The sequence below is a fragment of the Hibiscus syriacus genome, unplaced genomic scaffold, assembly GCF_006381635.1.
Source record: "Hibiscus syriacus cultivar Baekdansim isolate YM2019G1 unplaced genomic scaffold, ASM638163v2 tig00112647_pilon, whole genome shotgun sequence".
NCBI classification, from domain to species: Eukaryota; Viridiplantae; Streptophyta; class Magnoliopsida; order Malvales; family Malvaceae; genus Hibiscus; species Hibiscus syriacus.
The window spans coordinates 7,001-79,089 of NW_024063375.1; the positions used below are offsets into that span (position 1 = coordinate 7,001).

Consider the following 72,089-nt stretch of genomic DNA (forward strand, 5'->3'; position numbering starts at 1 on the left):
AAGCACCATCGAAGTTCAACTTCCAATATTTATTAATGGATGCCTCTGCTTGTTCTACTGAAATAGACATTAAATCATCATCTGGGAAATCAAAGATCAACGGCTCATATTCTTCCGAAGCCCTGCTTGCAATGAATTCCGCTATAGCACTTCCTTTAATGGTTGTCTGGTTTACATAATGGATGTCAAATTTGGACAATAGGATCTGCCAACGAGCTAATCTTCCAGATAATGCAGGCACACCCATTAGATATTTCAAGGGATCAAGCTTCGATATAAGCCAAGTAGTATGATACAACATATATTGCCTAAGCCTTCGGGTAGCCCATACTAAAGTGCAACACAACTTTTCAATGGGTGAGTATCTAGTCTCACATTCAGTGAACTTCTTGTTGAGATAATAGATAGCCCTTTCTTTCTTCTCAGATTGGTCACGTTGCCCCAGCACACACCCCATTGAATTTTCATAAACCGACAAATACATAATCAATGGTTTACCTGAGATGGGTGGCGCTAAGATTGGAGTGCTCGACAAATATCTTTTCACTTCTTCAAAAGCTCTTTGACAATCCTCACTCCATTCCCATGAGTTATTCTTGCGAAGAAGGCGGAATATGGGATCACACTTTTCTGTCAGCTGTGAAATAAATCGAGCTATATAATTCAATCTCCCAAAAAATCCTCTGACTTCTTTTTGTGTTCGTGGGGCTGGCAAGTCTTGAATAGCTTTTACTTTATATGGGTCTACTTCAATTCCTTTTTGGCTTACTACGAAACCCAACAGCTTCCCAGATGTCACCCCAAAAGTACATTTATTTGGGTTGAGTTTTAGCTAGCATCTTCTTAGTCTTTTAAAGAGTTTTCTCAAATTCCCAATATGTTATTCCTCTGTCTTAGCTTTGACAATCATATCATCGACATAAACTTCTATTTCTTTATGCATCATGTCTTGAATAATGTCACCATGGCCCTTTGATATTTTGCCCCTGCATTCTTCAATCCAAACGTCATTACTTTATAACAAAACGTTCCCCACATGGTAACGAACGTCATTTTTTCCATATCTTCAGGGTTCATCTTGATTTGATTGTAGCCAGAGAAACCATCCATAAAAGAGAACAAAGAATTTCCAGCAGTATTATCCACTAGAGTGTCTATATGTGGCAAAGGAAAATTATCTTTTGGACTAGCTCGGTTGAGATCTCTGTAGTCGACACACATTCGAACTTTCCCATCATTCTTCGGTACTGGGACAATATTTGCCACCCATTCAGGATATTTAGCCACCTTAAGAAACCCGGCATCAAATTGTTTCTTCACTTATTCTTTAATTTTGAGCAACATCTCGGGTCTCATTCTTCTCAATTTTTGTTGTACCGACTTACACTCAGGCTTTATTGGTAGTTTTATGAACAACCAATTCTGTATCTAAACCCGGCATATCTTCGTATGACCAAGCAAACACATCTTTGTATTCTTGAAGCAATTCTATCAAATCATGTCGACCTCCAACTGACAGAGTGGTACCAATCTTTACTTCTCTCTTATCCTCATCTGTCCCAAATTCAAAATCTCAGTAGACTCTTTATGAGACATAATATGCTTATCTTCATTCTCCACCATTTTTAGCAATTCAGAAGGTAGTTCACATCCCTCATCATCATCACAATATTCTATCTCCCCTTGACATATGGGCTTCTCGAAATCAATATCCGGGTCAGAGTCATTAGCATTCATATTATTGATATCTGAGCTCCTGAAAAAATAATAAAGAGAAAATATATACATATATACATATGAGAGGATCTTTTCCCATATAAATAAATAGAAATAAATACATACATACATATATACAACAAAGAATGAATGAAAAAATGCATGGGAGAATGTTTGCCATTTGGAACTAACAGAATGCATCTTTTATTGAAAGCAAGAAAAAACAAACAGCTTAACCCTTTACATAAAATCACCTATTGCCCCAGGGTATGAACAACAGGGAGAAAGTTCCAGTGCATTACTCTGTAAAAGATTTGTAAACTACATGCAGTTCTTCCGCGATCCAATTGTTCAATACGAAGCCCGACGGTGCAGGATAAATGCCCATAGCTCTCATTTCCTCAAACTCACCATCAGTTATAACATTAATGCCTAAATCTCCAAGGCATTCTCAACCATCACTTCATTATTCCTTGAGTTCCCTTGAAACATATGCCCCCCAGTTATGAAAATACTACTCAACAGCGGGAAGGTCATGGGTTCCCAACTAAGGTCTTCACCAGCCAATCTGGCCTTTCTCATTTCCTGACCTTTCTTAATTCCCCTCAGCTTATCCCTCGAAGTTGGCTGATCCCCAAACCAAACTGATCTCTTTTAGTGACAGGGCATATTGGATTCACCAGTCCTTGTAACCGACTTCCTAACCCTTTCCCAACTTTTTCTCCTCTTCCAAGGGTCATCTTGAGTCCCATTTTGGTACAATTTGAAAATCTAGGCTTTGGTATCTTCCTGCCTTCAGCTATAAATGTAGCATTGACAACTCCAACGATCTGAAAGAACACTCGACCGCTTGCTCATCCACTTCAATATACGGAGCAGTAGTAGAAACAGAAGCAATAATGTCCTCTTCAGCATGAATACATACCAACCTTCCATCAATCACAAATTTCAGTCTCTGGTGCAATGTGGACGGAACTGCACCGACCTGATGAATCCAAGGCCTTCCTAAAAAATAGTTGTACGTAGGCATAATGTCCATTACGAGAAATTCAACTTCATAAGTTGTTGGACCAATAGTTAAAGGAACATCAATCTTGCCCAACACTTCTCTTTTAGTCCCATCGAAAGCTCGAACCACACTTTGGCAGGTTCTCATAAGTGTACTATCTAATGGAAGTTTCTTCAGAGTCACTAAGGGCATCACATTCAAAGCCGAGCCATTATCAACCAAAACCTGGGATAACACATGCCCTTTACACTTAACTGTGATATGCAAAGCCTTCTGACTACCAATCATCCCAGAAGGGATCTCATCCTCAGAAAAAGATAAAAAATTATCAGCTTGTATATTGGAAACTAACCGGTCCAACTTTTCAATGGGAAACTCTTTCAGAACAAAAGTCTGGTTCAAAACCATTAACAAAGCATTCCTAAGGGCCTCTGAACTCAAAAGTAATGATAAAACAGAAATACGGGCAGGTAACTTGTGTAACTGTTCCACAACACTGTACTCACTGTGCTTTAGAAACTTCAAAATTCTATTGCTTCACTCTCGGTTACTGGTTCATTGATAACAACTCATATTCTTTTATCTTAATATCAACATTTTTCCCCTTATCAACCGCAACCTTCTTCTCAGACTCTTTAGGTGGATTAAGAGAAGAAATAACACCTACCCCTTCTGGTAAAGTGTCAGACCTTATCTACTTCCTCATTCTCTTTTGTTACATCTCCCATCTGGCAATCATATCTCCAAGGCACTTGTTTATTATCCCGATATGGGAATGGAGATGGAGGTGAAATAACCACTTTCGGAGCTACCTTTTCAGGCAATCGATTCTTGGGAGTAATGATTATGGGACAACTAGTATTGTAAACCCCTTTAGATGATCCTTCTGAAGCGCAAACTTCCTCTTCCTCTTCTTCAGCAATCTCTTTAAAGAACTCAATTTCTTTACTGTCCATCATGTCTTGTACCAAAGATAGGAAGTCAGGACATTGTTGAATATTGTGTCATTCACTATTATGATACTGGCATACCTCTCCACTATTAACTGTTCACCCATCAAACTGGGCTTCAACAATCCTACCTTAATCATCTTGCACCACACCCAACTCATGGGTGATACCACATCACTAACCTTCCTTACAATTCTCTTTATCTCTCTTCAGTAATCGCGTTAACTCCTGCCCCTACATGGCTTGGCAACGTATTTTGAGCTATATTCGGCTGTTCACTGTCACCAAAGTTGATGACATTCCTCGTTCTCAAAGCTTGGACAACCTTCATAAACGCAGTACAATTCTCAATGGAATGCCCGGGATTCCCCGCATGGTACTCACACTGAGCACTAGCATCATACCATTTGGGAAAAGAAGGTTGCATTGGTGTCGCGTGATACGGTGAAACTACATGCCGGTCATACAAAATCTGAAACAATTCCTTATAAGTCATTGGAATTGGATCAAATTGAGGCCTCTCTTTCCTCTGGTCCCTTGCCCCTTGTCTATTGTCATTTTGTGTTGATGACCCTGCTCCTTGAGGACGGGAAATAGTGATGTTATTAGAATCGTACTGCCTCACATTACTGACTTCGTTTTCCTTTTTCCTCTTTGGTGGCCTCTTACTAGACTCTCCTCCATCGAGATTTCCACTCTTAACCACCATTTCAATCATTTCTCCCGCCGTAACTACATCAGCAAAACTTCGATAAGGATTACCGATAAGATGCGAGAAAAAGGAGCCCTTAAGGTATTAACAAAAAGCTTATTTATTTCCTTCTCTTCCAATGGTGGATGGACTTGCATCGTTACATCTCTCCATCTTTGAGCATATTGTCTAAAACTCTCGTTAGACTTCTTTTACATTCCTTGCAACATCATCCTGTTGGGTCTAACATCTTTCACATGTTTGTATTGCTCAAGAAAGGACTTAGCCAAGTCTTTCCAGGATTTAATATTAGCTCTACTCAGCTGGTTATACCACCGGATTGCCGAACCAGTTAAGCTTTCCTGAAAACAATGTATCAACAATTGATCGTCTCCTATGTATCCAATCATCTTCCTACAGAACATCGTGATATGCGCAGAAGGACACCTGGTACCATCAAACTTCTCAAAATCAGGAACCTTGAACTTTGGAGGCAAAACAAAATCCGAACTAGACTTAATTCCTTCGCGTCGAATCCATAGACACTGGTATCTTCCTTCATGGCTCTGACTTCTCTTTCTAACTATTTCAATTTCTCTTACAGCGGATTGTTTTGGTCCTTCTTAGCTTCTTCATCAAGGTCCGGAACTTGATGATATTGATGTTCTTCCTGATACGAACTAGATCCAGGCTGTACGTTAGCAGAAGCACCGACTGGATTAATGTGCACCTTCCCGACATGAACAAGGGTCACTTGAACGTTCTGAGATTGTTCTGGGGTGAACCCTGGAGGATAAAGTGGGTCCTCAGTTACAACTCCTGGCACAGGGCTTTTCCCATGTTCTGGATTTCTTCCTTCCAACATACTCGCAAACTTGGCAAACATCTCTTTTTGCGCATTTAGCATGTCTTCTTGCATTTTCTTGATATTATCTTGTAACTCCAATTGAGCCTTCTCAATTTGGGCAGGTTTGTCCTCCATAACTTTCTTCCTGGTTCTGTAGGTATGCTTGGGATTTTCCAGTATTACTCTGTCACAGAGTCATTTTGTTATCACTGATATTTATTAATGAATATGAAATATATGATTATGAATGAATAAAATGCGATGCAAAAATTAAATGTATTAAAAATGCATATGCAAAATACAGGTTGTTGATCCTAGAACGACTCCTTAGAACAATCTTTATATTAGAACGACGTTCAATTACAAAGTTGAAACATATCACAAATAAATTTGCACCATCTCTCCTATTTGTTGTACATGTGCTAGCAACTCCACGATCTTCTGGTTTTCTTCAGCCTCGGAATCCAGTTCTTCAGTCACATCAGCAACTTCCTCAGATAGAATGACCAAATATTGAGCTATTTTCCGCGCGTGTCCTAAATAACAAGCAATAAGGTCCTCTCTTTGCTTAACTCTCGCTTGAGCTTGCTCCCATCGAAAACGCCACTGTATATCCCCCTCATAAGGAACTATCGATAGCTCACTTGCTTGCCTCTGAAAATCTTGAACCATGGCTTCAAGCTCACTCACTTGTTTTTTCAGACTCTTAACTTCCCCACGGCTCGAGCTACCTTCCCTGTTTTGGTATTGTCGTAATACAGTCTCTAAACTTGAAATCTTCTCCTTCAACTTCTCGTTATGGGCTTGACTCTCTTGTAACTATTGCTCTAAAGAATCCTTTTCCTTTGATAAAATATTAACTTGGTGTCTGCTTTGCTTGAGCTCTTATTGACTCTCTCTGGCTACTCTTTTGAGGCTCGCCACCTCTTGCCTCAATTCGACAGACTTACTCGAGCTAGAACCTGTCTGAGCTTTTACCATTCGCTGATAAGTTGACCGAAGATTGTCAAAGTCTAGCTGAAGTTGCTTCTCCACTTTTTCAATTTGATCTGCTATACTCTTCTGAATGTCGATCTCCAATCCCTTTTGATACACTTCATCTTCCACCTTCTGCAAAGTCATTCTCAATTGTCTCCGTTCTGCTTCGAAATCGCACTTAGATAACTCTAATAGAGATGGCACCACTCTCAACTGTTCTTCCACCGGCTGAATATTTTCAGGATTCACTATCGGGATGTTGTCATTTACTCGACCGCTTCTCCACTCCTCGTACTCTTGAGATAACTCGAGATCATAAGTGAACAACTTCACACGACGAGTTTGCTTCCAGGCCTCAGCGACCCCTTTAACTTTACCCTTATACTGATATCCTTTGAATGCAAAATCCGACCCTACCAAGTCTCATGTGGCTGGAATGAACTGCCTTGACCCATACTGTCTGGAAACTAGTAGCGGTACATACCCAACAGAACCCCATATACCTGGTAAAAGAACCCAATCTCTCTCTTCACATCGGTAAAGTATAGCCGAAGAGACATTCTACGAAGCTCGCCATAAAATATCACCATCTCTGATATCCTTGAAAATGACCATCCATTTTTCTTCGGTGAAGCCCCCAGGCCATTCTTTAGAAAGAAAATCCTTCAAATGTGAAAACCCCTCTAGAAACACTCGTCCTGGTGCTCTTTCAACATGTTTGAAATGACTCAGAATCCACACTAGCAGCAAAGGCGCACATCCTATAAAGCGTCATTCTCCCTCGCGCCTATAAGAACTCAAAGACTAGAACGTCTTAGCTAGAATGACTGGAACAGGATCTACGTGCTTGTCTAATCTTTCAACCAGGTCAACGACTGATACTTCTATATCCTAGCACCTTTGGAAAAATAACGAGCCCATAAATCCCTAAAGCAAACATGTCAAGCTTCTTTCTGTTATCAAGGTGATGAGCAATTACTTCTTTCAAAGCAGCCCAAGAGATGCACTCACTGTCTCCCTTCTTCTTAACGTTTCTGACTACCTAATCTTCACTCATTCCGGTCATCAATAGTAATTTCTTCTTAAATGAAGGAGTGCCTAGCAGCTTGGTATATACTCTATCCATCTGGGACCTCGAACAACGGACCAAAGCTTGATACTCCTCTATTGTTGGTGTCAGATCCACCCTACCAAATGTGAAACAGCTATAAGCCGGATTCCAGAACTATGCCAATGCTCTAAACAGATTTCGGTCAATAGGAACATCCAGAAGATAAGGAATATCACCGTACAATTAATAAAACATCTCCTTATCGGCTGCTTCTCATCTTCCCCATACCTCTTTTAGTTCACTCAGATCATTCTGACGTACGTTGATGTGAGTGTAACCAAATAACTCCGACACATATCCAGGCATCACACTATCCCCGTTGGTCAGTTGGGACTGTTCCAACCACCTTAAAACATCTGCATTATCCTCAACCTCTCTCTGAACTATTCGTCTATATTACTGGCCTTCTATATGGACATCGATCCCAAATCAACACCATGTAATGGACATTACAATGCAAAACAGAAAAGAAATAAAGCAAAGATAACAAAAAATCAGTTAGTAATCATAAAGCAATTAATTCTGGATAATAATTTGTTAAAGAATTGTACCCACATGCTGGCTACCCAATCATGCTTTATCAGATCCTACCCAACATGATATATACCCCCATGCTTTGTTATTCACAAAAAGAAATCCTATCCGCATGATATCTAATTTGCATGCTTGTTCGAAAAATAACCTAACTGCATGATATCTAGTTCACATGCTTGTTCGAAAAAAAACCCTAACCACATGATATCTAGTTCGCAAGCATTTATTCAAAAAACGAAAAATAAATTACTCAAAAAAACTTTTCCTTGTGTACTATCCTCACGGGATTCTTAAGGTTCGGGTTTGGTTCAACCTAAGCTCAGGCTCTATGTTCACTATATGCCGGGTTCGATTCTAAAGTAATAGATTCTCGAATTGTCCTTGTCGGTGCCCCCTTGGGCTGTCGAACCCTTAATCCTGGCCCATCATAGGCTTTAGGGGATCGAGTTCAATTTTGAGGGAACACACCTCCTTATGTCCATGCGGAGGTGATTACCATCACGAGGACCATAAGGCGTGAGCTCCAGGAGCGATCCACTATCCCATGCGGAGGTGAAAACCACACGAGGGCATAGTCTCTCACTCATACTTAAATAGGACGGAGCGGGGTTTTAGCTCATGATATGACAATTCAGCTGTGCAGTGTGTGAGGAAAAGCGAAAAAGCACACAATAAAAACACTCAACTTTCCTAAATTCACACAATCAGTCTGAAATCATTAACAAACAAATTAGTATAATTATTTAATTGTTAATCGAATTAAATCAAAAAAATCAAAGTACAAACAAAACTTATTAAAAACCAAACAAGGGATCAAAAAACCAAATTAAAACGAATTTATAATTTTCAATTGCAAAGACAATTAATTAATTGACTATCGACCTGACTCTCTAAAAAAGTCCAATAATCCCTACTGGAGTCGCCAAGCTGTCGAAACGATTTTTCTTTAAAGGTGAGATTTTGAAAACCACATTATTTTTTAATTTACCTCTTTCAATTGATTTAATTTAAAAACAAATGCGATTTAAAAACCTTTCGTTTCGAAAAAATTTTGGATTTCCTTTACGATTGAAAAAATACGGTTCAAAGAGTCGCTACCAATCTTTGATTAGGGTGTGATTGGGCACCCAAAAATGTTTGTTATTTTAAATAAAAATTAATTTTAATTAAAACAACAAATTAAGGTATACGTTACCAAAATCTGAGTTCGGGAGTCGGTTACGTGCATGGAAGGATTAGCACCCCACAACGCCCTAAAACGGTACATAGTTGATTAATTAATGTCTTTGCAATGAACTTTACAAATTCTAATTTAATTTGATTTTTGATCCCATAAAAGAAATGTAAATTTAAAAACATTCAAAAGCACTCAAATGAATTAAATTAAAATTACCAAGTCATTTTAGAAAGATAAAGAATGTTCGATTATTTACAAATATCGAGACCAGATCTTAAAAGCTATAACAACCTTTTCTCGATAAATTTAAATAAACGAACATTTCCTTTTCTTTCGTTCCCAAATTTTAGGTGACGAATCAATTTTTGGTTTCACTTTCGGGATACTTTTAACTTAAAATGGTCATAACAGCCCTCTAATCAGTTAAGACATGCCACTTAAGATAATTTTAAATTAAAAGGGTATTACCCTTAGTCCGATTATGTAATAGGTCGAGTTATGCACGTGAGGATATCATACAAATTGTGCAAAAAGTGGATGTCATGCCAAAATTAATTATAAAAATTAATATATATAAAAATGATTATCTAATTAATGAACAACCTATGTGTACATGCATACATATCATCATCATTCAACCATATGAAGCATACAATCGAAATGAACCCTAAATAACTATACATACATAAGCATAAAAACTTAAGCATGAACTAAAACGTAAAGAAAACTAATTTAAGGTTAAAACCTAAATAACGTAAACAACATACTATTGTAAAAATGATAAAAAAAAAAATTAAAAGAACTTAAAGACATGTGACCAAATTAAAATGGGAATGTAAATCTGATGCTAAAGTAACAAACTGTACAAACATTAAGTCATGACACAAAAGAAATAATATTCCAAGCATCAAGATTGTAATTTGTCCATTAAAAAAATAGAGGATTAAAATGTAACAAAATAACATTATGAGCCTCGCAGGTGAGAATAAATCATACGCATATATAGGGTTAAAATACAAAGTTTCCGAAATTGCATGTTCGATGTATAAATAAGTAAAAATTAAAATTAACCAAATCTAGGACTATAATGGAACACGCATCAACTTAAGAGCTATAAACAAAAATTCAGAAATTAATTTAGGGACTAGAATATGAGCTTTTGAAACCTAAAAGATCAATCGATGAATTCCTTAACTTACGAAACGCAACCGTTTTGAACATCCCATATATTTAATTTTTAAGGCCAAAATAAACCCTAATTTCATTTGCATTAAGCCAACCCTCTCCCCTCAGTCATTTCTCTTCTACTCTCTTCTCTGGTTCGATCGAGACCCCCTCCTTCACCATTCAACGCCAGCTGCTGGAGCCCTCCAGACACCATACCCCACGACTCAATGACCTAAACTGACCATCTAGTAAACCAAAAAAACAGACCCTAAGCCTCTTGAAACTAAACTAAGATTGCTCTCCTCCTGACGCTAAATTCTACTCTCATCTCCTTCTATCTCCGGCGAAGACCCAAACAAACCAGGTAAATAGATCTCTCTCTACTATTATGGTTTCCAAAAAAAAAAGAAAAAAAGAAGGGTTTCGAACCTTTAATCTCTTCTGAAATCCTTTTGCAGCTTATGATCTCCTTAAGTGATTGGATGTCGTTTTTAACACCAGACGACAGATCTCATATAACGGATCCCTCGAACTCATGTAACAACGATTAAAATCTTCCTTTTTCAATCTTGGTTTCGAATGGCTGAGGATGATGTGTTTTTCATGCTTTAATTTCTATTTCGTTTATAACAGAGCACGAAAATGGTATATTGAAAAAATGATTCTGAAATTTTCGCTTTGTATTTGCTTTGTTTCGTGATCCCCCTATTTCTGGTGGTTAATTGCTTATTAAAAACTGACCCCCACCTCCTTTATAGTTTCTTTCTGATTTATTAAGAAAACTAAAATCCATCTTTTGTTAACTCCCGATAACTGCTTTTAGTTTTTCAGGGAGTATTCACGTGGGCTTGAGTTGGGCCTTCAATTGCTCTTCTTCGGGTTTGCTCCGATCTAGCCCCGGACAAAAACGAGCATCTACATAAGGTCTATGCGAACTCTCAGATAAGTGGAGAGCATCCTGCAAGTAATCACGTATCAATCACATATTATCCTTGCGAACATACCTTCATAACATCACCAACAGTCACATGTTGACACATGTGATATCCTAGTCTAAGCTATCACTCTCTATAACGTCTAATCAATACCAATAATACGACAACTACTGACTAACACTTATCATGACATTATAAATACACATTTAATAAAAAAAATAGAGGGATAATGCACGCTTCTCCATTACAAACGATATCAACATCCTAAAACCTAACAGAATTATCACCGAACCCATCTTTCCATCACATTCTACTATTGTTGATTACTTTATCAGTTAACAGAATTGTAAAGATGGTGCATTTAGGCGCATGAAAAGCTCACCAACTTGCAACTACTTAAACAAGTGGGAAAGCAGTAGTTGACAAAGCTAAAGAAATGGTTGTTGTTAATCTAATCATAAAACCACCCTTAGCGCCCAATTTCCCCTGCTTTGCTTCCCCTTTCCTCAAATATTTTTTTTTAAAATTATTTTTAGGTTAAACTCGATATTTAACTCAGTTGAATCATAATTTTTCAATAATTCCTATCCTTACACTTCCACCTTCTTTTGTTAACAAATGTATCTATAAGTTAGTTAAAATGGAATATTACAAAACATATAAATATAAAATAGATCAAATGACTAAAGCATAAATCATGTATCTCACACAAAAATATTATTTAATAAATTTAAATCCGATTTCATATCGTATAAATAACTTATTAGTATTGTTAACACCAGCGATGATAGCTAATCAGGAAGGCATTTATTTAAAGATTATTGAGAAAGGTAAGCATTGGTTTGATGTATCAATTTGCTCGGCAAGCAAAAGCAAATAAGTGGTATGAATATGAATCATTGGGCAAGGCAGCATATGATTAGAGTTTAATCTCTTTGGGGAGAATTGGTATCTGCCAAAATAAGCATAGATGATGATAAGTAGGAGATGGGAATCGTGCAGTCTCGAGCATCACTTCAAGGGTTAAAGTAAATAATATTTATTAAGTAATTAATAGTTAAAAAATTATAATTTAGTTATGATCTCTCTCTTTTTTTTAATTCTGGTTTCGCTATTATGGAAAATGTAAAAGGAAACCAATAACTAAAATTATGAAGTGACAGAGGATGGGGTCGGTGATTTATAAACAATTTCCAGTTTTGTTGGGTTTGGTTGATACCTTGTAACACAATCCACCAATGATGGTTGCCCGTAGCAGTTTCCAGTATATAAATTATGTCTCTTTTTTAGGTATTTAAATATTTTCGATTAACATGGTTTAACGTTTTATTATATAATCATGTTCAGGTCGTCTGTTAAATTAATCATTATCTTTTATTGAGGAGTAGTTCAAATCCTGTAAATCTTTTACCCAGTTTGATATTACAAGCACGATTGAAGTATGTTGAGACTAATTTTTTAAAGTTGAAATCGTGATTTCACTTCTATATTGACGTATGTTCGCAATCAAAGTGTTTTTAGATAATTTTTTAGGACTTAAGATTTTTTATTTTGTAAATAAATGAAAAGACATCAAAATTGTTGTGTCGTGAATAGAAGAGTTCTCGAAATAAAAATGTTCTAGCATTGGGATTGTCTAGTTATACAAAAATAAAATAAATTTTAAATACGTTTTTTGTATTTTTTTTCTCTAAACAAATCAAAATCAAAAATAAAATAAAAGAAGAGAACGGATGTCATATGTCGCACATATTTATTAAATAACTTTCTTCACCGACGATCTAGAAATGTGTTGGAAAAATAACATAATTGCAGCGAAAAACTCCATTCCCTCTTTGTGACAATAAAAAAATGAGCACCGAAGAAAAATAAACATATTGGCAATAAGAAAAAACTCAAGAAATTTTGGTGATGCTAAAAATTCAAATTAAAAAAAAAATCACGGGACACTAGTTTAGTGTAAAATTGTCTTTTATTATTAAATAGGAATACAAAATATCTCATCCTATATAGATGTTTTATAAATTTTCTTAACAAACTTTCACAATAATGTTGATTCTCTCTCTTTCAAATCTCTTACAGTGTCACTCAAAGAAATACTATCTTTTACATTTGTTGTGTTGTTCTCTCTTTTTCTTAAACTTTTTAAAATCACTTATTTATAATAGGATAATGAGATAATCTAATGGCCATCGTACATGACTTCTAGACAAGTTCATCTTACATGAATATATTTATAATATACAACCTTAATTAATTTCATATATAAATGTGGGTTGATAATCTATTAAAGATGTTATACGTCTTCCTAGTCGCCAATCAAGAAAGAATATCTCCAACAAATAAAATATTACATCTATTTTAATTTTTAAAAAAATATATATTTAGATATTATAAATATTTATTCTTAGTTAAGTCTAAAATGTGCATACATAATATTTTCGCAGCTTGAAGGCTAATGTGGGTGGGACCAAGTTTTATGCACGATGGGACAATAATGGTAATTATACCATATATGATATCGATATTGAAATCCAAAATAATGAAGTAGTACTAATACTACTGAGGCAGTACAAAACAGAATGTTAAAATGATATCGATGCCATATATGATATCGATACTGAAACCCAAAATAATGAATTAATATCGATATTGTTGAGGCAGTACCGATACTAACAAAACAGAATGTTAAAATGGTACTGATACTCTAAGTTAGTACATATACTGTCAAATATTTAAAAATTATAACCGTTGGAACTTGTTAATCCGTTGTGACGAGTTCTATTGAAATAAAATATAATTATTTTTTTAATTTCATTTAAAAAATTTTAAAAAAAATATTTTTAATTGGCTCAAGAAATATTTGTTTAATTCCGGGTGCGAGGCCCACTTAACACGGCCCATTAAAAAATTATATTTGGACTGTTCAAGAAATATGAGGCCTGTTCATTTGCTATAGATCCCAAATTAAATATTTGGGTGCCTTAATGGGCTAAATAATTTAGCCGGTTGCCCTAATGGGCCAATTTCGCCTAGGTTTTATGCACCCCGTTGAAGTGGGAACTGGATCTATGGGATAATAATCTTCTAGATCCAATTGTACTCTCAAAACCGGTCCAATTAGAAAAACAAATTGAAATGGGTTCTATCGTTGATTGTTAAATTGAATAATTAAATGTTATAAAATTAATATAATTTTTTATTAAGCTAGGTGATATTGAAGCAATACCTATTTTAAATACTCTTAATCATTTAACAATGAACGCCCAATCATTTTGTAGTCGTTGATAGTTAAACTCATGACTTTTAAAAATAACAATGATTCTTTAAGTCATATAATTTTTTTAATAAGTTATTTACGATACTTACAAAATTTAATATAAAGATTTCTATTTTATATTTTTAGAAACATTTCACATGATTTTAAACAAACTTCAAAAGTAAGGTTTGTAAAAGATAATAAAATATTAAAAGAAATAACATTAAACTCACCTTATGCTTGCTGATAAAGGACATGGTAAAGCGGGACTGGAAAGTAATATTTGAACACGTTTTAAGAGAGAAGAATAAGGTGGCAGATGCCCTGGCCGAACATGCAAGAACGATCCCAAGGGGAGCCCAGGAATTTCAGCAACCTCCAACCATGGTAGAGACGATACTACAGGAGGAGCACACTAGATTATCTTAGGACGAGATAGTGCTTTGATTTTTTTACTTTAGCGGGAAAAAAAGAAATTAAATTAGTTAAAAATATTTTTCATTAAATGATAAACATTTTCACCCATGATTCAGATTTTCCTTCTCAAACTTTTGTTCCATATTCAGATATTTTTGGTGCTCTTTCCACTTATGATCTTTATAATGCTGTTCACCTTTGATTCTCAATTAAGGCCGTAAAATCAGGTAATCGGACATGTTTCAGTCGGATCTTGACAGGTCGGGTAAAATCGGGTACAGGTCAAGTCAGGTCAATTTGATGATTTGACTTGGATCAGGTCAGGTACATGTTAAATCAATCCGGGTCATTTTCTTGTTGATTTGACACTAGATCCAGATTGGATTCAGGTCAGGTCATTTTCAATTCGGATCGATATCAGTTCAGGTCAAAACAGTTCAGGTCCGAAGTATATAAAGACCAGGTTAATTCAAGTTCAGGTGGACTTCAGTCGGATCTCATTCAAATCGGGTTGTTTTATTTTTGGATTAATTATTTTGTCATCTTTCGTGATTGTTGAATTGCAAGTTGTAATTGTATATGATTTTGAGTAAATTACAAAAAAAATATTCTTGGATCAATTTTGTAAAAAATATAAATTGAAGGACAAAATCGAAGAAATATAAATTACAAATAAAATTTTAAAATATAAATTAAACAACACACATAAGTAAGGGACCAAATCGAAATAAATTTAAAATATGAGGTTTAAATTAATATAAAAAATGACTAAATTATACTCATTTAAAAAGTTATTGGCCATTTACAAAAATATAAATAACAACTAACAATGGGCCAAATGAAGATGCAAATATAAATTTAAGGACTAAATTGAATATACATAAAAGTAAAAGAATTAAAATTGAAGTAAATTAAAAAACACAAAAGGATGAAATCGAAATAAATGCAAAATGTGAAGAAATAATGAAAAATATAGTAAATTGCATTCATTTAAAAAAATTGAAGAAAATTATAATAGAGAAAATAACCTCAGTGACAAAAAATGCCTTATAATATACGATTTTAACCAACTTTTTTTGGATTTGCCAAAATGACCAACTAAATCGCAATGCGATCGATAATTCGCAACGCGATATCCGGTATCGCAAATCAGTTTCCAGATTCGCAACGCGAACATCGACTATCGCAATGCGATAGTCCAAGTTCGTTGCGATAGTCGAAGTTCGCGTTGCGATTTATTCCAAATTCGTTGCGATAGTCCAAGTTCGCAATGCGATAGTGCAAGTTCGTTGCGATAGTCCAAGTTAGTTGCGATAGTCCAAGTTCGCGTTGCGATTTATTCCAAATTCGTTGCGATAGTCCAAGTTCGCGTTACGATAGTCCAAGTTCATTGCGATAGTCGAAGTTCGCGTTGCGATTTATTCCAAATTCGTTGCGATAGTCCAAGTTCGCGTTGCGATTTATTCCAAGTTCGTTGCGATAGTCGAAGTTTGCGTTGCGATTTATTCCAAATTCGTTGCGATAGTCGAAGTTCGCGTTGCGATAGTCCAAGTTCGTTGCGATAGTTGAAGTTCGCGTTGCGATTTATTCCAAATTCGTTGCGATAGTCGAAGTTCGCATTTCGATTTATTCCAAGTTCATTGCGATAGTCGAAGTTCGCATTGCGATTTATTCCAAATTCGTTGCGATAGTCCAAAATCGCAACGATTGATTGTATTGCATTTGTTTCTTAAGAATTTTCTCTAAAAAGATAGTATTCGCGCGGACGTGTCGAATACACGTATTACCACGACCACGACCACGACCCGAGACAAGACGAGACGAGATGGACGGTAGCGGTGGTGGCGCGTGAGAGTGCCCCTTGTTCTCTATCACTCAACAAGGAAGTGGGAAAGCCAAGCCTTAAATACCATTCCCAATAGTGTTTCCAATACTATGTGGGATTGAGCATTACCAACACTTGTTCCCAATACTATGTGAGATTGAGCCTTAAATAGTGATATTATTTGTGAATTATAGTTAATGACTTTAGTATTTGTATGAAAAGTATTTGTGGTTCGTTTTGTTTTCATGCAATTCTAATTTATTTTCAATTGATTATAATTGCACGATAACAATTTTTTTTATTCTCGCGAGTAATGCAATTTTTTTGAATGTTTTGCTTAAAATTGTAATAATCGCGATTGATTGTAGATTGACTTTTAATTATGACATATTTAATCGTATAATACTAATGCAATTGGTTGCTGATTCAGTTGTTTTAAGGTGTATGATTGTTAATTGTTTCCTGAATAATCACATAGTATTGGAAACAAGTGTTGGTAATGCTCAATCCCACATAGTATTGGAAACACTATTGGGAATGGTATTTAAGGCTTGGCTTTCCCACTTCCTTGTTGAGTGATAGAGAACAAGGGGGACTCTCGCGCGCCGCTGCCGTCTGTCTCGTCTCGTGGTCGTGGTAATACATGTCTTCGACACGTACGCGCGAATACTATCTTTTTAGAGAAAATTCTTAAGAAACAAATGCAATACCACCAGTCGTTGTGATTTTGGACTATCGCAACGAATTTGGAATAAATCGCAATGCGAACTTGGACTATCGCAACGAATTTGTGATAAATCGCAACGCGAAGTTGGATTATCGCAACGAATTTGGAAAATCGCAACGCGAACTTCGACTATCGCAACGCGAACTTGGACTATCGCAATGCGAATATGTAAATCGCAATGCGATAGTCGAAGTTTGCGTTGCGAATCTGGAAACTGATTTGCGATACCGGAGATCGCGTTACAAATTATCGATCGCATTGCGATTTAGTTGGTCATTTTGGCAAATCGAAAAAAAATGGTTAAAATCGTATATTATAAGGTATTTTTTGTCACTGAGGTTATTTTCTCATTATAATATATATATATATAATATAAGTTTATATATAAATTATATAATTATTATAAGCTATATATATATACATAAATTTTGTTTATATAAACTATATATGTTATAAAAAGTATATAGTTTATAAACTATAATTTATATTAATATAGTATATATATATATATATTAAACTATATAAAATATATAGTTTATAAAATATAATTTATATTAATATAGTATATATATGTATGTATAACTAATATAAGTAATCTATTATATATATATATATAGTTTATAGAAATATATGCATAAACTATATAAAGTAATAAAATATATTTTATAGAAACCCTAAACCTTAAAACTCAAAATCAATCCATAATTCCTAAAACCTAAACCCTAAACCCTAAACTATATATATAACTTATACTACATGTATATAAAAAATATGTATAGTATATATAAACTATATATGTATATATATATAAACTATATAAAGTAATAAATTATATAGTTTATAGAAACATAAACCCTAAATATTAAACCGTAATCTTAAATCCTAAACCCTAAACTATATATGTATAGACACATTTGATAATTCATATATAGTTTATATAAACAATAGTTTATATAAATTATATATGTAACATTAATCTATAGTCTATAAACAATAGTTAATATATGTAACATATAGTATATGTATACATGTAAACTATATATGTAACTTATAGTACATGTATGTATAAACTATGTATAGTATATATAAACTATATATATATATATATATATATATATATATATATATACCTATAGTATATGTATATACAATCTATTTATGTTATATAAACTATATATGTAACCTATAGTTTATAAACAATAGTTTATATTAGTGTACTATATAGTTTATACTTTATAATCTATATTATATAATTTATAAACTATTGTTTATATTAATGTTAATTATCTTAACTGTAATTTATATTAATATAGTATATAGTTTATAAACTAACTATATAATTTATAAAATATAGTTTATATTAATATTAATTTTATAGACTATATTTTATATTAATATTAATTACAAATTATAAAACTATAAACTAATATTAATATAATAATATTAATTATATAAATATTAATATATATATTTATATTAAGGGCGTGAATTAATCTTTAAAGGCGGGAACTTATTTTCAAAAAAAAATTTAAGGGCGGGAACTAATCTTCACTTTCCATGTGGCACGTTTCAATTTTCAATCATTGTTGATTGTTGATCTGCATTAATATATTTTCAATTGCCATTGTTGATTGTTGGGTCAAATTAAAACATAATAAATACTTATATTAATATTATTTATTAAACTATATAATTTACATAAATTAAACTATATTAATCATTGTTCAATGCCCATATTTTCGAGCTGCTCACGAGCTTTTCGAGTCGAGTATCAAGTAGCTCGTTTCAGCTCGTTAAGAATTCGACTCGAGTCCATTCATCCGAGTATTTATCGAGCATTGACCGAGTCGATCTCGAGTAGCTCGCGATCTGTCTCATCTCGTTTACAGCCCTATTTACAGGTCATGTTAAAAACAAGCCAGGTTCATCATAGGTCATGTTGAAAACAGGTTGGGTAATATCAGTTATTTACCAAGTCAATATCGGGTTCGGGTTCATATTAGTCGGATACAGGTCGGGTTCGGATATTATTTTTTCGGTTCAATTTGAGTTCAAGTCGTTCTCAGGTCGGGTTTAGATCCACAATTTCCAGGTCCAACTCAGATTTAGGTAAACACCAATTCCGACTCGAGTCGGTTTCGAATCGCTACAACGTAGGTTAAATGCAGTTTTAACTCGAGTCTGTTTCAGTCAGTTTTACAGGTGGGGTCATCTTTTTACATCCCTATTCTCAATTGGCTCCCACCCATAATTCTTCTAATGCTTCAGTAGAACTTTCTCCTCCTCTGCCTAGTGTATCATCACCCTGATCACGATTCTGATCATATTGTTCAGCAGCCAGTTTCAAATAACCCGCCATATACTTCACTTCGATCTTCATCTAGGGTATCTAAGCCTTCACATTAATTGAATCATTATGTTCTTTCCTGTCAATCCGCTTCTCTTTCAGATCAGAATCCTATTTCTAAGGCCATTTTTTACTCCTATTTACCTAATGTTGTTTAATTATATACTTTTTCTATTTCTCAAGCCTTTGAGCCTCAAAATTATACGGAAGCCAAAGTTGATACCAAATGGGTAGAAATAGGAGTGTTAAAAAATATTTGACTCGAATGACCCGCCGATCTAATTTAAAATTATCGGATATTTATAGTGAAAATATATGAATTTTCAGGTTAGGTATTGGACCCGTTATTTTTGGCAGATTTTTGGGTTTAAATTTATTGAATTGTATTGAATTATGATTAAATTGATAGAATATATAAATTTTAATATTAAAATTATTATCGCACGAACCAAGAGATCTTATTAGTTAAAGAATTGTCTTTATTCCTTGAAGTCCTGAATTTAAGTCCCGAGTTTTTGAATATAAATTATCTTGTATCATCTCATACTAATTTAAGACATGTGCCATGATTTATAAAATAATAATATAATTCATGGTTTTTAATTTTATAATTTGAGTGAAGGTCAAAGTAAGGTTTAAACCCAAATATGTGATAAAATGTAAAACAAATAATTGGATACATATACTTTTTAATATTCTTGGGTGAAGGTAATATTTTTTAATTATTAATAATATACAATTTTTATAAATATTAACCGATTTTGATGGAATTTGATGGAGAGCTTATTAACAGATTTTGATAAGTTGAAGCGAGTGAAGTGAGAGTTTCCTTTTTCTTAGTCGCGTATGTTTGTGGGGAGTGGTCAAACTCAATTTGCCACCGCGTTTGAATTTTGACGGCTTTTGTAGTTGACGTGGAAGCCGCCATATTTGAGAAGAAGGAAAACCAACGCGCTACTTCCAATCTCACTCACTCACTCAACCACTTTCCTTCAACTACTCGTTTAAAATACCCCCTCGCTCCTCAACTCACAATTCTTCATTTCCAGCTCATCTTCCTTTTCATCTTCACTCTTCCAATTTCCATGGCTTTACAAGCTCTTAACTCTCCAACTTCACTTCCCTTTCAATCTCATGTTCATTGCCTCCACTCTTTCACCAAGGGTAAGCGTTCTAAGCGACCTCGTTTTGACCAGGAAGACGAATACCTCGCACTCTGCCTCCTCATGCTCGCACGCGGCGCTTCAGACAACTCCTCCACCGTACAACCCCCGCAAGAAAAACTTGGCTTCGACTGCAGTGTCTGCAACAAGGCCTTTCCCTCCTACCAGGCTTTGGGTGGCCACAAAGCCGGCCACCGTGATCTTATGGCCGCCAACTATGACCGCTCAACGTCAACGACCACCTCTTCCACATCCAGCGGTAGATCCCACCAGTGTTCCATCTGCCACAGAAGCTTCCCTACGGGGCAGGCCTTGGGTGGCCATAAGCGACTCCACTATGAAGGTGGCAAAGCTAACAGCGGGACCACATCTAAGAAACTAGGCTCCAGCAGTAGTACCAGCCAGAGGGGCTTCGACCTGAACCTGCCGCCTCTGCCGGAATTCTCGAGGACCAACTTCTTTGCTTCCGACGGTGATGATGAAGTGGAAAGCCCACACCCTTTGAAGAAGCCACGTCTCGTGATACGGATTCCACACAAAATGGAAGTCAACTAAACAAATACTGGAAATTTTTTCGAGGAAATTACACTACTCATTCCCTCTTTTTGATTTGTTGAACCAATATTCTTTACCCTGTATATAGCATTTGAAGAATTCCCCAACTCTCTCAATTGCTATCGTTCAATTAATTTTGTTTTAGTTCAGATATTATTTCATGGTTTCCAGCTAATTGGGAATCTTCATTCAATCAAGTTTGTTACATCTGTTACCATTACTATATCCAAGGTTTAATTATGAGAGAAGATGTGCATCATTCATTTTATGAAAAATGAAAGCAACCAAATACAAAGGCTTATATATACCAAGAATCATTGTCCAACATCATTTATATATATATATATATGTACACACTTTTCTTTGACTGGCCTATGCAAAATAAGAACCGAAGGTACCTAACCCAAGGATAGTTCCTTTCAAACTACATTTTAACGTTTCAATACAAAGTCCATAATATCATATCTTCATGCTTGTGAAATTCAATCAACTATGGAAACCTTTCTTCTTACCTTTGGAATCATAATTTGGGTTGGTATTGAATTTAAATCAGACAATTTTGTTGTCAAAGGTGGGAGATAACTGGTTTAGTTGTAAAATGAGCGTTCTAAGGCTACATTCCTTCACCTGGTAATTACATAACCCATAAGTTTTGAAACGAGTTTTATGTACCCCCAATAAAACACACCAGAATAGAAATTTACCCGCATGGCTGCAATTGTTGGCAATACTTGTTTGCATCGATAGAGTAAAGCAAGCTCGTTTGTGCTTAAATTTCTAACTTCTGACACCATGGTGTTAACTTCTGCAACCTAACCACAGAAGAAAAGACAGAAATTACATGCAAGCATAGAGAACCGATGAAAATCGATAAAAGCTGCTTTAAAGGGAAGATCTATTGTAATTAACTCATCTCAAATTCAATGAACAAATCCAAGAAGTGCAATTTGATCAACCTATATCACGTTTACTACTGGTACAACTCTGTGCAAACAAGCCGTTAAAAGCTAACACCATATCAATTTCATCAGCTGCTGTAGTTAAATGATTTTACAAACATAAAATTTTATGTTACTAGGCGAACTTATAGAATTTTAGCGGCCGAAAACAGATTATCAATAAAAAATAAACGAAAATATTTAAAATATATATGAATTTGAAATTTTCAACAGTACGACAGCCGCTCAGTCCATCACTGTGTCAGACAAGCTCTAAGGTTTATGTTCATACGATACTTGAAATTGTGGGTATGTACGGTGATGAAAAATATTCTATGCAGAGCACGAAAAGGGTAACAACCATAAGACAAATGTTGATCTATTTGTTGATAAAGCCTACAAAATTAAGAAAACATGGAAACAAACTATCCAAATAATAATCTGGTTCCTGTCGTATGGATGATTATTTTCATTCCACCTGGTTAACAAAGTCAACCAAATGCCCGCTTATCATTCAGAAAGATTAGGTGTCAAAGTATGAACAAAAGAATTAAACCAAGGCCTTTTATACAAAGGATAAAAAAATAAGAACGCCCACCGTGGGGCTCGAACCCACGACCACAAGGTTAAGAGCCTTGCGCTCTACCGACTGAGCTAGACGGGCTTGGTTGTTGAACTTCTAGGCATAACTATTTTTTATCATTTTATAAATTAATCCGAGCCAAAGACCCTACCTACCCAATCCCCATTATTCATAAGTAGACGCAAAATCTAACATGTTTCAACACATATAAGAAACCTATCAAAGGTTTAATTATGAGAGAAGATGTGCATCAAAAGCTAAACCCATCATCATTCATTATATGAAAATGAAAGCAACCAAATACAAAGCTTATATACTAAGAATCCTTGACTAAAATTCGAAACACCGTTTATACATATTTACACACTTTCCTTTGACTGGCCTATACAAAATAAAACTAGAAAGGAAAGGTACCTAACCTAATTTCACTTCCTTTCAAACTACACCTTCAGAAAGACATTTATCAGTAACGAAAGAAAATCTTATACATGGCCAAACCGTTTTAATTATAGAGAGCATGATACCCACAAGAATAAAAAGGATTAATCAACCTTTAGGTGTTTGCCAAAGAATGTGTCTGCACTATCTTATTATTAAATTAACTTTTGTCTAAACTACTGCTTAGGAAAAAATGAGTCTGCAAATAAAAGGGGACCAAAGGAAACTCCGAAGTTTGGGCATTAAAGAATGAAGGGTAAGGGGAGGAAAAAGGGATGAGGTCAACAAAAGAAAGATTTACCTTTGATAATAATGACCATATGGAGGATGCTATTGCCTGCATTACATTAACTGCTGAAAATATTGCTTCCTTCAATTTTGGGATATCAGCCTGTACAAATAAGACGACAAGCAGTTTTTCTCCCCCTTCTTTTTAAGACCCACATAAAGTAAAGCATTGACAGCGGAGATGCTAAAGCTTAAAGGAAATGATCAAATTTCAGAATAAGGAACTTACTCTTGCCCCACAAACTACTGGAAGGCGGAGTGTGCTTGCCGTCAGAGCTTCGATAGCCCCAGACAAATAACTGCAATAATCATGGTCCAGGACAGCCCATTCATCCAAAAAGATCATCTGCACTTATCAATGAAAATAATATGCTATAAATAAAAAAGCACACAATTTCTTGAACTGAAATATGCAATCCAAATAAGATATGGCAGACAATGAAAAACTAGTAACAATTGAGTTAAGATCAACAAAATAATCAGAAATCTTAAAACAAACAAAGAAAAAAATCAAGCCTACAGTAAACACATCTAGTAGGGAGCTATCGTTCTTACTTGCCCCTTGAGGATGGAAATCAGCTTCAAATTTTGCCTCAGCAATTGTAATTCATTTCTTTTGGCTCTAACAGATTCTCGCAGTTTTGAGGTAGTAGTCCAAGCATTATGGAGGCTTTTCTGTAATAGGAACATGTTAAAAGAATTCATCCTCATTTTTACTAACTAAAAGGAAGATAATCATTTTCAAAAAAAAAATATCAAGGAAGATAATCGAAAAACTTGAATTGTTAGTAAACCGAGAAACAAGAGATGGTTAAAAAGAGATAGATGTACATGTATTATTGATGACTTTTCTGTTATACGAACATGATGACAAAGGATTCTTCATCATATTTTAACACGATCAAACTCGTTTTAAGCCACAAAACAACCCTGCTGCTTGCACGCTACAGAATTTCTACACCACAAAAGTAATTATAACCAAAAGCCAGAATGCCAAGCGCTCTAGCAGAAGTGGCCTGAATAGTTTCAGTTCTAACAAGAAAACACTTTTTTTCCCACAGCACATAATTCAACTCAGTTTTGTTGGCCAGGTTCTAGAGTTTTTTAATGAAAATTTTCAAATTCCAGGCAGTATGGGCAAGATAAATTGTGACAAGCCAGGCAACTTTCTCACAATTTAACATAACATGAAACCATGATACTATATAATAATAAAAGTAAATCTTAACCATAATCCTCAAAAGGTGATGGAATGCAACATTAACAGCTACGAGTTGTGCTGCCAAATTACACTAAGAGGGAATACCTATGAATGTTGAAACAGTACAGCATGCAAACTTGAAGCATACAAACAACAAGGTAGCAATAGGACAAAGCGAGCTACTTAGTTGAATACAACAAGAGAGAAATTCGAAGTCAATACCTCTGTGTTAGACCTTTTGGAAGACAGAGTCGCATCTGCTCTAGCATTAACAAAACGCCACTGCAACAAATGGTTATGGAGTAACCTCAATAAATGAGCATCCGAAACTTTGTTCTCTCCAATCTTAATAGCATCACCAACTAAGCTCAAAATCGATGGCCTATTTACCAAATTATCACCCAACCCAAGCTTACTCGGTGATGCAGGCCGAACTGGCCAATGAATTGACCATAACTGGCCTCTGCTGTTCGATACACCTTTTGGAGACGACAAAGGACTGTCAGTTCCGTACTTGTCTCGTACAATTTGCTTAGAACGTGCTGTATTTTTCTTAGGAACCGGATAACCAGGATCGGACCGGCATAAACGATTAGCAGTATCTTGCCAGGACCGAGCCGAAACCATTATTCCCCGAGGCCCACGCTTAACATCACCGTCTACGGAAGAACTTTCTGGAGCTCCTGGAGTACTACCAGAAGAAACACTTCCGGTATCAGAAGCCGCGAGATCATATTGAGGCTTAGATTTAACGGGAGTAACGGCTGTTATTTCTCTATTATCAGTCATGGAGAGCTGCAGTGCCCTAACTACATTGCCGTTAACAGAACGGTTAAAACTCTTCCTCTCGTCGGTGCAATCAACGCTTCCACTAGTAACCGAATTTGATAGCCTTAACTTTGCCGGCCACCGCTCCGCTTGCTCTGTTCCTTTCCGTGGAGTCGTTGCTACCGTTGTCTTCCACCTCTCCGGCGTCCCTTTCGTTGCCGCGCTTGGTGATGGAGCTGGTTTAGCTTTCCTACACTTATAGGAAAACGGCTCACCATGAGACGAAACGGATAAATCACATTTGTTACTGTTGTCACCGTTACTAGTTTTCAAATCCAAAGAATTACTAGGCAGCGGCGTCACCGCATGTCTCCTCTCCACTGCTTGCGACCGCTTGCTAGCCAATGGAGTCGTGCGTTTTGTCGTGGTCATGGCCTTCGAATGAGAAGTCATCGTCGAAAATAACGTCAGAGGACAGATTTTGGTGGGAGGCGAGGAAGAATTTGATGAGGACGTTGACATATAACGAGAGGTGAACTTTCCGGATTTTTTACGACAAGGAGTGATGGCATTGTCGGGGTCGGAGGTCAACAGCGGAGGCCGCGGCGCGTTTTGGTTTAGCGGAAGCCCTCCTCCGAGCTGTTTGGGTTTTACCGCTGCGGAAACGGCAGCAGCAACCATTGCCGGCTTCTCAGAAAATTCAATTCCACAGTCTGATTCTTTAATCTCACTCTCCTCCCAATTCCTCCAAAAATTTACTTCCAATTATATATTTATTTTTTTTAAAAAATGAAAAATCAGAACTCAGACAGTTTAGGATTTATGTTTTAAAAACATTGGAATTGAAAATATTTTTTTTCTTTATAAAGTTGGAATTTGCAGAGAGAAAAAGAAAAAGGAAGGGCGGGAAAAGTAGCGTTGGCGTCCAAAGAGGGAGCGGAAAAACGAGAAATGTTTGGCTTAGGATAGCATAAGGAGTATGGAGATTTTAATTAGTGATTTTAAAGTGTGAGGGGGAGACGGGGTTTTATTCGCGTGGAGGAGGGACAAGGTGTGTTGTGCAAGTGAATTGGAGAACTCCTTACACGTGTAAACTACTTTTGTTGTTTTATTTTAATCGTGGAACTTGGTCATAAAATTTAGGGATTTAAACTTTCAAAAGATTTAAAGATTACATTAAAATTTTAAAAAAAATTAAAGAGTTAAGTTTACATTTTTTACAAAAATAAAGTTTGGGGCCAAACTAAAATTTTTGAGGTTTTGAGAGATTTGATGGGAATTTTTAAAAAATATTGGAGAGTTTAATTAAAAATATTCAAAAATTTTAAATTTAATCTGAATTTTTAAAAATATTATGAGAGAGAAATTGAATTTTTAAAAATTTTAAGAGTCTAATTTATATTTTTTAAATTTTAGAGGGACCGTGGTTCCATTAGTCCTAATGCCTCTGATTTTAGGATATGATTATATGGAAGTAATGTTAACCTTACGAGTGACGTTAACCTTACGATAGTTAACTAGTAAAATCATCATTAGTTAAAAAATCAGTAGACGGAAGTAATGTTGAATTTAGTAAAAGTAATGTATTAAATATAAGAATTTCTAAATCAGTAGTTAGATAGTTAACTAGTGCTGCGAATAAATAAATAAACAAAATTTAGAAAAAGAAAAGAAAAAGGCTGACGGAAGTGCGATCGAGGCATTCCGAATAATTAATCTGGTAGATCTCATAAAGCAAGCTTGTTAAGTATATTTAAAAACAAAAAAAATTAAAGTTGTTTTTACTCAATGGGTAAAGGCATACTTTGGGGTGCAAACAAGAAGACCTTCTTTGAGTTCTTCCAACTCCACCTCAATCCCCCACCAAACAGTTTACTATTTTAACTTTAAATAATTATTAGACATATTAACCCTAAATTTTGTTCATAAACATGGCTTTCCTTGAATGATAATATGTGTTATATGTTCGAAGAAAATTTCTCCATTCGTCAGGACGTTTGATTAGTTTGTATTCCTTAAATATAAATTTATGATTAGTTATAACGTATGGATAAGACCTCTAATAAGTAAGTCACTCGATAACACCACGTGATGCTTTAGAAAAAAATTTAAAATCTGATTATCAGATCTACTTAATCTGTTGAACTATAAAAAGTCATGATGATCCTATAAATTAAGGTTAACACGTACTAAAAATCACTATAAATACTCCAATCGCAATTAAACAAGGAGATGAATTGACCGTAACCGACCAACCTTTTTTTTCTTATGATAATCTTCTTCTTCTCTCGTTCAAATATCAAATAATAATCTCTCATTAACTACAATTTCCCATAATTACACATGAACATAACATTAATGGCCAATCATTAATCTACTGATACAAACCTATATTATTCCTTTTCGTTTCCCACGCTTTTACTTCAAGTAACCTTTTCTTACTAAATCTTAATCTTATAAATTGTATTTTAATAAGAGTTCTAACTTAGATCTTAAAAATGAAATTGTTAAGATATATATATCTAGATAAATTAATGTCTTTGCAATGAACTTTACAAATTCTAATTTAATTTAATTTTTGATCCCATAAAATAAAGATGTAAATTTAAAAACATTCAAAAGCACTCAAATGAATTAAATTAAAATTATCAAGTCGTTTTAGAAAGATAAAGAATGTTCGATTATTTACAAATATCGAGACTAGATCTTAAAAGCTATAACAACCTTTTCTTGATAAATTTAAATAAACGAATATTTCCTTTTCTTTTGTTCTCAAATTTTAGGTGACGAATCAATTTTTGGTTTCACTTTCGGGATACACTTTTAACTTAAAATGGTCATACCAGCCCTCTAATCAGTTAAGACAGGCCACTTAAGACAATTTTAAATTAAAAGGATATTACCCTTAGTCCGATTATGTAATAGGTCGAGTTATGCACGTGAGGGTATCATACAAATTGTGCAAAAAGTGGATGTCATACCAAAATTAATTATACAAAAATTAATATATATAAAAAATGATTATCTAATTAATGAACAACCTATGTGTACATGCATACATATCATCATCATTCAACCATATGAAGCATACATTCGAAACGAATCCTAAATAACTATACATACATAGGCATAAAAACTTAAGCATGAACTAAAACGTAAAGAAAACTAATTTAAGGTTAAAACCTAAATAACGTAAACAACATACTATTGTAAAAATGATAAAAAAAATTAAAAGAACTTAAAGACATGTGATCAAATTAAAATGGGAATGTAAATCTAATGCTAAAGTAACAAACTGTACAAACATTGAGCCATGACACAAAAGAAATAATATTCCAAGCACCAAGATTGTAATTTGTCCATTAAAAAATAGAGGATTAAAATGTAACAAAATAACATTATGAGCCTCGCAGGTGAGAATAAATCATACGCATACATAGGGTTAAAATACAAAGTTTCTGAAATTGCATGATCGATGTATAAATAAGTAAAAATTAAAATTAACCAAATCTAGGACTATAATGGAACACGCATCAACTTAAGAGCTATAAACAACAAATTCAGAAATTAATTTAGGGACCAGAATATGAGCTTTTGAAACCTAAAGGATCAATCGATGAATTCATTAACTTACGAAACACCGCCGTTTTGAACATCCCATATATTTAATTTTTAAGGCCAAAATAAACCCTAATTTTATTTGCATTAAGCCAACCCTATCCCCGCAGCCGTTTCTCTTCTACTCTCTTCTCTGGTTCGATCGAGACCCCCTCCTTCACAATTCAACGCCACCTGCTGGAGCCCTCCGGACACCATACCCCACGACTCAATGACCTAAACTGACCATCTAGTAAACCAAAAAAAAATAGACCCTAAGCCTCTCGAAACTAAACTAAGATTGCTCTCCTCCTAACGCTAAATTCTACTCTCATCTCCTTCTATCTCTGGCGAAGACCCAAACAAACCAGGTAAATAGATCTCTCTCTACTATTATGGTTCCCAAAAAAAAGAAAAAAAGAAGGGTTTCGAACCTTAATCTCTTCTGAAATCCTTTTGCAGCTTGTGATCTCCTTAAGTGATTGGATGTCGTTTTTAACACCAGACGACAAATCTCATATAACGGATCCCTCGAACTCAGGTAACAACGATTAAAATCTTCCTTTTTCAATCTTGGTTTCGAATGGCTAAGGATGATGTGTTTTTCATGCTTTAATTTCTATTTCGTTTATAACAGATCACGAAAATGGTATATTGAAAAAATGCTTCTGAAATTTTCGCTTTGTATTTGCTTTGTTTCGTGATCCCCCTGTTTCTGGTGGTTAATTGCTTATTAAAAACTGACCCCACCTCCTTTACAGTTTCTTTCTGATATATTAAGAAAACTAAAATCCATCTTTTGTTAACTCCCGATAACTGCTTTTAGTTTTCCAAGGAGTATTCACGTGGGCTTGAGTTGGGCCTTCAATTGCTCTACTTCGGGTTTGCTCCGATCTAGCCTCGGACAAAAACGAGAATCTACAGCTACCCCTCATTGCTCATTGTCGTACAACAAGAATAGAGCAAAGATCAATAGATGATCAAGTTTGTCCGACCATTAGAACTTCAAAAGATTAATCCGCTTCTCTGCTACTTCATGATAAGCGAGACTTGAAAAATCTTCAAATAACGGGTCTGCTCCCTATTCTTTTAAGGAGTATAAGACTTGAACAATCTTCGGCAAATGTGTCTGCTCCCTATTAATTCAAGGAGTATATGACTTGAACAATCTTCAATAAACGGGTCCGCTCCCTATCTGTTCAGGGAGTACAGAACTCGAACAATCTTCATAAAATGGGTCCGCTCTCTATTCCTTCAGAGAGTATAGAACTCGAATAATCTTCATAAAACGAGTCCGCTCTCCATTCCTTCAGAGAGTATAGAACTCGAACAATCTTCAACAAACGGGTCCGCTCTCTATTTCTTCAGAGAGTATAGAACTCGAACAATCTTCATAAAACGGGTCCGCTCTCTATTCCTTCAGAGAGTATAGGACTCAATTTTCAACAAACGAGTTTGCTTCACTACTCTTCCATGAAGGTTTATAGATGATTTGCTTCACTACTCTTCCGTGAAGGCTTAAGTTTGAATTGTTTCGAAGGTCCAACCTGGAAATCAAACATTACCAATCATTAATGTATGTTTGAAAATATTATACTAAAAAATTTAGAATTTGATAAAATTTCTGAAAATCCATCTCCATCGCGAAAACTTGTCTGGAAACCATTGAATACGTGAATCTAATTTGGCTTAGTTTTCGTCTAAACATCATTCTTTTCAAGATCTCAAAACTAGTTATCTTCATCTCAATGCTTCAATATCTTCAATCTTCAACTATCTTTGGGAAACCTGTAAATGCTTAAGTCATCATGCAATTATGAATGCCATGATCCTATTCATGCCTAAAATGTATGCAGTTATGCAATTTAATGTCTTTTCTTCTTCGAAGGAACTCTATCTCCTTTTGATCTCAATGGAACTCGGTTTCATCTTGGGCACAAAACATTTGACCAGTTCACCCCAGTTAACAATCTCAATTCCATATCTTTCGGTTTAACAAGACCTTGGCTTCTTTCTTTCTTGAAATCTGCCAGTACCCATGAACAACTTCTTGCTAAACGAAAATCTCTTTGGGTCATCTTTTAATGGCTGAAATTTTCTATGAATTCTATGGTTTTATTTTCCCGTAACCACACAAGCTTACATGTTAAAACCATCATCAGCTTCAGAATACCTTCATTTTCCAAAACCTTTTGCACAATAATACAAAACGATCTCATGTACTTCAAGTTAAGCTATATGTTTTAACTTTTCAAAATAAGATGCTTGCAAAAGGGAAATTAACAAGAAAAGACATATCTTTATTTATATAATGCAGAGAATTTTTAGGTAACTACATGGCAAACTTTTAACTGAAAAAAAAATAAAAGAACAAAAGAATAGGAGTCTTCAAATATCAATAATGTAAATGCTTTTGAACTGGCATGCCATTAGAATGACTCGAGTGTAGCTTCTGTCGAAAGGATCTCCAAAATTGTGATGATGCTTAAGAGTGTGAAGCTACTTCTAAACTCCCAAATCTCCATCATTGGATGCCTTAAACCGGTATTGAATCTCATGTGCATTCAATTTCTCTCTTGGTTGTTTCAATCGAGACTCATTAATCTTTAGTCTCAACCCTGATCACCAACTGTCATTGTTACTATCCATATTAGGAGCTCTTTCCACTTCCAAAATCAATTCAGAACCTCCACCATACACGAATTCTGAATTTAAACAAAACTCAAGTCGCCCTTTTCGGGTTTTTTATCTTGAACCCCCTATATTTTCTTTTTTCTTTTTTCATTTTTCATTTTTCTCTTTTCTTTTTTCTTTTTCATTTTTTCTTCCATTTTCCCATTTTCCTTTTTTTTTTCCTTTTTCACTTTTTTCTTTTTCATTTTCTTCATCATTTTTCATTTTCTCATTTTCTCTTTTTTTCTTTTTCCATTTTTATTTTTTTTCATCATTTTTCTTCAAGCAAAATATCTCTTAACAGCGTCGGAATTTATTGGATAGGGTAATTCCGATCCGTCCATTTCGGTTAAGACTAGAGCTCCTCCAGAAAAAGCTTTCTTGACAAAATAAAGTCCTTCCCAATTGGGCGTCCATTTTCCTCAGAAATCCTTTTGAACAGGTAAAATCCTTTTAAACACCAAATCTCCCTCATGGAATTCTCGAAGGCGAACTTTCTTACCATGTGCTCGTATCATACGTTTTTGGTACATCTGACCATGACAAATAGCTTTCAATCTCTTTTCCTCAATCAGATTCAATTGGTCATACCTAGCCTGTACCCATTCTGCCTCATTGAGCTTCACCTCTGACAAAATCCAAAGTGAGGGAATTTCCACCTCAATAGGTAAGACAGCTTCCATCCCATAAACCAAAGAAAATGGAGTTGCCCCAGTTGAAGTCCGTACTGAAGGTCGATAGGCAAACAGAGAAAATGGTAACTTCTCATGCCAATCTTTATAGGTCTCAGTCATCTTCTCTATGAGCCTTTTGATGTTCTTATTAGCCGCCTCTACTGCTCCATTCATCTTTGGGCGATAAGTGGTGGAATTATGATGCTTTATTTTGAACTGCTTACAGACCGAGTCCATCATCTTATTGTTTAAATTCAACGCATTATCAGAGATAATTCTCTCTGGCAAACTATATCTACAAATAATCTCTTTCTTTAAGAATTTACATATTGTCGACTGGGTAACATTTTCATAAGAAGCTGCTTCTACCCACTTGGTGAAGTAATCTATGGCTACCAGGATGAAGCGATGACCATTTGAAGCTTTGGGCGAAATTTGTCCAATAACATCCATACCCCACATTGAGAATGGCCACGGCGCTGTCATTACATGCAATAGATGAGGAGGAATATGTATCTTATCTCCATAAATCTGACATTTGTGACATTTTCGGGCATAATTGATACAGTCTGTTTCCATAGTTGACCAATAATACCCAAATCTCATCATCTACCTAGCCATAGCATGCCCATTAGCATAGGTACCACATATTCCCTCATGCACTTCTTCAAGAATCAATTTGGCTTCTTTCGTGTCCACACACCTTAACAGGACCTGATCTCGACGTTTCTTATACAGGGTCTCACTATCAAGTACATACCCTGATGCCATTCTTCTAATGGTTCTCTTATCATTCTCAGTAGCCTGTTATGGATAACTCTGATACCTTATATATTACAAGATATCATAATACCAGGGGTTTCCATCTTCTTCCTCTTCAATATTAAAACAATGGGCTGGATACTCATAAGCTTTCATTTCAATGGGCATCATATTTGAATACTCGTTCATCTTAAATGCTGCTGCCAGTATGGCCAAGACATCTGCCATTTGATTCTCTTCTCTGGGGAGATAATTGAAATTTAATTCTTCAAATTCTTCAACAAGTTCCATAACCAACTTACGATATTCTATAAGCTTAGGATCTTTTATCTCCCATTCTCCCCTGAGTTGGTAAATTACCAAAGCTGAATCTCCATATACCTTGAGCATTTTTACTTTGCGTTTAACAGCAGCTCTAAGACCCAGAACACAAGCTTCATACTCGACCATATTGTTTGTACACTCAAAATTAAGCCGACTGGTGAAAGGATAATGTTCTCCCTCTAGTGAGATCAAAATTGCCCTGATTCCATGTCCCATGGCATTTGAAGCATCATCGAAGTTCAACTTCCAATATTTACTAATGGATGCCACTGCTTGTTCTACTGAAATAGACATTAAATCCTCATCTGGGAAATCAAAGATCAACGGCTCATATTCTTCCGAAGCCCTGCTTGCAATGAATTCCGCTATAGCACTTCCTTTAATGGCTGTCTGGTTTACATAATGGATGTCAAATTCGGACAATAGGATCTGCCAACAAGATAATCTTCCAGATAATGCAAGCACACCCATTAGATATTTCAAGGGATCAAGCTTCGACATAAGCCAAGTAGTATGATACAACATATATTGCCTAAGCCTTAGGGTAGCCCATACTAAAGCGCAACACAATTTTTCAATGGGTGAGTATCTAGTCTCACATTCAGTGAACTTCTTGCTGAGATAATAGATAGCCCTTTCTTTCTTCTCAGATTGATCACGTTGCCCTAGCACACACCCCATTGAATTTTCATAAACCGACAAATACAGAATCAATGGTTTGCCTGAGATGGGTGGCGCTAAGATTTGAGTGCTCGACAAATATCTTTTCACTGCTTCAAAAGCTCTTTGACAATCTTTACTCCATTCCCCTGAGTTATTCTTGCGAAGAAGGCGAAATATGGGATCACACTTTTCTGTCAGCTGTGAAATAAACCGAGCTATATAATTCAATCTCCCCAAAAATCCTCTGACTTCTGTTTGTGTTCGTGGGGCTGGCAAGTCTTGAATAGCTTTTACTTTATATGGGTCTACTTCAATTCCTTTTTAGCTTACTACGAAACCCAACAGCTTCCCAGATATCACCCCAAAAGTACATTTATTTGGGTTGAGTTTTAACTGGCATCTTCTTAGTCTTTTAAAGAGTTTTCTCAAATTCCCAATATGTTCTTCCTCTGTCTTAGCTTTGACAATCATATCATCGACATAAACTTCTATTTCTTTATGCATCATGTCTTGAAATAATGTCACCATGACCCTTTGATATGTTGCCCCTGCATTCTTCAATCCAAACGTCATTACTTTATAACAAAACGTTCCCCACATGGTAACGAACGTCATTTTTTCCATATCTTCAGGGTTCATCTTAATTTGATTATAGCCAGAGAAACCATCTATAAAAGAAAACAAAGAATTTCCAGCAGTATTATCCACTAGAGTGTCTATATGTGGCAAAGGAAAATTATCTTTTGGACTAGCTCGGTTGAGATCTCTGTAGTCGACACACATTCAAACTTTCCCATCCTTCTTCGGTACTGGGACAATATTCTCCACCCATTCAGGATATTTAGCCACCTTAAGAAACCCGGCATCAAATTGTTTCTTCACTTCTTCTTTAATTTTGAGCAACATCTCGGGTCTCATTCTTCTCAATTTTTGTTGTACCGGCTAACACTCAGACTTTATTGGTAATTTGTGAACAACTAATTCTATATCTAAACCCGACATATCTTCGCATGACCAAGCAAACACATCCTTGTATTCTTGAAGCAATTCTATCAAATCATGTCGACCTCCAACTGACAGAGTGGTACCAATCTTTACTTCTCTCTTATCCTCATCCGTCCCCAAATTCAAAATCTCAATAGACTCTTTATGATGCAGAATCTGCTTATCTTCATTCTCCACCATTTTTAGCAATTCAGAAGGTAGTTCACATCCCTCATCATCATCACAATCTTCTATCTCCCCTTGACATATGGGCTTCTCGAAATCAATATCCGGGTCAGAGTCATTAGCATTCATATTATTGATATCTGAGCTCATGAAAAATAATGAAAGAGAAGATATATATATATATATATATACATATGGTAGGATCTTTTCCCATATAAATAAATAGAAATAAATACATACATACATATATACAACAAAGAATGAATGAAAAAATGCATGGGAGAATGTTTGCCATTTGGAACTAACAGAATGCATCTTTTATTGAAAGCAAGAAAAAACAAACAGCTTAACCCTTTACATAAAATCACTTATTGCCCCAGGGTATGAACAACAGGGAGAAAGTTCCAGTGCATTACTCTGTAAAAGATTTGTAAACTACAGGCAGTTCTTCCGCGATCCAATTGTTCAATACGAAGCCCGGCGGTACATGATAAATGCCCATAGCTCTCATTTCCTCAAACTCACCATCAGTTATAACATTAATGCCTAAATCTCCCAAGGCATTCTCAACCATCACTTCATTATTCCTTGAGTTCCCTTGAAACATATGCCCCCCAGATATGAAAATATTACTCAACGGCGGGAAGGTCATGGGTTCCCAACTAAGGTCTTCACCAGCCAATCTGGCATTTCTCATTTCCTGACCTTTCTTAATTCACCAGGGCATATTGGATTCACCAGTCCTTGTAACTGACTTCCTAACCCTTTCTCATCTTTTCCTCCTCTTCCAAGGGTCAGCTTGAGTCCCATTTTGGTACAATTTGAAAATCTAGGCTTTGGTATCTTCCTACCTTCAGCCATAAATGTAGCATTGACAAACTCCAACGATCTGAAAGAACACTCGACCGCTTGCTCATCCACTTCAATATACGGAGAAGTAGTAGAAACAGAAGCAATAATGTCCTCTTCAGCATGAATACATACCAACCTTCCATCAATCACAAATTTCAGTCTCTGGTGCAATGTGGACGGAACTGTACCGGCCTGATGAATCCAAGGCCTTCCTAACAAACAGTTGTACGTAGGCATAATGTCCATTACAAGAAATTTAACTTCATAAGTTGCTGGACCAATAGTTAGAGGAACATCAATCTTGCCCAACACTTCTCTTTTAGTCCCATCGAAAGCTCGAACCACACTTTGGCTGGTTCTCATAAGTGTACTATCTAATGGAAGTTTCTTCAGAGTCACTAAGGGCATCACATTCAAAGTCGAACCATTATCAACCAAAACCCGGGACAACACATGCCCTTTACACTTAACTGTGATATGAAAAGCCTTCTGACTACCAATCATCCCAGAAGGGATCTCATCCTCAGAAAAAGATAAAAAATTATCAGCTTGTATATTGGAAACTAACCGGTCCAAATTTTCAATGGGCAACTCTTTCGGAACAAAAGTCTGGTTCAAAACCTTTAACAAAGCATTCCTATGGGCCTCTGAACTCAAAAGTAATGATAAAACAGAAATACGAGCATGCAACTTGTGTAACTGTTCCACAACACTGTACTCACTGTGCTTTAGAAACTTCAAAAATTCCATTGCTTCACTCTCGGTTACTGGTTCATTGATAACAGACTTGTCTTTTTTTATCTGAATATCAACATTTTTCCCCTTATCAACCGCAACCTTCTTCTCAGACTCTTTAGGTGGATTCAGAGAATAACACATACCGTTTCTGGTAAAGTGTCATACCTCATCTACTTCCTCATTCTCTTTTGTTACACCCATCTGGCAATCATATCTTCAAGGCACTTGTTTATTATCCCGATATGGGAATGGAGATGGAGGTAAAATAACCACTTTTGAAGCTACCTTTTCAGGCAATCGATTCTTGGGAGTAATGATTAGGGGACAACTAGTATTGTAAACCCCTTTAGATGATCCTTCTGAAGCGCAAACTTCCTCTTCCTCTTCTTCAGCAATCTCTTTAAAGAACTCAATTTCTTTATTGTCCATCATGTCTTGTACCAAAGATAGGAAGTCAGGACATTGTTGAATACTGTGTCCTTCACTATTATGATACTGGCATACCTCTCCACTATTAAACTGTTCACCCATCAAACTGGGCTTCAACAATCCTACCTTAACCATCTTTCACCACACCCAACTCATGGGTGATACCACATCACTAACCTTCCTTACAATTCTCTTTTATCTCTCTTCAGTAATCGCGTTAACTCCTGCCCCTGCATGGCTTGGCAACGGATTTTGAGCTATATTCGGTTGTTCACTGTCACCAAAATTGATGACATTCCTCGTTCTCAAAGCTTGGACAACCTTCTTAAATGCAGTACAATTCTCAATGGAATGCTCGGGATTCCCCGCATGGTACTCACACTGAGCACTAGCATCATACCATTTGGAAAAAGAAGGTTGCATTGGTGTCACGTGATACGGTGAAACTACATGCTGGTCATACAAAATCTGAAACAATTCCCTATAAGTCATCGAAATTAGATCAAATTGAGGCCTCTATCTCCTCTGGTCCCTTGCCCCTTGTCTACTGTCCTTTTGTGTTGATGACCCTGCTTCTTGAGGACGGGAAACAGTGATGTTATTAGAATCGTACTGCCTCACATTATTGACTTCGTTTTCCTTTTTCCTCGTTGGTGGCCTCTTACTAGACTCTCCTCCATCGAGATTTCCACTCTTAACCGCCATTTCAATCATTTCTCTCACCGTAACTGCATCAGCAAAACTTCGATAAGGATTACTGATAAGATGCGAGAAAAAAAGAGCCCCTAAGGTATTGACAAAAAACATATTTGTTTCCTCCTCTTCCAATGGTGGATGGACTTGCACCGTTACATCTCTCCATCTTTGAGCATATTGTCTAAAACTCTCGTTAGACTTCTTTTCCATTCCTTGCAACATCATCCTGTTGGGCCTAACATCTTTCACATGTTTTTATTACTCAAGAAAGGACTTAGCCGAGTCTTTCCAAGATTTAATATTAGCTCTACTCAGCTGGTTATACTACCGGATTGCAGAACCAGTTAAGCTTTCCTGAAAACAATGTATCAACAATTGATAGTCCCCTATGTATCCGGTCATCTTCCTACAGAACATCGTGATATGCGCAGAGGGACACATGGTACCATCAAACTTCTCAAAATTAGGAACCTTGAACTTTGGAGGCAAAACCAAATCCGGAACTAGACTTAATTCCTTCGCGTCGAATCCATAGACACTAGTATCTTCCTTCATGGCTCTGACTTCCTTTTCTAACTGTTTCCATTTCTCTTACAGCGGATTGTTTTGGTCATTCTTAGCTTCTTCATCAAGGTCTGAAACTTGATGATATTGATGTTCTTCCTGATACGAACTAGATCCAGGCTGTACGTTAGCATAAGCACCAACTGGATTAATGTGCACCTTCCCGACATGAACATAGGTCACTTGAATGTTCTGAGATTGTTCTGGGGTGAACCCTGGAGGATAAAGTGGTTCCTCAGTTACAGCTCCTGGCACAGGGCTTTTCCCATGTTCTGGATTTCTTCCTTCCAACATACTCGTAAACTTGGCAAACATCTCCTTTTGCGCATTTAGCATGTCTTCTTGCATTTTCTTGATATTATCTTGTAACTCCAATTGAGCCTTCTCAATTTGGGCAAGTTTGTCCTCCATAACTTTCTTCCTGGTTCTGTAGGTATGCTTGGGATTTTCCAGTATTACTCTGTCATAGAGTCATTTTGTTATCGCTGATATTTATTAATGAATATGAAATATATGATTATGAATGAATAAAATACGATGCAAAAAATTAAATGTATTAAAAATGCATATGCAAAATGCAGGGTGTTGATCCTGGAACGACTCCTTAGAACAACTCTTTATATTATAACGGCGTTCAATTACAAAGTTGAAACATATCACAAATAAATCTGCACCATCTCTCCTATTTGTTGTACATGTGTTAGCAACTCCACGATCTTCTGGTTTTCTTCAACCTCGGGATCCAGTTCTTCAGTCACATTAGCAACTTCCTCAGATAGAATGACCAAATATTGAGCTATTCTCCACGCGTGTCCTAAATAACAAGCAATAAGGTTCTCTCTTTGCTTAACTCTTGCTTGAGCTCGCTCCCATCGAAAACGCCACTGTATATCCCCCTCATAAGGAACTATCGATAGCTCACTTGCTTGCCTCTGAAAATCTTGAACCATGGCTTCAAGCTCACTCACTTGTTTTTTCAAACTCTCAACTTCCCCACGGCTCGAGCTACCTTCCCTGTTTCGGTATTGTCGTAATGCAGTCTTTAAACTTGAAATCTTCTCCTTCAACTTCTCGTTATGGGCTTGACTCTCTTGTAACTACTGCTCTAAAAAATCATTTTCCTTTGATAAAATATTAACTTGGTGTCTTCTTTGCTTGAGCTTTTCTTGACTCTCTTCGGCTACTCTTTTGAGGCTTGCCACCTCTTGCCTCAATTCGACAGACTTACTCAAGTTAGAACCTGTCTGAGCTTTTACCATTCGCTGATAAGTTGACCGAAGATTGTCAAAGTCTAGCCGAAGTTGCTTCTCCACTTTTTCAATTCGATCTGCTCTACTCTTCTGAATGTCGATCTCCAATCCCTTTTGATACACTTCATCTTCCAGCTTCTGCAAAGTCATTCTCAATTGTCTCCGTTCTGCTTCAAAATCGTGCTTAGCAAACTCTAATAGAGATGGCACCACTCTCAACTGTTCTTCCACCGACTTAATATTTTCAGGATTCACTATCGGGATATTGTCATTTACTCGACCACTTCTCCACTCCTTGTACTCTTTAGATAACTCGAGATCATAAGTGAACAACTTCACACGACGAGTTTGCTTCCAGGCCTCTGCGACCCCTTTAACTTTACCCTTATACTGATCTCCTTTGAATGCAAAATCCGACCCTACCAAGTCCCATGTGGCTGGAATGAATTGCCTTGACCCATACTGTGTGGAAACTAGTAGAGGTACATACCCAACAGAACCCCATATACCTGGTAAAGGAACCCAATCTCGCTCTCCACATCGGTAAAATATAGCCGAAGAGACATTCCACGAAGCTCGCCACAAAATATCACCATATCTGATATCCTTGAAAATGACCATCCATTTTTCTTCGGTGAAGCCCCCATACCATTCTTTAGAAAGAAAATCCTTCAAAGGTGAAAACCCCTCTAGAAACACTCGTCTTGGTGCTCTTTCAACATGTTTGAAATGACTCAGAATCCACACTAACAGCAAAGGCACACATCCTATAAAGCGTCATTCTCCCTCGCGCCTACAAGAACTCAAAGACCGGAACGTCTCAGCTAGAATGGCTGGAACAGGATCTACGTGCTTGTCTAATCTTTCAAACAAGTCAACGACTGATACGTCTATATATCCTAGCACCTTTGGAAAAATAACGACCCCATAAATCCCTAAAGCAAACAAGTCAAGCTTCTTTCTCTTATCAGGGTGATGAGCAATTACTTCTTTCAACGCAGCCCAATAGATGCACTCACTGTCTCCCTTCTTCTTAACGTTTCTGACTACCCAATCTTCACTCATTCCGGTCATCAATAGTAATTTCTTCTTAAATGAAGGAGTGACTGGCAGCTTGGTATATACTCTATCCATCTGAGACCTCGAACAATGGACCAAAGCTTGATACTCCTCTATTGTTGGTGTCAGATCCATCCTACCAAATGTGAAACAGCTATAAGCCGGATTCCAGAACTGCGCCAATGCTCTAAACAGATTTCGGTCAATAGGAACATCCAGAATATAAGGAATATCACCGTACAACTGATAAAACATCTCCTTATCGGCTGTTTCCCATCTTCCCCATACCTCTTTTAGTTCACTCAGATCATTCTAAAGTACGTTGATGTGAGTATAACCAAATAACTCTGACATCTATCCAGGCATCACACTGTCCCCGTTGTTCAGTTGGGACTGTTCCGACCACCTCAAAACATCTGCATTGTCCTCAACCTCTCTCTGAACCATTCGTTCCATATTACTGGCCTTCTATATGGACATCGATCCCAAATCAACACCATGTAATGGACATTACAATGCAAAAAAGAAAAGAAATAAAGCAAAGACAACAAAAAATCAGTTAGTAAACATAAAGCAATTAATTCGGGATAATAATTTGTTAAAGAATCCTACCCACATGCTGGCTACCCAATCATGCTTTTTCATATCCTACCCAACATGATATCTACCCCCATGCTTTGTTATTCACAAAAAGAAATCATATCCGCATGATATCTAATTCGCATGCTTGTTCGAAAAATAAACCTAACCGCATGATATCTAGCTCGCATGCTTGTTCGAAAAATAAACCTAACCGCATGATATCTAGTTCGCAAGTATTTATTTGAAAAACGAAAATAAATGACTCAAAAAAAACTTTTCCTTGTATACTATCCTCACGGGATTCTTAAGGTTCGGGTTTGGTTCAACCTAAGTTCAGGCTCTATGTTCACTATATGCCGGGTTCGATTCTAAAGTAATAGGTTCTCGAATTGTCCTTGCCGGTGCCCCCTTGGGCTGCCGAACCCTCAATCCTGACCCATCATAGGCTTTAAGGGATCGAGTTCAATTTTGAGGGAACACACCTCCTTATGTCCATGCGGAGGTGATTACCATCACAAGGACCATAAGGTGTGAGCTCCAGGAGCGATCCACTATCCCATGCGGATGTGAAAACCACACGAGGGAATAGTCTCTCACTCCTACTTAAATAGGACGGAGCGGGGTTTTAGCTCATGATATGACAATTCAGCTGTGCAGTGTGTGAGGAAAAGCGAAAAAGCGCACAATAAAAACACTCAACTTTCCTAAATTCACACAATCAGTCTGAAATCATTAACAAACAAATTAGTATAACTATTTAATTGTTAATCGAATTAAATCAAAAAAATCAAAATACAAACAAAACTTATTAAAAACCATACAAGGGATCAAAAAACCAAATTAAAACGAATTTATAATTTTCAATTGCAAAGGTAATTAATTAATTGACTATCGACTTGACTCTCTAAAAAAGTCCAATAATCCCTAGTGGAGTCGCCAAGCTGTCGAAACGATTTTTCCTTAAAGGTGAGATTTTGAAAACCATATTATTTTTTAATTTACCTCTTTCAATTGATTAAATTTAAAAATAAATGCGATTTAAAAACCTTTCGTTTTGAAAAAATTTTGAATTTCCTTTACGATCGAAAAAATACGGATCAAAGAGTCGCTACCAATCTTTGATTAGGGTGTGATTGGGCACCCAAAAATGTTTGTTATTTTAAATAAAAATTAATTTTAATTAAAACAACAAATTAAGGTCTGCGTTACCAAAATCCGAGTTCGGGAGTCGGTTACGTGCAGGGAAGGATTAGAACCCCACAACGCCCTAAAACGACACCTAGTTGATTAATTAATGTCTTTGCAATGAACTTTACAAATTCTAATTTAATTTGATTTTTGATCCCATAAAACAAAGATGTAAATTTAAAAACATTCAAAAGCACTCAAATGAATTAAATTAAAATTACCAAGTCGTTTTAGAAAGATAAAGAATGTTCGATTATTTACAAATATCGAGACCAGATCTTAAAAGCTATAACAACCTTTTCTCGATAAATTTAAATAAACGAACATTTCCTTTTCTTTCGTTCCCAAATTTTAGGTGACGAATCAATTTTTGGTTTCACTTTCGGGATACACTTTTAACTTAAAATGGTCATAACAGCCCTCTAATCAGTTAAGATAGGCCACTTAAGACAATTTGGGTATTACCCTTAGTCCGATTATGTAATAGGTCAAGTTATGCACGTGAGGGTATCATACAAATTGTGCAAAAAGTGGATGCCATGCCAAAATTAATTATATAAAAATTAATATATATAAAAAATGATTATCTAATTAATGAACAACCTATGTGTACATGCATACATATCATCATCATTCAACCATATGAAGCATACATTCGAAACGAACCCTAAATAACTATACATACATAGACATAAAAACTTAAGCATGAACTAAAACGTAAAGAAAACTAATTTAAGGTTAAAACCTAAATAACGTAAACAACATACTATTGTAAAAATGATAAAAAAAATTAAAAGAACTTAAAGACATGTGACCAAATTAAAATGGGAATGTAAATCTGATGCTAAAGTAACAAACTGTACAAACATTAAGTAATGACGCAAAAGAAATAATATTCCAAGCACCAAGATTGTAATTTGTCCATTAAAAAAATAGAGGATTAAAATGTAACAAAATAACATTATGAGCCTCGCAGGTGAGAATAAATCATACACATACATAGGGTTAAAATAAAAAGTTTCCGAAATTGCATGTTCGATGTATAAATAAGTAAAAATTAAAATTAACCAAATCTAGGACTATAATGGAACACGCATCAACTTAAGAGCTATAAACAACAAATTCAGAAATTAATTTAGGGACCAGAATATGAGCTTTTGAAACCTAAAGGATCAATCGATGAATTCCTTAACTTACGAAACGCCGCCGTTTTGAACATCCCATATATTTAATTTTTAAGGCCAAAATAAACCCTAATTTCATTTGCATTAAGCCAACCCTCTCCCCTCAGTCGTTTCTCTTCTACTCTCTTCTCTGGTTCGATCGAGACCCCCTCCCTCACTATTCAACGCCACCTGCTGGAGCCCTCCAGACACCATACCCCACGACTCAATGACCTAAACTGACCATCTAGTAAACCAAAAAAAACAGACCCTAAGCCTCTCGAAACTAAACTAAGATTGCTCTCCTCCTGACGCTAAATTCTACTCTCATCTCCTTCTATCTCCGGCGAAGACCCAAACAAACCAGGTAAATAGATCTCTCTCTACTATTACGGTTCCCAAAAAAAAAAGAAAAAAAAGGGTTTTGAACCTTTAATCTCTTCTGAAATCCTTTTGCAGCTTGTGATCTCCTTAAGTGATTGGATGCCAATTTTAACACCAGACGACAGATCTCATATAACGGATCCCTCGAACTCAGGTAACAACGATTAAAATCTTCCTTTTTCAATCTTGGTTTCGAATGGCTGAGGATGATGTGTTTTTCATGCTTTAATTTCTATTTCGTTTATAACAGAGCACGAAAATGGTATATTGAAAAAATACTTCTGAATTTTCGCTTTGTATTTGCTTTGTTTCGTGATCCCCCTATTTCTGGTGGTTAATTGCTTATTAAAAATTAACCCCCACCTCCTTTATAGTTTCTTTCTGATTTATTAAGAAAACAAAAATCCATCTTTTGTTAACTCCCGATAACTGCTTTTAGTTTTCCAGGGAGTATTCACGTGGGCTTGAGTTGGGCCTTCAATTGCTCTGCTTCGGGTTTGCTCTGATCTAGCCCCGGACAAAAACGAGCATCTACATAAGGTCTATGCGAACTCTCAGATAAGTGGAGAGCATCCTGCAAGTAATCACGTATCAATCACATATTATCCTTGCGAACAGACCTTCATAACATCACCAACAGTCACATGTTGACACATGTGATATCCTAGTCTAAACCATCACTCTCTAGAACGTCTAATCAGTACCAATGATACGATAACTACTGACTAACACTTATCCGTGACATTATAAATACACATCTAATAAAGAGTAGAGGGGTAATGCATGCTTCTCCACTACAAACTATATCAACATCCCAAAACCTAACAGAATTATCACCGAACCTATCTTTCTATCACATTCTACTATTTTTGATTACTTTATCATTTAACAAAATTGTAAAGATGGTGCATTTAGGCGCATGAAAAGCTCACCAACTTGCAACTACTTAAACAAGTGGGAAAGCAGTAGTTGACAAAGCTAAAGAAATGGTTGTTGTTAATCTAATCATAAAACCACCCTTATCGCCCAATTTCCCCTGCTTTGCTTCTCCTTTCCTCAAATATTTTTTAAAATTTGTTGTTAGGTTAAACTCGATATTTAACTCAGTTGAATCATAGTTTTTAAAAGAGAGCTTGGGTTGCCTTTTTTGCTTCTGAAGCTTCCCCTCTTTCTTCACTGATTTTATCAAACAAAAGTTTGGAGTTGAAGGTTGCTTTCCTCCCTCTCTGTAAAGTTGGTTTTTTAGCCGAAATAGCCAAGTCAAACAACAGCCTCGACACCACCTCCTCTGACGTCGAAAAAGTCGAAAAAGTCGAAAATGCCATTCCCGAAACGTCCCTAAGACTCGGTGAAACGTCCCCGACGTCGTTCAGCCGTACCCTGCCACCGTAGCACGTCCCCGGTATGTACCCCATCCATCCCCATGTCGTCCCCGTACCGAGGACGTATCCGGTACGTGAAACGGCACAAGTTTGCCGTCCCCGTGCTTCCTTGGTATCTAAGCCTTCACATTAATTGAATCATTATGTTCTTTCCTGTCAATCCGCTTCTCTTTCATATCAGAATCCTATTTCTAATTGATAGAATATATTGTAATTAACTCATCTCAAATTAAAATGAACAAATCCAAGAAGTGCAATTTGATCAACCTATATCACGTTTACTACTGGTACAACTCTGTGCAAACAAGCCGTTAAAAGCTAACACCATATCAATTTCATCAGCTGCTGTAGTTAAATGATTTTACAAACATAAAATTTTATGTTACTAGGCGAACTTATAGAATTTTAGCGGCCGAAAACAGATTATCAATAAAAAATAAAACGAAAATATTTAAAATATATATGAATTTGAAATTTTCAACAGTACGACAGCCGCTCAGTCCATCACTGTGTCAGACAAGCTCTAAGGTTTATGTTCATACGATACTTGAAATTGTGGGTATGTACGGTGATGAAAAATATTCTATGCAGAGCACGAAAAGGGTAACAACCATAAGACAAATGTTGATCTATTTGTTGATAAAGCCTACAAAATTAAGAAAACATGGAAACAAACTATCCAAATAATAATCTGGTTCCTGTCGTATGGATGATTATTTTCATTCCACCTGGTTAACAAAGTCAACCAAATGCCCGCTTATCATTCAGAAAGATTAGGTGTCAAAGTATGAACAAAAGAATTAAACCAAGGCCTTTTATACAAAGGATAAAAAAATAAGAACGCCCACCGTGGGGCTCGAACCCACGACCACAAGGTTAAGAGCCTTGCGCTCTACCGACTGAGCTAGACGGGCTTGGTTGTTGAACTTCTAGGCATAACTATTTTTTATCATTTTATAAATTAATCCGAGCCAAAGACCCTACCTACCCAATCCCCATTATTCATAAGTAGACGCAAAATCTAACATGTTTCAACACATATAAGAAACCTATCAAAGGTTTAATTATGAGAGAAGATGTGCATCAAAAGCTAAACCCATCATCATTCATTATATGAAAATGAAAGCAACCAAATACAAAGCTTATATACTAAGAATCCTTGACTAAAATTCGAAACACCGTTTATACATATTTACACACTTTCCTTTGACTGGCCTATACAAAATAAAACTAGAAAGGAAAGGTACCTAACCTAATTTCACTTCCTTTCAAACTACACCTTCAGAAAGACATTATCAGTAACGAAAGAAAATCTTATACATGGCCAAACCGTTTTAATTATAGAGAGCATGATACCCACAAGAATAAAAAGGATTAATCAACCTTTAGGTGTTTGCCAAAGAATGTGTCTGCACTATCTTATTATTAAATTAACTTTTGTCTAAACTACTGCTTAGGAAAAATGAGTCTGCAAATAAAAGGGGACCAAAGGAAACTCCGAAGTTTGGGCATTAAAGAATGAAGGGTAAGGGGAGGAAAAAGGGATGAGGTCAACAAAAGAAAGATTTACCTTTGATAATAATGACCATATGGAGGATGCTATTGCCTGCATTACATTAACTGCTGAAAATATTGCTTCCTTCAATTTTGGGATATCAGCCTGTACAAATAAGACGACAAGCAAGTTTTTCTCCCCCTTCTTTTTAAGACCCACATAAAGTAAAGCATTGACAGCGGAGATGCTAAAGCTTAAAGGAAATGATCAAATTTCAGAATAAGGAACTTACTCTTGCCCCACAAACTACTGGAAGGCGGAGTGTGCTTGCCGTCAGAGCTTCGATAGCCCCAGACAAATAACTGCAATAATCATGGTCCAGGACAGCCCATTCATCCAAAAAGATCATCTGCACTTATCAATGAAAATAATATGCTATAAATAAAAAAGCACACAATTTCTTGAACTGAAATATGCAATCCAAATAAGATATGGCAGACAATGAAAAACTAGTAACAATTGAGTTAAGATCAACAAAATAATCAGAAATCTTAAAACAAACAAAGAAAAAAATCAAGCCTACAGTAAACACATCTAGTAGGGAGCTATCGTTCTTACTTGCCCCTTGAGGATGGAAATCAGCTTCAAATTTTGCCTCAGCAATTGTAATTCATTTCTTTTGGCTCTAACAGATTCTCGCAGTTTTGAGGTAGTAGTCCAAGCATTATGGAGGCTTTTCTGTAATAGGAACATGTTAAAAGAATTCATCCTCATTTTTACTAACTAAAAGGAAGATAATCATTTTCAAAAAAAAAAATATCAAGGAAGATAATCGAAAAACTTGAATTGTTAGTAAACCGAGAAACAAGAGATGGTTAAAAAGAGATAGATGTACATGTATTATTGATGACTTTTCTGTTATACGAACATGATGACAAAGGATTCTTCATCATATTTTAACACGATCAAACTCGTTTTAAGCCACAAAACAACCCTGCTGCTTGCACGCTACAGAATTTCTACACCACAAAAGTAATTATAACCAAAAAGCCAGAATGCCAAGCGCTCTAGCAGAAGTGGCCTGAATAGTTTCAGTTCTAACAAGAAAACACTTTTTTTCCCACAGCACATAATTCAACTCAGTTTTGTTGGCCAGGTTCTAGAGTTTTTAATGAAAATTTTCAAATTCCAGGCAGTATGGGCAAGATAAATTGTGACAAGCCAGGCAACTTTCTCACAATTTAACATAACATGAAACCATGATACTATATAATAATAAAAGTAAATCTTAACCATAATCCTCAAAAGGTGATGGAATGCAACATTAACAGCTACGAGTTGTGCTGCCAAATTACACTAAGAGGGAATACCTATGAATGTTGAAACAGTACAGCATGCAAACTTGAAGCATACAAACAACAAGGTAGCAATAGGACAAAGCGAGCTACTTAGTTGAATACAACAAGAGAGAAATTCGAAGTCAATACCTCTGTGTTAGACCTTTTGGAAGACAGAGTCGCATCTGCTCTAGCATTAACAAAACGCCACTGCAACAAATGGTTATGGAGTAACCTCAATAAATGAGCATCCGAAACTTTGTTCTCTCCAATCTTAATAGCATCACCAACTAAGCTCAAAATCGATGGCCTATTTACCAAATTATCACCCAACCCAAGCTTACTCGGTGATGCAGGCCGAACTGGCCAATGAATTGACCATAACTGGCCTCTGCTGTTCGATACACCTTTTGGAGACGACAAAGGACTGTCAGTTCCGTACTTGTCTCGTACAATTTGCTTAGAACGTGCTGTATTTTTCTTAGGAACCGGATAACCAGGATCGGACCGGCATAAACGATTAGCAGTATCTTGCCAGGACCGAGCCGAAACCATTATTCCCCGAGGCCCACGCTTAACATCACCGTCTACGGAAGAACTTTCTGGAGCTCCTGGAGTACTACCAGAAGAAACACTTCCGGTATCAGAAGCCGCGAGATCATATTGAGGCTTAGATTTAACGGGAGTAACGGTTGTTATTTCTCTATTATCAGTCATGGAGAGCTGCAGTGCCCTAACTACATTGCCGTTAACAGAACGGTTAAAACTCTTCCTCTCGTCGGTGCAATCAACGCTTCCACTAGTAACCGAATTTGATAGCCTTAACTTTGCCGGCCACCGCTCCGCTTTTGAAATTCCCGCTTGCTCTGTTCCTTTCCGTGGAGTCGTTGCTACCGTTGTCTTCCACCTCTCCGGCGTCCCTTTCGTTGCCGCGCTTGGTGATGGAGCTGGTTTAGCTTTCCTACACTTATAGGAAAACGGCTCACCATGAGACGAAACGGATAAATCACATTTGTTACTGTTGTCACCGTTACTAGTTTTCAAATCCAAAGAATTACTAGGCAGCGGCGTCACCGCATGTCTCCTCTCCACTGCTTGCGACCGCTTGCTAGCCAATAGAGTCGCGCGTTTTGTCGTGGTCATGGCCTTCGAATGAGAAGTCCTCGTCGAAAATAACGTCAGAGGACAGATTTTGGTGGGAGGCGAGGAAGAATTTGATGAGGACGTTGACATATAACGAGAGGAGAACTTTCCGGATTTTTTACGACAAGGAGTGATGGCATTGTCGGGGTCGGAGGTCAACAGCGGAGGCCGCGGCGCGTTTTGGTTTAGCGGAAGCCCTCCTCCGAGCTGTTTGGGTTTTACCGCTGCGGAAACGGCAGCAGCAACCATTGCCGGCTTCTCAGAAAATTCAATTCCACAGTCTGATTCTTTAATCTCACTCTCCTCCCAATTCCTCCAAAAATTTACTTCCAATTATATATTTATTTTTTTAAAAAAAATGAAAAATCAGAACTCAGACAGTTTAGGATTTATGTTTTAAAAACATTGGAATTGAAAATATTTTTTTTCTTTATAAAGTTGGAATTTGCAGAGAGAAAAAGAAGAAGGAAGGGCGGGAAAAGTAGCGTTGGCGTCCAAAGAGGGAGCGGAAAAACGAGAAATGTTTGGCTTAGGATAGCATAAGGAGTATGGAGATTTTAATTAGTGATTTTAAAGTGTGAGGGGGAGACGGGGTTTTATTCGCGTGGAGGAGGCACAAGGTGTGTTGTGCAAGTGAATTGGAGATCTCCTTACACGTGTAAGCTACTTTTGTTGTTTTATTTTAATCGTACAACTTGGTGATAAAGAGTTTAGTTTACATTTTTTATAAAAAAAATTGAGGTTAAACTAAAATTTTTGAGGTTTTGAGAGATTTGATGAGAATTTTTAAAAAATATTGGAGAGTTTAATTAAAATATTCAAAAATTTTAAAATTTAATCTGAATTTTTAAAAATATTATGAGAGAGAAATTGAATTTTTAAAAAATTTAAGCGTCTAATTTATAATTTTTAAATTTTAGAGGGACCGTGGCTCCATTAGTCCTAATGCCTCTGATTTAAGGATATGATTATACGGAATTGGGCTGAGATTTTCAGTGACGTTAACCTTACGTCCACTACTGAGGGTCTAAAAGAAATTGCGAATATCTAAGATAGATATAGGGATGATTAAAATATCTGAATTTTATTTACAAAATTAAAAAAATAATCATTATTATACTATATGATGATCCTGAATTAATATGTGTTATATGTTTGAAGAAAATTTCTAAAGATTTATCCATTCATCAGGATGTTTGATTAGTTTGTATTCCTTAAATATAAATTCTTAATTAGTTATAACGTATGGATAAAACCTCTAATAATTAAGTCACTCGAAAAGTCCATGTGAATCGTCAGAATAAAATTTAAAATATGATTATCAAATTTACTTAATTTGTTGAACTATAAAAAGTCATGATAACCCTATGTACTACGGTTAACGCACTCATTAAAAATCACTATAAATGCTCCATTCGCAGTTGAACAAGGAGATGAATTTTTTTTTTCATAAACATGGCTTTCCTTGAATGATAATATGTGTTATATGTTTGAAGAAAATTTCTAAAGATTTATCCATTCATCAGGATGTTTGATTAGTTTGTATTCCTTAAATATAAATTTCTAATTAGTTATAATGTATGGATAAGACCTCTAATAAGTAAGTCACTCGAATAGTTCATGTGAATCGTCAGAATAAAATTTAAAATATAATTATCAAATTTATTTAATTTGTTGAACTATAAAAAGTCATGATGATCCTATAGACTACGGTTATCGTGCTCATTAAAAATCACTATAAATGCTCCCTTCGCAATTGAACAAGGAGATGAATTGACGGTAACCAACCAACCTTTTTCTCACACATGAACAATAACATTAATGGCCAATCATTAATCTACTAATACAAACCTATATTATTCCTTTTCGTTTCCCACGCTTTTGCATCAAGTAACCTTTTCTTAATAAATCATAATCTTATAAATTGTATTTTAATAAGAGAATTCTAACTTAGATCTTAAAAATGACATTGTTAAGATATATATATATATATATATATAGAAGTTAAAAGTATCTATAAATCAAATCAAACTTACATATGAGATTAACACTTCATGCTTACTCAAGCCCAAACTGACTTGAATTAAATTATTGTAAATAAAAAGTTATATACTTTTAATTAAGTTAGTAACTACATGTTATAATTAATTAATAAAATATAAAATCACAAAATATAAATAATTAAATAATTAATTTTTTTACTGTAATAAAAACCTAAATTTATACTGATGTTAATAAATATATTTTTATAATAAGTTATTAGATTAGTAAATATAAATTATGATTAATTATAGATTATATTAAATATTATAGTATCTCAAGCCATTAATTTATAGCTTGAGAAAATATTTTGAACCCAATTGTAAAATAAAAATATTAGACATGATTATTTCGGGCGCATTTGGAGGTTAGTTATAATATATTATGATAATTCAACATATTTTTAATTTAGAAAGCGGTACAAATTAACTTACTTCAGTGGTTAAAAGAATCGTTGTTGTTCTAAGAGGTTACATGTTTGAGCACTAACAACTGCAAGGGTGATTAAACGTTCATTGTCGGATAGTTGAAACTATTTAGAATATATACTAATTTGTAATTACTTTTAGCTTAATAAAAATAAATAAATTTAGAAAGCGAGTTGAGTTAGGCTTGAATGTTAGTGTTTGAGTCCAATTTATATATTAAACGAGTCTATTTTTTTGTTTAAATTATTTTTAAATCATTATATCAAAAAAATATTTTCAAATCTAATATCATTCTTCAAATTTTAAAGATAATTCAACCTTTAAATATAGATAGTAAACTTATACGAAAATTTAGAAATATTAAATTTGATATGAGCTTATTACTATATGCAAAATTTCAGTTCTACGAGAAGATAAGCGACCATAGTACGTGTGAATCTTTGAAGATGTGAATGTAAGGTCTATGCGAACTCTCAGATAAGCGAAGAGCATCATGCAAGTAATCACGTATCAATCACATATTATCTTTGCGAACACACCTTCGTAACATCACCAACAGTCACATGTTGACACATGTGGTATCCTAGTCTAAACCATCACTCTCTAGAACGTCTAATCAGTACCAATGATACGATAACTACTGACTAACACTTATCCATGACATTATAAATACACATCTAATAAAGAGTAGAGGGGTAATGCATGCTTCTCCACTACAAACTATATCAACATCCCAAAACCTAACAGAATTATCACCGAACCTATCTTTCTATCACATTCTACTATTGTTGATTACTTTATCAGTTAACAGAATTGTAAAGATGGTGCATTTAGGCGCATGAAAAGCTCACCAACTTGCAACTACTTAAACAAGTGGGAAAGCAGTAGTTGACAAAGCTAAAGAAATGGTTGTTGTTAATCTAATCATAAAACCACCCTTAGCGCCAAATTTCCCCTGCTTTGCTTCTCCTTTCCTCAAATATTTTTTTAAAATTTGTTTTTAGGTTAAACTCGATATTTAACTCAGTTGAATCATAATTTTTCAATAATTCCTATCCTTACACTTCCACCTTCTTTTGTTAACAAATGTATCTATAAGTTAGTTACAATGGAATATTACAAAACATTTAAATATAAAATAGATCAAATGACTAAAGCATAAATCATGTATCTCACACAAAAATATAATTTAATAAATTTAAATCCGATTTCATATCGTATAAATAACTTATTAGTATTGTTAACACCAGCGATGATAGCTAATCAGGAAGGCATTTATTTAAAGATTATTGAGAAAGGTAAGCATTGGTTTGATGTATCAATTTGCTCGGCAAGCAAAAGCAAATAAGTGGTATGAATATGAATCAGTGGTCAAATCATTGGGCAAGGCAGCATATGATTAGAGTTTAATCTCTTTGGGGAGAATTGGTATCTGCCAAAATAAGCATAGATGATGATAAGTAGGAGATGGAAATCGTGCAGTCTTGAGCATCACTTCAAGGGTTAAAGTAAATAATATTTATTAAGTAGTTAATAGTTCAAAAAATTATAATTTAGTTATGATCACTCTTTTTTTTTAATTCTGGTTTCGCTATTATGGAAAATGTAAAAGGAAACCAATAACTAAAATTATGAAGTGACAGAGGATGGGGTCAGTGATTTATAAACAATTTCCAGTTTGGTTGATACCTTGTAACACAATCCACCATTGATGGTTGTCCGTAGCAGTTTCCAGTATATAAATTTTGTCTCTTTTTTAGGTATTTAAATATTTTCGATCACGTTTAACGTTTTATTATATAATCATTTTCAGGAAGCACTTGTACCTTTTCGAATAGAAAAGAAATATAACAAAGGTATAACCTTTTTTTCATTCCGTTGATGACTTGCATGCGTGGTTGCGTTGTTGTTTTCACTCAAAAAATCAAAGTTTTCGACCGATGAACAAAGTAAGACCCTTATTTTCGAATATATTTTCTTAGATCTACTCTCCTCTAAAGCTCGGTTTTTAAAAAAAAACTTGGATTTTTGAGTAAAGGGGAAGAAGAGCTCTTTAAAAATGGGATTTTTTTGGTGGACCACCGCCGATAACCGGCGGCCGGCTCCGATCCACGGCATCCGACGAGGCGATGGTCACCGTTTTCTGGAAATAAGTGGCAGCGTTCATCCTTTTGGATGAACAAACCAGAGAACACGAGAGAGAGGGGGGGCTGTCGAACAAAGAAGAAAGCATAATGAAGTTTAAAAAAAAATATCTTATATAGTTGATCCATGGACCCTGGGTTGACCCGATCCACAGCCCAGGGTCCGTGTGTTTTATTTCAAAAGAGGGTAAATCCTCGATTTGGTCCTCCCAATTTTAAAACGTTTGATTTTCCCCTAATTTGATTTTAATTTTCAATGTTCTTTTTTACATCTGCCCATTGGTTGAGCTTTTATTTCAATTTAATCCCCTACTAATATTATGTATGCTTAATATTATTATTATTTTTATATCTTATTTTGTTTATACGTTATTTTTAGTTTTATGTATATATATATTTTTGCTCATATTTTTATATTTGTTATAATTTCTTTCATTTATGTTTCTTTTTTTATTTATTACTATTATTACTATTTTTATATTTTATTTAAATACTTATTATTACTATTATTTTTATACCTTGTTTATAAGTTATTATATATATATTATTTATTTATTTATATGACTATTATTATTATTAGTATTTTTACTATTAACGTATATACCTATATATTTTTATTTTATTATTACTATTATACGTATATTCTTTTATTTATTTCATTTACTTTATTTTTCTTTGGTGTTTACTTTTTTATGTGTTCTTATTTATTTAACATAAGTTTTATTTTTATTTTCTTCGTTTTTATTTAATTCTCATTTCTTTGTTTTTATGTTTTCTTTTTTACTATTCATGCTTGTATATATGTATTCTTTATTTGTTTATTTAGTATATGCTTTTTTTTTTATTTTATTTTTTCCTTTATTTATCCTATTTGTTTGTTTTTATTTTCATTGCCTCTTCTTATTTGTATCATTGGTTTTGTAGTTGTTTTTATCACTCCCAAATCTAACGTTTTCTTCTTAAGGGTCTTCTTTCGAATTTATCAAAGGCAAGTAATTTTGGATCGATACCTTACATTTTAATTTAAAGTTACATTTTTCTTAACTAAAGAAAACTGGAAATTACATAGTACCGAAAGGGCAGTTCAAGGGTGCTAACCCTTCCTTGATTGTAACCGACTCCCGAATCCGACACATCACTGGTAAGTCGCAGATCAGGTAAGAAATAAGGTATCCGATCAACCTATTTACTTTTAAATAAATGATCGGTGGAAACTCCCAATCGATTATTCAAGTCGAAGCCCAATTCCTGGGCCTACCCGAAAGGCGGTTCCGACAGCTTGGCGACTCCACTGGGGACACAGGTAAGTGAGTCAGGCTAAGGTAATTTCCAGTTGTCTTTTTAACGAAAAGGGTAAGTTTAAATTTTAAGGTAACATTTCGATCATTTTTACTTACTTTTGATTATATTTTCGAGTAAATAGTTGTACTAATCGTTTTCTAATGATTTCAGCCATCAAAGTTTGTTTTTTCATTTAAGCCTCTAAACCCGAGCTTCGAACCCGTTTTAAGTGGGGGTGAAAGTGACGCATTCGTGTGAATTTATTCACCACATATGCCTAACATGTAGCCTTCGGGATTCATATACCTTATGTCTTCGTGTGAATTTATTCTCCGCATAGACATAAAGGAATGTGTCCTCTCGAGTTTAACTTAGTCCACACAAGCCTGTGATGGGTTTAGGACTAAGGGTCTGGTAAGCCCAAGGGGGCGCCAGCAAGGAAAACTCGGGTACCATTTTTTAGAACCTAAACCGGGAGACTATGAAGAATTAGAGCCTACCCCAAAACCACATTCCAAAAACCTAGGATATTTTTACCATAACCATATTTCTTTTTTTGTTTTTCCTTTCGTCATTTTATATTTATTTATCTATTTTTATTTTACTAACTTTTTTGCCTTTGTGTTTGTTTTTTAGCATTTGCATCATAACAAGAGGCCATTGATCCCTAAAAAAGCATTCGTTACACATAAAATAATTTGAACTAATGGACAAAGGTGTTGTAATACAAGAGATTAAAAACCTCGAGGTATGACTATGGTCCGAGAAGACTAAGAAGGAAAAGGGAGACAGTCTTCAAGGAAGCTACGTGTCAGAGCTGGTCAACTATGCCTCTATCAGCCTAAAACAGAACGACGTGCAAGAGCTTAGAGACATCTGGGATAGTTGGAAGAATGATCAGAAATAGAAGTTCAGCCAACAGTACGGTGATATTGCACTGTTGCTTCATGTAAAGATTGATGAGCCCTTAATCAGAGCCTTAGTTCAATTCTGGAACCCGGGATACAGTTGCTTTACTTTTAACCAGGAAGACATGGTTCCCACTATTGAAGAGTACACTACACTGTTACACTATGAAAGTATTAGACTAGAGAGGGCCTACCTTAAACATATCAAAAGCTAGCATTCCAAGAATGCACTAGCCAAGGTTGCCGGGGTTGACGAAAAATGGGGAACTGATCGAGCACGATGTAAAGGTAGTGGGGAAGGAATTGCTTGGATTCACATTAAACAACTAACGAAGAACTATCCCGATGAGTAGAAGGCAATATACCTGTTTACACTGGGTCTGTATGGTCTGATTATATTCCCGAAGACTTTGGGTTACATTGATGCTACTGTGGTAGAGCTGTTTGAACAACTCCCGAAGCGAGTCAACCCAGCACTGACCATATTAGCCGAAACCTTTCGATCTCTCAACCATTGTAGAAGAACTGGCGGAGGAAGGTTTGTTGGGTGTACTCAACTCCTTCATGTCTGGATTCACATCCACTTTTGGAGGACTAATGGGGTGGCCTATCGTCGATTCAACACAACATATTCACCTTTAGGAGAATTCATTACTAGGAAATGACATGAAGGTGCTTCAAAAGAAAAGTGGATGAAGGTGTTTACACATCTTCAGGATCGAGATATTACCTGGAGAGCCCCTTGGTTGTTCTTCGATGACGTTCGTTTTCGGTGTGGGGATTCTGACACTATGACCTTACTTGGACTTTAGGGTGCAGTTGGGTATGCTCTGTTGTTGGCACTTAGACAGTATGGGGCACGTCAGTTTGTCCCAGCAACATGCATACTAATTAAATCAGAGTTTGTGTATAGTGGTGACAGTTTAAAAAGATGATCAAGGAAGCAACCGAGTCATGGAAGAAGGTGTTCCGGATGGATATTGTGGATGCTAGAGACATGCTTACTCCGAATTATGTGGAGTGGCGAAGACTGAGAAAGAATGATAACATCCTGGTGCTAGACTATGAAGATACCCGGACCATGGAGGAACATCTCAGGCATGTCCCTTCCGAACTAGAGATAGCCAAGGTAGAGTTTGAGGTTGTGAACAACGAGCTGAAGTAGAGGATTAAGGAATTTGAAGCTGAGCATTATCAGTGGAAGCTAGATGCCGACTCTCAGAAAGATAGAGCAGACAAACTGGAAAGAGAACATAAAAGAGTCTATTTTGAGCTCGAAGACTTGAGAAAGGGGTATCAAGATAAAGTCAAGGATAACTCCAAGTTGAAAGTGACCTCTGAATATTGGAAAGACGAAGCTCACAGTTGTTTGAGAATGAACAAAATGAAGAAAAATGAAAATTCCAAGTAATACCCCAAAAATTTAGACAATGAACAAAATGAAAATTTTGAAAGTTTGATGGTCAAAGTATAAAACTTGGGAAAAGTTTAGGGAATTAAGTGATAAATTTCATAAAAAGATTTTTATTCCATAAATGATGGTTTAATCTTGAGAGTGGGGTTTTATAGAAATCACATTTATGGATTTGGAATTTTAGTAAAGAAAAATTAGAAAGGGTTAAAGCCGATAAGGAATCGGTAATTTCGATCGAATTGGAATTTTTAAAAAAATTGAAGGATGTTATAAAATGGTTGGAAATATTATGTTAATATTTTAGATCAGAGAAATTTGGTTTGGAAATGTGGAAATTTTCAGATTTAATTGAACCAGTGGAATTTGGTGACTAAATTGCAACTTTTAAAAATTTCAAGGATAGAAGTATAAAATAAAAATTGAGATATTTTCTGGATGATGAAGTAAGAGATGATGTTAGAGTGGCAAATTTGTAGTTCGGAAGATTCATTAAGGGCAACATGGTAAAAGAGGATTAAATGAATTTAAAATTCATTTATATTATAATAGTAATGGGATAAGACTATTATTGATTAGCATATTCAAAGTAAGTGGAAACTTTCAGCAACAAAGGCTCTCTCTCCACCGATTCATATGGTTCTTCAAGCTTGAAAGGTAAAATTATTTTGTTTTGAATTTTGAAGCAAGTTCTTGAGAATTAGACTTGGTGTGGTTAGGAAAAATATTCTACGTTCAATTCTCTACGTTTTGACATGAATATTAATAGGGTTTATGTTCAAGTTTATCTTGAGATGATGAAGGGGATGCTTTTTTCCGGTGTTTTATGGGTTTAGAAGAGTTAAGTGATTTTAAAGAATTGGTTGTAAGAATTGATGAAGAACTTATGAATGAAGTTAAAGAAAACAGTTTGGATTTTGATTCTGGCAGTAGGTTCGAAAATTCATCAGAAATTATATAAAAATAGTTCTGAGGTTATTTTTACATATTGTGTTCATATATTGATCTAGTTTTTTTAAAAACAAACGGGGATTAATTTCAAGGTGTATACAAATAGATATGAATTTTTAACCGAGGAAAGGTCAGAAAAATTGGACAGCAGAATTCTGTACAAAACAGATTCTGTTGGTCAACTTTGAAAATTCTCCATAAATTGTACAGAATGAATTAGAAGGGTTTATTTATATGGATAGATTCTTATTCGAGTCTAGTTTTTAACGGAATAAACGGAATTGAATTCCAGTGTTTATATCAATACAGAATAATGATTCTTTAAGGGTAGTGCGAGTTGTCTGAATTCTGGAAAATTAATGGGTTGTTGTGTAAGAGTTGTATAATTAATGTACTATGCTTGAAATTGTTGTTTGAGAATTGAAATGAGTGTTAGATGTGAAATCTATTATTTTGGGAAGATTGAAATGATTGGTGATTTAAGTACAACAATTGCATAGTTGGGGTACTTAAATGTATTTATGCTTTTGTAAAAGCATTTGAATGGAGATAATTTCAATGTTGGAATTATTGGTATTAAGAATTTAAGTGGTAAAATGGTGAATACCATTTTGAGTAAATTGGAAAAGTTGGTTCCAATGTTATAAGAAATTTTTAAGAGTTGAATATTTTGTTAGATGATGAATTTCAAATATAGTATGGAGATATGGTGGAATGTATTTATGTTAGTAAAATACTAACATATGGATTATTATGAATTGATGATTTATACAGATTGTGATTGATTTGTAATCGAAGCAAATCAAATATAAAAGGGCTTATGGTGGACAATAGTGAGGCTTATATATTTTGAAAGATATAAAGTGTCAAGGTGAGTGCAATACATGCATGAAATTATACATAGATGTTTTATACATCATAAGGAAGACTTGCGATAAGTCGACCTTGTTTATATCGGCATGATTTTATATCATTTTTATAAATTGACATTGATATGTCAGAGTATGAAACTAAAATGCATTGATCATGAAAAATGTGATATTTTACCATAAATGTTTTCGGGTATGAACTGCCCAATGTTAAATATAGATGATATACTTTGCCATGGATGGATCGAATAAAATAGACTATATGCCCAAAGTAAGTCATTGAGGGACAGGGTATAGTTGGCATGCCATAGAGTATAGCAGCTGCAGGTTTATATTAGCACTATAGTGTGTAAGGACACTAAGTGCAGGTTTATATTCGGATTAGCACTATAGCGTAAGCTTAGTGTAGGTGGTGGGCACGACCTTATGTGTATTGTCAGGATTAGCACTATGGCGTAAGCTTAGTGCAGGTTTAGCACTACGGTGCAGGTATTTTACTCGTATACCCAGGGTCCTCAGGGTGTTATTTTGGGCTATTGTCTATGGTTTATTGACTATGGATTATGTTTTATTGGTTAATAATGGTAACCATGCAAATAAGCTTATGAGCTTACGGAATAATGGCAAGTATATTGGAAAAATAAGCTTACGAGCTTATAGAATTTAAATGGTAAGTATTTTGGTAAAATAAGCTTACGAGCTTATGGGATAAATGGTAAGAGATTTTATATATTATTTTAATCATGGTAAAATATTGGATATGTTACTAAAATGATTTTATGGAAATTGTTTTTGACATTAAAAATCATGCATGAATTGTATTGCACTGTTAAATGTTTTAATTGTCTCACTAAGTTTAAACTTAGCGTGTGATGATTTTCACGCGTAGGTAAAAAAGCAAAGAATAAGAATAAAGAGTTCAGAACGATATCAAGCATCGAGAGGTATATTTCAATATTAGTAAGACATCCTATTGTGAAATTTGATTTTAGATAGTGGCATGTAATTTGAAAATGTTCAATTTATTTGTTGAATTAATTTTGGGAATTTTTATAGTGATGAAAGGTTAATTTTTATGAATTTATATGTAAATTTTCGGAAGTTACTGTAGCATGAACAGTAACCACGGTTTTTAAGCTAAATTTTCAGATTGTTAAAGGGGTACCGATTCCCCTGCTACAAGGAATCGATTCCCCCACTGTTCACTGTTTACTGTTCGGGTACTATTCACTATTTATAAATAAAAATATTTTGAATTAAATTAGTTACAACGAAACGTAATTTTTTTGATATGATAATTTTATAATATCATTTACCATTTTAAGAAAATAAATTTTAAATTGCTCTCAAATTATGGAATGGTTTTTAGAAAATTCGGATAACATCTATAATCTGTATAGGTATAATTATACAGGTTATGGGTGTTACAAAGTATACCGCCGCGAGCTCAAGACACACATCACCTTCACAACACTCGTGCAAAAAAGAAACAAATGGAAGCCAAAATCGAGAAGATTAAAGAGAACATGGCAAGACTGCAGAAAGAATTGGAGGACAAAATGGCTCAGAACAGTCAAAGTACCATGGAGTCCATCAAGAAATGCACGGAGTCCTTAGTCGACCAGATCGTGGCTAAGTTATCTGGTTTACAACAACAAGCAAGTGCAACCGGAGTTGGAACACCTGAGGGGATAACCATACCACCGACCCCATAGGTGGTTGTCTCATCCAGGATCTTGCCCGGACTGCAAGGTGACTCATCTGCCGCCAAAGGGAAAGCTGTATTGGTTGCAAATTTACAGACTTCCACAATCGGTCCTGACAATCATCCGAATGATTATAATATCCTGGATTTTGATGAAGAGGACAAAGCAAAAAAGATGGAAGAGAAGATCAGAATGTTGGAAGACAAGATGAAGATGGTCCAAGTGGACCATGATTATTATAGGATGGACGCAATGAAACTGAGCATGGTCCCTGATTTGGTGCTTCCACCTAAGTTTAAAATTCCTGAGTTTGAGAAGTTCGATGGGAACAGCTGTCCTTCAGCCCATATCACTATGTTCTGTCGGAAGATGACAGGGTACGGGGGAAATGACCAACTCCTGATTCATTGCTTTCAAGAGAGCCTGTCCGGCTCAGCTATCTGGTGGTACAACTAGCTCAGCTGAACTCATATCAAGACGTGGAAAGACTTAGCCAAGTCTTTCTTAGAGCAGTACAAACATATCATCGATATGAGACCAGACCGAGTTATACTGCAGAGGCTGGAAAATAAGCGTAACGAAAGTTTCCGATAGTACGCACAGAGATGGAGGGATTTATCTGTGCAAGTTCATCCACCATTGGATGAAAAGGAAACTAGAAAGTTGTTTGTGTATACCCTGAAGACACCTTACTTCGGGCACTTGGTGGCAATCATATCGGGAAGTTTCTCAGATCTGGTCATGGCCGGTGAAATGGTCGAACTGGCCATAAAATAAGAAAAAATTGAAGAAGGGGACTCCAGTAAGAAGCCTCCCATGAAGAGAAAGGACCGCAAGATCAACAATGTCAACACCTACAATGCTAACAAAGGTGTTACGATCTCAAGTTTAAAAACAACTGCAACTGTACCATCCGATACTTTTAACCAAACTCAGAGAAAACCAATGAGAGAAAGGGAGCAATTTGATCCTATTCCCATGACGTAGAAAGAGTTATATCAACAACTCTTCGACACTCACGCAGTATCACCCTACCCAATAGATCCGATAAAGCTCCCATATCCGAAATGGTTTGACGAAAACACCCACTGCGAATATCATAGAGGTGTGTAGAGGCATTTAATCGAAAATTGTCTCGCATTTAAGAGGCTTGTACAACGAATGCGGAACAACAATTGGATCTATTTCAACTCCGGAGCACTGAATGTTGCCCAAAATCCCTTGCCCAATCATTAGGAGACGAGAATCAACGCAATCACCACTGAGAATGGCAAGAGAATCAAAACTTGTGTTTCGGAAGTTAAAGCTCCTTTGGCTTGGGTATGGGGCCAAATGGTAAAGACGGGGCTTCTTATACCCCATTCACGTGCAACAAGGATTGAAGATGGTAACCATTTTTGTTACCACAACGAAGAGGGGCATAATGTGCAAGAGTGCCCAGAATTCATATCGATAGTCCAGCTCATGATGGACTGGAAAGAGCTGGAATTTTACGGAGAAATTCAAGATTCTTTGGAAGCAGATGTTTGTGCCAATGGAGAATCATCAGACAAAAGATTCGGTAGGGGGTCATTTAATAATTACCCATAAGGCAAATATGACAGTAACAACACCAGTCAAGGTGGTGATCACATCACCTCGGCCTTTTCAATACAATGACAATCGACAAGTGCCATGGAAGTACGAATGCCAGGTGAGTACTTCCAAAGGATGTGATAGCAAAGTGGGGCAAAGACCACTTGAGCCATTCAAAGAAGATGTGTTAGTTTTTAATGAACCTATAAAGGAGGAAGAAGCTAAAGAGTTCCTCAAGATCTTGAAGCTCATCGAGTACAACATCGTAGAATAACTCCACAGCTTACCTACGCGTACTTCAATGCTAGCACTATTTTTAAACTCGGAGGCACACTGAGAAGCACTGTTGAAAGTCCTTAATCAAACGTTCGTGCCACAAGACATACCAGCCAGCAAGATGGATCGACTGGTGAACAATATTCAAGCTGATAATCTCATCTCATTTTCAGATGATGAGATTCCATCCGGAGGAAGAGGCCGAACAAAGGCACTACATATCACTACATATTGTAAGGGCACACTTTACAGAGTGTATTGATTGACAACGGCTTGACCCTGAACGTGATACCTTTGGTGACATTGAAGAGGTTGCCAATAGATACCTCTCATATGAGAGCCTGTCATAACATGGTATGAGCATTTGACGGGACCAAAAGAGAGGTAGTCAGTAAGATCGAGGTACCGTTGACCATCAGACCAACAACCTATGATGTTGAGTTCCTTGTGATGGATATCATGTTCTCCTATAATTGTCTTTTGGGAAGGCCATTGATTCATCAAGCAGGTGCAATACCCTCCACGCTGCACCAAAAAGTTAAATTTGTTATTGACGGGGCCTTAGTAATTATCAATGTTGAGGAGGATATCGTGACAAGTGTGACCACGAAGGCCCCATACATCGAAGTAGATGAGGAAGCGGTGGAGTGCTCATTCCGCTCCTTAGAATAAATGAATGCCACATTCGAGGCAGAAGAAAGAAAGATTCCTAAACCCCGACTCTCCCAATGCACCAAGATAGAGATCAAACAAACCTTGGGATGAGATGTCAAGACCGAAAGAGGGTTTGGGAAGAAACTACAAGAAAGGATTAGTCTAGTCATTCTTATTTTAAAATTAAACCATTTTGGGCTCGGTTTTCAACCCAGTTATCATGAAAAAAGGAAGGAGATCCAAAAGAACCGGGAGAGAAGATTAGCCAGATTGATTGGAAATGAACTCCAATGGAAGCCTATGACATTTCCGCCTCTTTACTACACATTCAAATCAGGTGGTTATGTGTTCAAAACCACCACATCTGAGTTAGAAGTAGCTCTAGAAGATCTGAGCATCAATGCCGTGACCACAGAAGATGTTGATAACGAAGATAGATCTGGGATATGCCCTCTATCACCTGGGTTCGTGCCTAGCAGTTGGTCGGTGGAAGAACTACCTGTGGTTTACAAGAACCTTTCAGAGTAATATTCGAACTATCCCTATTTGCCTATACCTGAGGAAATATGTGATCTTTTGTAAGGGTGAATAAACATTTGGTTTAATTTCAATAAAGGATGCATTTTTTTTCTATGTCTATGGCAAACAAATTTTATTTCATTTCTTTTTGAATTCATTGTCTATTTTTCTCATTTCAGCACTTCATTTCCATTTTCTTTCGAATATGATTCTTGACTATTCCTTGTGGGATATTTTCCTCTCACACATACACGTTTTTCTCTTCCTTCAGATCTCTAGACGACGATGATGTAGGCACTGATGATCCTGACCCGAAGGTGGATTTTGAATCAACCATTAGTCTAAGGGAATTTGATGAATGCGACACTGAAGAGGAGTGTAACTTGCCTACCGAATTGTTGAGAATGGTAGAAAGAGAAGAAAAACAAATACTACCACATGAGGAGGCAACTGAAGTCTTGAATCTGGGTACTGAAGATGATAGAAAGGAGGTTAGAATTGGCACAACTCTTTCAGCTGAAGCAAGACAAAACCTTATGGTCTTACTTTAGGATTACAAAGATGTGTTCGCCTGGTCATATCAAGACATGTCGGGACTAGACACAGATATGGTAATTTATAAACTGCCAATTAAGCCAGAGTGCAAACCCGTGCAACAGAAACTAAGAATGATGCAACCTGAGATGCTCTTTAAAATTAAAGAAGAAATCAAGAAGCAATTCGATTCCGGTTTCCTTCAAGTGGTCAAGTATCTAGAGTGGGTGGCCAAGATAGTGCCAGTTCCGAAGAAATACATGAAGGTTCGCATGTGCGTCGATTACCGGGATCTTAACAAGGCAAGCCCTAAATATAACTTTCCTCTACCTCACATTGACACGTTGGCATACAATACAGTCGGGAACACTTTCTTTTCATTCATGGATAGATTCTCGGGATATAACCAGATCAAGATACATCCTGAAGACATGGATAAACCCACGTTCGTCACGATGTGGGAAACATTCTACTATAAGGTGATGCCCTTCAGACTGAAGAACGATGGGGCAATATATCATAGAGCTATGGTGACACTGTTCCACGATATGATGCACAAATAAATTGAGGTTTATGTCAATGACATGATTATCAAGGCAGTAACCGAGAATGAACATGTTGAGAACTTGAGAAAGCTCTTCCAGAGATTGAGAAAGTTCCAACTGAGATTGAACCCTAGCAAGTGCACCTTCGGGGTAACATCTGGGAAACTATTAGGCTTCGTGGTCAGTAGAAAAGACATCGAGATTAATCCCGATGAAGTTAAGGCCATTCAAAATCTACCTCCACCACGAACACAAAAAGAGGTTAGAGGTTTTCTAGGCAGATTGAACTACATAGCACGGTTCATATCTCAGTTAACCAACAAGTGTGACCCAATCTTCCGCCTTCTCTGAAAATACAACGCTGGAGCATGGAATGAAAAATGTCAGAATACATTTGAGAAAGTAAAGGAGTATTTATCTCACTCTCCTATCCTGATGTCCCCTATCCCAGGAAAACCTCTGTTCTTGTATCTCTCCATATTCGAGAACTCCATGGGGTGTGTCCTAGGTCAACGTGATGAATCCGGTAAGAAGGAAAGAGCCATTTACTATTTAAGCAAAAAGTTCACCGATTGCGAGGTCATATATCCTCCTATCGAGAAGGTTTGTTGTGCTTTAGTCTGGGCCACAAAAAGACTCCGACAATATATGATGTACCACACCACTTGGCTGATCTCCAAGTTAGATCCCCTGAAGTACATGATGGGTGTACCTGCTCTATCTGGAAGGTTAGCCAGATGACAGATACTCTTGTCTGAATTTGACATCGAGTATGTGAGGCAAAGAGCAATCAAAGGAAGTGTCATATCGGAGTTCTTGTCTAGTAGAACCGATGAGAATTACGAGCCATTGGGCTTTGATTTTCCAGATGAAGACTTGATGGCTATATCCTTAGAAGAAGTAAATGCTTCAACAGACAGTTCCTAGAGAATGTATTTCGATGGTGCATCAAATGCATTAGGACATGGCATCGGGGTAATCCTGATCTCTCCATAAGGGAATCACTACCCATTTACCAGCAGACTGAACTTCGATTGCACCAATAACATGGCATAGTATGAAGCCTGTGTCTTGGGAATCCGAGCTGCACTAGGGCAAAACATAAAGACCTTGAGGATATACGGAGATTCAACATTAGTAATGTATCAACTCCGCGGAGAATGGGAAACCAAGGATACAAAGCTGATGAAGTACCATAAACTAGTACTAGATCTGCTCGAAGAGTTCGACGAAGTCACCTTCCACTACGTGCCAAGAGAAGAAAATCAAATGGCAGACGTTTTAGCTACCTTGGCAGCCGCATTCAAGGCTGGCGAGGAGTCTGAAATGATACCAATTAACATACAGTCGTATGAGTACCCGACTCATTGTTACCAAATTGAAGAAGTGAAAGACACTAAGCCTTGGTACTACGATATTCTGCAGTATATCAAGCATCGGAGTTATCCAGAAAAAGCCACCGAAACTGATAAGAGAACCCTTAGAAGGATGGAAGCTGGATACGTCCTTGACGGAGATGTTTTATATAATAAAATCTACAATCAAGTCTTGTTAAGGTGCGTCGATGCTGAAGAGGCAAGAATGATAGTTGAAGAAGTACATGATGGAGTTTGTGGAGCACATGCAAATAGACATATGATGTCAAGACAAATAATGAGATGCGAATATTTTTTGGTCCACACTGGAAAGTGATTGCATCAACTATGCCAGAAGATGTCATAAATGTCAGATTTACGGAGATAAAATCAATGTTCCACCTCGTCCACTTTATGTAATGATGTCGCCTTGGCCTTTCTCATTGTGGGGCATGGACGTTATCGGGCAAATCCATCCAAAGGCTTCGAATGGTCACCGTTTAATTCTCGTGGCAATTGATTACTTCACGAAATGGGTAGAGGCTGCATCATATGCCAGTGTCACCCAGTCCACTATTTGCAAGTTTCTGAAAAAAGAAATCATATGTCGGTATGGTCTACCTGAAAGGATCATCACCGATAATGCTACAAACTTGAACAACAAGATAATAAATGCTGCTTGTGAACAGTTCAACATAAAACATCACAATTCCACTGCTTACAGACCAAAGATGAACGGAGCAGTAGAAGCAGCAAACAAGAACATTAAGAAGATAGTGGAGAAAACGACTGAAACTTACAAAGACTGACATGAGAAGTTGCCTTTTGCTTTGTTCGCTTACCGAACCTCGGTACGAACCTAGACCGGGGTAACTCCGTTTTCACTAGCTTATGGAATGGAAGCAGTGCTGCCCATTGAAGTAGAGATTCCGTCACTCCGGGTCTTGACAGAAGTCAAACTGGATGATGCAGAATGGGTACAATCCAGATATGATCAGCTTAATCTGATAGATGAAAAAAGATTGAAAGCCATTCATCATGGTCAAATCTATCAGAAACGAATGATCCAAGCACATGACAAAAAGGTGTGCCCGAGAATATTCCGCGAATGAGATCTGGTGCTAAAATGAATTTGGCCAGTCCAGAAAGATTTCCGAGGAAAATGGACACCAAATTGGGAAGGACCTTATGTCATGAAAAAGGTATTCTCCGGAGGAGCCCTTGTCCTGGCTAAAATAGACAGCCCTGAACTACCACATCCCATTAACTCGGATGCAGTCAAAAAGTACTTCGCTTAGGATGAAAACCCGAAAGGGCGTCTTAAGTCGAAGAAAGAAAAAACAAAAAGAAAACAAAAAAAACAAAAAGAAAAAACGTTTAGGGTGAAAACCCAAAAGGGTAACCTAAATTGAAAAAAGAGAAAAAGAGAAAAAAATAAAAGAAGAAAGAGAAAAGAAAAAATAAGGTGGGTTCAAGATGAAAACCCGCAAAGGGCGTCTTGAAACCAAGGTTGGGTCCAAGTTGAAAACTCGAAATGGTGATTTGGACATCGATCAAGATATCCAGACAGTGGAAGCGTCCCGACATCTGAATCTTTTTACTCAACGATTCAGAGAAAGGTTGCACTCTCTAGAAGGTTGTCGCATTTTCGAAGATCCCTCGGTAAAAGTTGTATTCAAGGTCACCTAACGGTTTTTCAGCTCAGAAGTGACCGGATTATCGAGATCTAAGACCTTCATTTCATACTTCACCATGTATTCATTTTCCAAAGTGTTTGTCATGTACTATTTGTTATTTTTTCCCTTATAAATAAAAACAATATTTTTCTATGAATCAATTCCTTTTGAGCATCTTAAGTTGAACTTAAACTCAATGATTTATTTACTTATGCAAAAGATAATCGCATATTACTGTACAAAGATTCATTGAAAAGCACAGGTACTCGAAAGTCGATCAAGGCTCATGCACAAACTTGAGATGATCGAGAAGCATTTCCTAGATTAAGAAACCAATAGAATGTGCACATCAGATTTGAACATTTGAAGAATTCAAAATCAGTGATCAAAACTTCAAGATTCCAAAATCAAGAGTCAAGATTTCAGACATGCAACTGGAGATCGAGATTTCTCTCTAGAGCCCAGAATAACATTTGTTGCATATGCATTTTAGGCATACCTAAGAGCATTGCATCCATAACATCGCATATATACATATCTTTTCAGGTTTTAGCTAGAGTCAATTTCAACTTCGCATCGAAGGATATTGAACTCAAAGCAACACAATTTGCTCGAGAGTAGATTTCAACTTCACGACGGAGGATATCTAACTCGAAGCCAAACTTCACAATAAATGGGTCATCCACAGTTTCAACTTCACGACGAAGGGAATCGTGTCCGCCCGCAACATACAATACTTGGATTTCAACTTCACGGCGAAGGATATTCAAGTCAATGCTCAACTTCATGACGAAGGGGCCATCCGCGATTTCAACTCCACGACGGAGGATATCGTACCCACACATCCATGATTTCAACTCCACGACGGATGATATCGTGCCATTTGAGGCTCAACTTTACGACGAAGGGGCTTCCCAATTTCAGAGCCAATTTCAACTTCACAGCGAAGGATATTGGACTCAAGACAGCACAAGCTCAACTTCACAGCGAAGGGGCGGCTGACTGTCAACAAATAATTTCCCAATTTTAGAGTCAATTTCAACTTCACAGTGAAGGATATTGGACTCAAGACAGCACAAGCTCACCTTCACAGTGAAGAGGCGGCTGACTGTCAACAAACAATTTCCCAGTTCCATAGCCAATTTAAACTTCACGGTGGAGGATATTGGATTCGGAACAATACAAATTACTTGGATTTCAACTTCACGACGAAGGATATCCAATTACCAGGCTCAACTTCACGACGAAGGGGCCACCCGCGGTTTCAACTTCACGACGAAGGGAATCGTGCACACAAGCAACATCCATCTCTAGATTGGATTTCAACTTCACGACAAAGGGTATCTAACTCAAATAAGGAGTGTTTGTCAATAAACTTTCCAGTTTCAGAGTCAATTTCAACTTCACGGCAAAGGATATTGGCCTCGAAACAGCGCAACTTACATTGGATTTCAACTTTACGACGAAGGATATCCAATCCCCCGACTCAACTTCACGACGAAGGGGCCGTATACAATTCCAATTTCACAACAAAGGGTATTGTACCTCAACAGATCGACCCAACTTCATGACGAAGGAGTCATCTGCAGTGCAGTAACACAAAAGTCTTCAGACCAAGTTTCACCTTCACGACGAAGTATCTTGGGCTAGAAAAAGATCCAGGAGCTACTTCCTAATACTCTGAGCTCGATTTCAACTTCACGACGAAGGATCTCGTGCTCAGAATTTCCCAGTTTCAACTCAACCTCACGACGAGGGAGTCATTTCGTGATTTAAATTGACAAACCAGTTTCAGTATCGGATCTTAACTCTACGATAGAGGATATTCGATATGGACAAAATTTGTGTATTTTAATCTTTGCTCTATTCTCGTTACACGATAACGAGCAAAGAGGGGCAGCTATAAACACACAATTTCGTCCTTGCTTATAACTATATATATTATACAATATATACGTGTTACATATTTAAGTGTGCACTGTGTACATCGTATAATATATATACATATGATATTATTATTATATTAATATAGTTTCTTTACTTTGTAATTCCATACCCGTTACACACAAGTAAAAAATAGCCCAAGTGACCTAGGCCCAACAAGCTCGTGACCCAGTAGATTAGGGTTTCTAGAGACCCTAACCCCATCTCGTCCAAGTCAATACCGCATCACCATCCTAACCGAGGACTCCTCACCACGCACGCCTCTCCAACAGTCCGAGTTCTCTAGCGCGAGACTCGGCCACGCAAAGACACGAACAAGAGCAACTAACATCAGTGTTTCACTCAAATACAAACTCAAAAAATAGTTTTTTAGCTATATATATGTAATCAACACACAAGATTTACACAGAATATGACCTAGAGATTACCACGAAAATCTTACTAGAGTACTAGCAAAATACAGAGGAGTAAATGAAGCACTTGTACCTTTTCGAATAGCAAAGAAATACAAAAAAGGTATAACCCTTTTTTCCATTCCGTTGGTGACTTGCATGTGTGGTTGCGTTGTTGTTTTCGCTCAAAAAATCAAAGTTTTCGACCGTGAACAAAGTAAGACCCTTATTTTCGAATATATTTTCTTAGATATACTCTTCTCTAAAGCCCGATTTTTAAAAAAACTTGGATTTTTTAGTAAAGGGGAAGAAGAGCTCTTTAAAAATGGGATCTTTTTGGTGGACCACCGTCGATGACCGGCGGCCGGCACGGATCCACGGCGTCCTGCGAGGCGGTGGCCACCGTTTTCTGGAAACAAGTGGCAGCATTCATCCTTTTGGATGAACAAACCAGAGAACACGAGAGAGAAGGGGGCTGTCGAACAAAGAAGAAAGCATAATGTAGTTTAAAAAAAATATCTTATATAGTTGATCCATAGACCCTGGGTTGACCCGATCCATAGCCCAGGGTCCGTGTGTTTTATTTCAAAAGAGGGTAAATCCTCGATTTGGTCCTCCTGGTTTTAAAACGTTTGATTTTCCCCCTAATTCGATTTTAATTTTCAATGTTCTTTGACATCTGCCCATTGATTTAGCTTTTATTTCAATTTAATCCCCTACTAATATTATGTATGTTTAATATTATTGTTATTATTTTTATATCTTATTTTGTTTATACGTTATTTTTAGTTTTATGTATATATATATTTTTGCTCATATTTTTATATTTTTATAATTGTTATAATTTCTTTCATTTCTGTTTCTTTTTTATTTATTACTATTATTACTATTTTTTTATTTTTTTAAATACTTATTATTACTATTTTTTATACCTTGTTATAAGTTATTATATATATATATATATATATATATATATTTATGACTATAATTATTATTAGTATTTTACTATTAACATATATACCTATATATTTATTTTATTATTACTATTATACGTATATTCTTTTATTTATTTCATTTACTTTATTTTTCTTTGGTGTTTACTTTTTCTGTGTTCTATTTATTTAACATAAGT

The 72,089-nt window shown here is 36.1% G+C and overlaps 3 protein-coding genes and 2 non-coding genes across 5 annotated transcripts; 1 reads left to right on the top strand and 4 right to left on the bottom strand.

Annotated features, from left to right (window-relative positions):
- The first annotated feature begins 20,720 nt into the window (after window positions 1–20,720).
- Window positions 20,721–21,557, top strand: LOC120182375 (zinc finger protein ZAT10-like). The gene has a single exon (XM_039187366.1). It carries the CDS (start codon window positions 20,776–20,778, stop codon window positions 21,406–21,408), a length of 633 nt encoding a protein of 210 aa, XP_039043297.1. The 5' UTR covers window positions 20,721–20,775; the 3' UTR covers window positions 21,409–21,557.
- Window positions 21,558–21,766: 209 nt separating this feature from the next.
- LOC120182374 (QWRF motif-containing protein 2-like) lies at window positions 21,767–26,385 on the bottom strand. Its single transcript, XM_039187365.1, has 6 exons — window positions 25,079–26,385; window positions 24,211–24,330; window positions 23,885–24,001; window positions 23,669–23,758; window positions 22,113–22,220; window positions 21,767–22,035 (listed from the first exon to the last, which is right to left on the bottom strand). Exons 1-6 carry the CDS (start codon window positions 26,303–26,305, stop codon window positions 21,958–21,960), a joined length of 1,740 nt encoding a protein of 579 aa, XP_039043296.1. The 5' UTR covers window positions 26,306–26,385; the 3' UTR covers window positions 21,767–21,957.
- On the bottom strand, window positions 22,938–23,010 carry TRNAK-CUU. The gene has a single exon. It is a non-coding gene; the product is annotated as a tRNA-Lys (tRNA).
- An 18,461-nt stretch (window positions 26,386–44,846) lies between the features above and the next one.
- On the bottom strand, window positions 44,847–50,078 carry LOC120182371 (QWRF motif-containing protein 2-like). Its single transcript, XM_039187362.1, has 7 exons — window positions 48,757–50,078; window positions 47,888–48,007; window positions 47,562–47,678; window positions 47,345–47,434; window positions 46,042–46,069; window positions 45,535–45,896; window positions 44,847–44,966 (listed from the first exon to the last, which is right to left on the bottom strand). The coding sequence occupies exons 1-7, from the start codon at window positions 49,996–49,998 to the stop codon at window positions 44,847–44,849; spliced, it is 2,079 nt and encodes a 692-aa protein (XP_039043293.1). The 5' UTR covers window positions 49,999–50,078.
- On the bottom strand, window positions 46,616–46,688 carry TRNAK-CUU. The gene has a single exon. It is a non-coding gene; the product is annotated as a tRNA-Lys (tRNA).
- Window positions 50,079–72,089: the final 22,011 nt, after the last annotated feature.

Bases quoted from the DNA above. Each gene is read 5' to 3' on its own strand.
- LOC120182375 (XM_039187366.1), top strand. From the start codon at position 20,776: ATGGCTTTACAAGCTCTTAACTCTCCAACTTCACTTCCCTTTCAATCT.
- LOC120182374 (XM_039187365.1), bottom strand. From the start codon at position 26,305: ATGGTTGCTGCTGCCGTTTCCGCAGCGGTAAAACCCAAACAGCTCGGA. The intron at 24,002-24,210 runs GTAAGAACGATA...TGATAAGTGCAG, and splicing joins TTTCCATCCTCAAGGGGCAA to ATGATCTTTTTGGATGAATG. The intron at 23,759-23,884 runs GTAAGTTCCTTA...TTATTTGTACAG, and splicing joins CAGTAGTTTGTGGGGCAAGA to GCTGATATCCCAAAATTGAA.
- LOC120182371 (XM_039187362.1), bottom strand. From the start codon at position 49,998: ATGGTTGCTGCTGCCGTTTCCGCAGCGGTAAAACCCAAACAGCTCGGA. The intron at 47,435-47,561 runs GTAAGTTCCTTA...TTATTTGTACAG, and splicing joins CAGTAGTTTGTGGGGCAAGA to GCTGATATCCCAAAATTGAA. The intron at 46,070-47,344 runs GTAAATCTTTCT...TTGTTTGCACAG, and splicing joins TATGGTCATTATTATCAAAG to AGTTGTACCAGTAGTAAACG.